The following is a 72,089-nucleotide window of genomic DNA, read 5'->3' as shown; positions in this document are numbered from 1 at the left end:
AACCCAAGTTTGGATAACACCTAACGGAACCAAAAGTGCTCAGGCACTAGGCCTGTTAAGGTTTGTCGGTTACAAAACTCACTCGGCATACCGAGGCAAATTTAAAGTATCAAGCTCAGAAGTTTTTTACCCCTCCTGTGGAGGGCTGGAAGGTGCCACAAACTCGTCCAGATCAATTTCATCTGCAATCCGAGTGGCAGCGGCAATGAAGGTCTCCATGAAAGATCTGAAATCGTGCTTCTTGGTGTTGGCCACCCTGAGAGCCAGCAGCTTGTCCTCTCGTGCATCCTTGCAGTGAACGCGGACCAGAGATAGAGCAACATCCGCGCCGCACCTGGCCGAAGATTTCTTCCGACCTCGTTCAGTCGAGTCATCAGAGACTCGAGGTCGTTCTGGAGTGTCTCTCTTGGCCAGAGTGTTGTGTCAATGCAGGAAGTTGCGACCTTCAGCCTTGCGAGATAATCGATGACGGCAGCAACACGAGATTCAAGTCGGAGCATGTTCATGGTGACTTCATCTTTCACAGGGGAGTTGATGGGGTCCAGGTTTACTTCCAGTCGACCAGTCTCCTCTTCAAAGTTCTGACAAAATTCTGCAAGCACAACCACCGAGTCAAGACAAACAGTTAGAGGTTACAATTGAAATATTTGTTTGATACAAAGGATTACCTTCAAGCATGAGGAACAACTTCTTGGCGAGTCCACCCAGATAAGCCTCTAGATCATTCTTCTTTCTCTTCAACTCACTGGCCTTGTCGTTCAGGGTGGTCTTGTCGCTTTTCAGTCGAGTGACCTCCTGGTTGGCAGCATCAAGAGTAGCTTTCAGATTGGTGTTTTCTTCTTCAAGCTTAGTCACTGAAGTCAGCTTCTCATCCGCTAGCCTGGTCTTCTCTAAAGCAGTTTTTTGCATCTCAGCCAAGTCAAGCTCTTGTTTCTTCAGGGCGTCCCTCACTTTGCCTACAAAGTTACAGTGAGATTAGATTCGGAAACAAGTGAGAGACAAAGGCAGTCGTCAAAGGCCTCACCAAGCATACCTTTAGCTTCCTCCTTCGCCTTCGTCAAGTTCCCTTGGGCCAGTTTCAGATCGAGCTTGAGCTGAATGTGTTTGTTCTCCAACTCAGTATAACGAGTCGCAAGGTCACAGGATTTCTACGAAGAACCAATCGACAGACGTCAAAGACAATTCACTTCCGAGTGAGTAAGGAAAAATCATAGCGTTTCTAAGACTACGGCCGAATGCAAACATTTGACCATAGTCTCGGGGACTACACCCAGTGGGTGCACTCAGCGTGCCCCCACTAGTTTCATCAAGAGTCGACCAGTCGATCAACAAAAAAACGAGGCAATGTTCTTTAGACTATAGTCGACTGCCAGCAGTCGACCACAATCTCGGGGACTACACCCAGTGGGTGCACTCAGCGTGCCCCCACCGGTCTATGAATCTATTCGACCTTGTCGAGTAAAGAAAAACTCAAAAGCATAAAGACTATGGTCGACTGCCAGCAGTCCACCATAGCCTTGGGGACTACACCCAGTGGGTGCACTCAGCGTGCCCCCACTAACCCAGAATTTCAATCGACACACACCCAGTGGGTGTAGGACAGACTCTAGGAATTTCAGAAAGAAGAACAGGCAGTGACCGACTGACCTGAACATTACTCTAGAGTGCCGAACTGGCGTCATAGGCTGCCTGGCTGGCTTCTCGAATTGCCTTCACTTGCTCCATCATGACCCCCGCTTGGCGTATCGCTTCTCTAGCAGCACTAGCTTGGTCTTCTGGAACGGGGTAGGTGGAGAAAAGCGAGGGTTGAGCAGCACTCGACGACGAAGGGCGAGCACTCGTCAACGGCACCGCGAAGGTTACGGTGGGTCGAGTGACATTGTCTCCCTCCACGACCAATGTCTCGGGTGCTGGCACATCTCGAGTCGCCTTGCCAGCAGGCGTTTTCTTGCTCCTCCTTTGCCTCGGTGGTTCTTCATCGTCGTCGTCAGGAAGGTCAATAACAACGTTAGATGAAGCTGTAGAAAGAATCAAAATTAGAGGCAATAAGTCAGTCGACTGAAAACGGCATCACAAGAATCATACCAGGTTGCGAGGTAGCAGCATCCTCCATCTCGTGGTCTTCAGCATTGGCCGAAGTATCAGAAGTAGCAGCGCTGCAGTTCCAAAAGTCAGTCGATTGGCCCATGAGTCGACCAAGAACAAGTTCATGAAACAGGGAAACCTCAAAACTACCATTACCTTGAGATAGTGGGGATCACCATCTTCATCTTCGGCAAGACCTTTGCGGGCTTCTACGGTACCACTCGAGATTGCTTCGGAGCCTTCTCAGTCGGCGCTGGAGAAGTGGTCCGAGGGCGCTTGGTCGACTGGGAAGCGGTTGCGACCCCCTTACCCCGCTCAGTCGCTTGATCATGGGCAAGTTTCGAGCGTCTTTCCAAGCGGGGAGGTGCAACTTCCTCCTCCTCCTCCTCTTCTTCCTCCTCACCAGAGTCGTCACCCTCGTCGTCGTCGTCAGCATCCGAATCCCACTCCTCCGGGCTCTTATTCCTCAACTGAATCCCAAGACCCCCGCACATCTGTATAACCTTGGTCCTCTCATCACCCGGACTCGCCTTTTTTACTGTCTGCGACCGACAGGTGAATATGTGCTTGAAGAGACCCCAGTGTGGTCGACAACTCAGGAAGTTCTCGCACATGGACACAAAGGCAGCAAGATAGGCGATGGAATTGGGATTGAAATGGTGGAGTTGCGCCCCAAAGAAATTCAGAAACCCACGGAAGAACACACTCGGCGGTAGAGAAAAACCACGATCTATGTGAGTGGCTAAGAGAACGCACTCACCCTCCTGCGGTTGCGGTTGACACTCGGACCCCGGGAGCCTCGCTGACCCGTGGGGGATCAGTCCCTCATCGGCCAGGTCGTCGAGGTCCTTCCCAGTGATGGTCGAGCGGATCCAATCCCCTTGGACCCAACCCTTCGGAAGGCGGGACCTCGACGAAGATCCGCCCCGACTGGATGGTCTCCCCTTCGCTTGCCCCGTCATCGTCGCCTTCTTCGCGCGCTCTAGAGCCGCCGTCTTCTCCTTCACCATTATCGCCGACGAAGCGCTCGAGAGGTGGATAAGGCGGAGGTAGGAGCAGGCGCCGTGGGCGGAGGCAGAGAGGGAAGAGAGGAGAATGGGGAGGCACTGTTCAAAAACTCACCCCCGACGCTTTATATAAGGGCGCTTCCGAGTGGCTGACGAGTGGGTCTGAGCAGATCTGTCACATCCCGAAACAGTCGCACACGTACGATACGTGGCGAAAAAGGCGGCGCAGAAATCGAGGCGTCCATGCCTTATCCCGCCCGATTGCCGTGGATCGCCCCGCTTCGCCCGCTTCCCAAATTTCAGATCCCGCAAAATCCACTAACAGCAGATCAATCTGTCAGACGATATCCTTCCCGCGATCCGTCGCTCGGAAGTTCACCAAAGTTCAAAAGTTCACTCGACAAAAGATAAGAATGGATCAAGGCGACTGAAGTAAAAGTCGACGCCAACGCCGAAAGAAGAATCGCCGATCCAAGATACGACATAATCAAAGTACAGTAAACAAGTCGGAGAAAATCGTCAACTCCTTCCTCACTCGAACCTCGATCCATTCGGGGGCTAATGATGAGGTTATGTACCTAGGGTAGGGTCATGGACCTATCTAGGATACCATGCCCAAGGACATCATCATACGAAGCTACCTTCCAGTCGACCAAGAGAAGTTCCACTCGACCAAGGGAGACTCCACTCGACTGGCTAGAAGACACTCGACCATGAAGATGCACTCGACCATCAGAAGTTCAGGATCTACTCTGCATCCAAACGGTCTGTAATTGAATAGTCTTAATGGTCATGATGACACTTTATGTAGGGCGTTACCAGTAACGCCCAGCCTTAATGTACTTTAACCCTCCTCTACGTGGGCTGGCTGGGGTCCTGGCGTCCTCTATATAAGCCACCCCCCTCCACTGGTAGAAGGGTTCGCACCCCTGTAACTCATATACACAGAGATCAGTCGACTGCCTCCGGGCTCCGAGACGTAGGGATGTTACTTCCTCAGAGAAGGGCTTGAACTCGCTAAACACCCGTGTGTACAACTACTCCATAGCTAGGACCTTGCCTTTCCATACTTACCCCCCATTCTACTGTCAGACTTAGAACCACGACAGGGCCCACGAGACAGGGGGCGCGCCCAGGGGGTGGGCGCGCCCCCCACCCTCGTGGACAGGGTGTGGGCCCCCTGGTCTTGATTCTTTCGCCAGTATTTTTTATATTTTCCAAAAAGTGCCTCCGTGAATTTTCAGGACATTCCGAGAACTTTTGTTTTCTACACATAAAACAACATCATGGCAGTTCTGCTGAAAACAGCGTCAGTCCGGGTTAGTTTCATTCAAATCATGCAAGTTAGAGTCCAAAACAAGGGCAAAAGTGTTTGGAAAAGTAGATACGTTGGAGGCGTATCAACTCCCCCAAGCTTAAACCTTTGCTTGTCCTCAAGCAATTCAGTTGACAAACTGAAAGTGATAAAGAAAAACTTTTACAAACTCTGTTTGCTCTCATTGTTGTAAACATGCAAAGCCAGCATTCAGGTTTCAGCAAATATTATGAACTAACCATACTCATAATAACACCCAGGTCTCACAATTACTCATATCAATAGCATAATCAGCTAGCGAGCCATAATAATAAAACTCGGATGACAACACTTTCTCAAAACAATCATAACATGATATAACAAAATGGTATCTCGCTAGCCCTTTCTGAGACCGCAAAACATAAATGCAGAGCACCTTTAAAGATCAAGGACTGACTAAACATTGTAATTCATGGTAAAAGAGATCCAGACAGGTCATACCCAATATAAACCAATAATTATGAATGCAAATGACAGTGTGCTCTCCAGCGGGTGCTTTTTAATAAGAAGGGTGATGACTCAACATAAAAGTAAATAGATAGGCCCTTCACATAGGGAAGCAGGGATTTTTAGAGGTGCCAGAGCTCGATTTTAAAATAGAGATTGAATAACATTTTGAGCGGCATACTTTCACTGTCAACGCAACAACTATGAGATGGTTGTATCTTCCATACTACATGCATTATAGGCAGTTCCCAAATAGAATGGTAAATGTTTATACTCCCCCATCCACCAACAAGCATCAATACATGGCTTGCTCGAAACAACGAGTGCCTCCAACTAACAAGAGCCCTAGGGGAGTTTTGTTTAATTATTTTGATTTGTTTTGATCTTTTTGGATCATGGGACTGGGCATCCCGGTTACCGGCCCTTTCTCGTGAATGAGGAGCGGAGTCCACTCCTCTTGAGAATGACCCACCTAGCATGGAAGATATAGGCAGCCCTAGTTGAAACATTAGTTGCTCGAGCATACAAAACAGAATTTCATTTGAAGGTTTGGAGTTTGGCACATACAAATTTACTTGGAATGGCTGGTAAATACCGCATATAGGAAGGTATGGTGGACTCATATGGAATATCTTTGGGGTTTAAGGAGTTTGGATGCACAAGAAGTATTCCCGCTTAGTACAGGTGAAGGCTAGCAAAAGACTGGGAAGCGACCAACTGAGAGAGCGACAACAGTCATGAACATGCATTAAAATTAATTCACACCGAGTACAAGCATGAGTAGGATATAATCTACCATGAACATAAATATCATGAAGGCTATGTTGATTTGTTTCAACTACATGCGTGAACATGTGCCAAGTCGAATCACTCAATTCATTCAAAGGAGGATACTATCCCATCATACCACATCATAATCATTCTAATAGCATGTTGCACGCAAGGTGAACCATTATAACTCATAGCTAATCAAGCATGGCACAAGCAACTATAATCTCTAGATGTCATTGCAAATATGTTTACTTCATAATAAGTTGAATAAGAAACGATGAGCTCGTCATATTTACAAAAACAAGAGAGGTCGAGTTCATACCAACTTTTCTCATCTCAACCAGTCCATCATATATCGTCATTATTGCCTTTCACTTGCACGGTCGAACAATGTGTATAATAATAATAGTGCACGTGCATTGGACTAAGCTGGAATCTGCAGGCATTCACCTCAAAAGAGAAGACAAGGTAATATTGGCTCTAAGTTAAATAACAAGCATGCATGTGAGAGCCATTAAACATTTTCAATATGGTCTTCTACTCTCAACCCCCAAAGAAAAGAAAAGAAAAGAAAACTATTTACACGGGAAAGCTCCCAACAAGTAAGAAGAAGAACTAGAAATCTTTTTGGGTTTTCATTTTAATTTCTACTACAAGCATGGAAATTAAACTGACTGTTTTTTTTTTGGTTTTTCTCAAGGTTTATCAAACACACAAGAAGAAAACTAGAAAAAAAATTAAACTAGCATGGATAATACAATGAAAGAGTATGAGCACCGACGACTAGAATAGTGTGTGAACATGAATGTAAAGTCGGTGAGGAATACATAATCCCCCAAGCTTAGGCTTTTGGCCTAAGTTGGTCTAGTACCAAGGACCACCTGGCTGATATTCGTAGTTGTAACTGGGGTCGTACTGAGATGCAGCAGCAATTGCCTCCTGAGATGCGGCATGTTGGCGAGCTGCCTCCACTCTCCCCTCGTGTTCAGCTGCTTCCTCCCTGGTAACAATATATCTTCCTTTTGCCTGATAATCAAAAAGGAGAGGAGCAGGAAGAGTAACATGGACGACGTTGCGTCTGTCATAGATTAGTCGATATTCGAGGAATTGTTCATTCCTCCTAAGAAAATGATGATGGACCATAGCTTCATAATCTAAATAAGCAGGAGGTAACATCATATCTCCCTCTCATGGGGCTATACCAAGATAATTTGCCACACGGGTTGCATAAATTCCTCCAAATAAATCTCCAGCTCTACCATTATTCTGCAACCTACATGCAACTATTGCCCCCAAGTTATAACCTTTATAACCTAACACAACACTCTTGAGGACACAAAGATCAGGGACACACATATGACATGCTTCGTCTTTACCGTTAATGCGTCTACTAATGAAGAGAGTAAAATAATGTATAGCAGGAAAATGAATGCTCCCTATGGTAGCTTGTGCTATGTCCCTAGATTCTCCCACAGTAATACTAGCAAGAAAGTCTCTAAATTCATATTTGTGGGGATCATTAATCTTACCCCACTGTGGAAGTTTGCAAGCAGTTGTAAAATCCTCTAAGTCCATGGTATAAGATGTATCATAGATATCAAATAGGACACTAGGAGAATTACGTGTACAGTTATATTTAAACCTTTGCACAAATGAATCAGTCAATTGATAGTACTAAGGACACTTATCTTGTAAGAAGTCCTCCAGATGAGCATTACGCACATACGCGTCAAATTCCTCCTTAAAGCCTGCTTCGACCATAAAATCGTCGGATGGCCACTCACACGCTCGTACATCTGCGTCCCTCGGTAATTCAACATCTTGCTCTCGTATAGCAATCCTGGGTCCTTTCTTTACCGAGGAACCACCTTGGTACATTCTCCTAGACATAATTCTTTTCCTGAAAAATTTCTGAAATTTTAGTAGCATCCAAATAAAAGTGAATAAAACTAAACAAGATTGGTAGCAACTACTCCTACAAGTGCCTAGAGCCTATATCATGCATTAGAATTACTTGGGACCTCACAAATTTAACATGCAAGCTCAAGAACATGGTCACCTATGCAGCAAAATTTTGCAATGAATAAAGCACTAGAACAAAAACTAATTGGACCAATGGAGGAGTCACATACCAAGCAACAATCTCCCAAAGCAGTTTTGTGAATGGAGCTTTGAGCAAGGAGATCGAAAATCGCAGCAAAATGAGCTAGAACTCGTGCTTGAGCTGGATGGGGATTTTTTTGGGAAGAAGATGTAGTGTGTGGGTGTTGGCATAAGTGGAGGGGGGCCACCAGGGGGCCACGAGACATGGGGGCGCGCCCAGGGTAGGTGGGCGCGCCCTCCACTTTCGTGGCCTGGTGCTTGCCCCTCCTGCAGTGATTTCAGTGCCTAAAATCCTCAAATATTCCATAAAAAATCATACTAAATTTGCAGGGCATTTGGAGCACTTTTATTTTCGGGATATTTTTTTATTGCACGGATAATTCAGAAAACAGATGGATAATACTATTTTTGCTTTATTTATTCTAAATAACAGAAAGTAAAAACAGGGTACAGAAGGTTGTGCCTTCTAGTTTCATCCATCTCGTGATCATCAAAATGAATTAACTAACAAGGTTGATCAAGTCTTGTTAACAAACTCATTCTGAATAACACAGAACCGGAGAAATTTCAAATAACACTAAGTTACCTCAACGGGGATATGAACATCCCCAACAATAAGAATATCATACTTTTTCTTGACAGTAGGAAGAGGAAATTCAAAACCTCCAATAATGATAGTTGGAATTTTTCCAATAGAATTGATGCTATGAACTTGAGATTCTTTCCTCGGAAAGTGTACCATATGCTCATTACCATTAACATGAAAAGTGACATTGCCTTTGTTGCAATCAATAACAGCCCCTGCAGTATTCAAAAAGGGTCTACCAAGGATAATCGACATACTATCGTCCTCGGGAATATCAAGAATAACAAAGTCCGTTAAGATAGTGACATTTGCAACCACAACAGGCACATCCTCACAAATACCGACAGGTATAGCAGTTGATTTATCAGCCATTTGCAAAGATATTTCAGTAGGTGTCAACTTATTCAATTCAAGTCTATGATATAAAGAGAGGCATAACACTAACACCGGCTCCAAGATCACATAAAGAAGTTCTAACATAATTTCTTTTAATGGAGCATGGTATAGTTGGTACACCCGGATCTCCAAGTTTCTTTGGTATTCCACCTTTAAAAGTGTAATTAGCAAGCATGGTGGAAATTTCAGCTTTCGGTATCTTTCTTTTATTTGTAATGATATCCTTCATATACTTAGCATAAGGATTTACTTTAAGCATATCAGTTAAGCGCATATGTAAGAAGATAGGTCTAATCATTTCAGCAAAGCGCTCAAAATCCTCATCATCCTTTGTCTTGGATGGTTTAGGAGGAAAGGGCATGGGTTTCTGAACCCATGGTTCCCTTTCTCTACCGTGCTTCCTAGCAACAAAATCACTCTTATCATAACGTTGATTCTTTGATTGTGGGTTATCAAGATCAACAGCAGGTTCAATCTCTACATCATTGTTTTTGCTAGGTTGAGCATCAATATGAACATTATCATTAACATTATCACTAGGTTCATGTTCATCACCTGGTTGTGTTTCAGCATCAGAGATAGAAACATCATTGGGATTCTCAGGTGTGTCTACAGCAGGTTCACTAGAAGCATGCAAAGTCCTATTGTTTTTCTTTTTCTTCTTTTTAGAAGAACTAGGTGCCTCTAAATTATTTCTCTGAGAATCTTGCTCGATTCTCTTAGGGTGGCCTTCAGGATACAAAGGTTCCTTAGTCATTCTACCGGTTCTAGTAGCCACTCTAGTAGAGTGGCTACGAGACTCTACCGGTTCTAATAGCCACTCTAACAGCAATCTAGTAGTCAGTTGAGTATGGCATAAAAGTATGGCATAAAAGCTCAACTGGTTCAGGAATTGGCTCAGGAAGAGTCCAATTATTTTCATTAGTCAACATATTATTCAATAGTAATTCAGCTTCGTCGACTGTTCTTTCCCTGAAAACACAACCAACACAACTATCCAAGTAGTCCTTGGAAGCATCGGTTAGTCCGTTATAAAAGATATCAAGTATTTCATTTTTCCTAAGAGGATGATCAGGCAAAGCATTAAGTAATCGGAGAAGCCTCCCCCAAGCTTGTGGGAGACTCTCTTCTTCGATTTGCACAAAATTATATATTTCCCGCAAGGCAGCTTGTTTCTTATGAGCAGGGAAATATTTAGCAGAAAAGTAATAAATCATATCCTGGGGACTATGCACACAACCAGGAGCAAGAGAGTTATACCAAGTCTTAGCATCACCCTTTAATGAGAACGGAAATATCTTAAGGATATAATAATAGCGAGATTTATCATCATGAGTAAACAGGGTGGCTATATCATTCAACTTGGTAAGATGTGCCACAACAGTTTCAGATTCAAGGCCATAAAAAGGATTAGATTCAACCAAAGTAATAATCTCAGGATCAACAGAGAATTCATAATCCTTATCAGTAACACAGATAGGTGAAGTAGCAAAAGCAGGGTCAGGTTTCATTCTAGCATTAAGAGACTGTTGCTTCCATTTAGCTAATAATTTCTTAAGATCATATCTATCTTTACAAGCAAAGATAGCTCTAGTAGCTTCCTCTTCCATAACATAACCCTCAGGAACAACAAGCAATTCATAATCATTGGGAGAACTTTCATCATCACTATCATCAATAATAGCATCTTCAATAATTTCATTCTCTCTAGCCCTAGCAAGTTGTTCATCAAGAAATTCACCTAATGGCAAAGTAGTATCACGCACAGAAGTAGTTTAATCATAAGTATCATGCATAGCAAAAGTGGCATCATCAATAACATGCGACATATCAGAATTCATAGCAGTAGCAGGTTTAGGCGTCGCAAGCTTACTAATAACGGAAGGAGAATCTAGTGTAGAGCTAGATGGCAGTTCCTTACCTCCCCTCGTAGTTGAGGGAAAAATCTTGGTTCTTTCGTCTTTCAAGTTCCTCATAGTGATCAACAGATATAAATCTCAAGTGACTCAGAGAACATAGCTATGCTCCCCGGCAACGGCGCCAGAAATTAGTCTTGATAACCCACAAGTGTAGGGGATCGCAACAGCTTTCGAGGGTAAAGTATTCAGCCCAAATTTATTGATTCGACACAAGGGGAGCCAAAGAATATTATTGAGTATTAGCAGTTGAGTTGTCAATTCAACCACACCTGGATAACTTAGTATCTGCAGCAAAGTATTTAGTAGCAAAGTTGTATGATAATAAAGGTAACGATAGCAAAAGTAATGTTTTTTGGGTTTTGTAGTGATTGTAGCAATAGCAACGGAAAATTAAATAAGCGAAGAACAATATGTGAAAAGCTCGTAGGCAATGGATCAGTGATGGATAATTATGTCGGATGTGATTCCCCATGTAATAGCTATAACATAGGGTGACATAGAACTAGCTCCAATTCATCAATGTAATGTAGGCATGTATTCCGTAAATAGTCATACGTGCTTATGGAAAAGAAGTTCCATGACATTTTTTGTCCTACCCTCCCGTGGCAGCGGGGTCCTAACGAAAACTAAGGGATATTAAGGCCTCCTTTTAATAGAGAATCGGAACAAAGCATTAGCACATAGTGAATACATGAACTCCTCAAACTATGGTCATCATCGAGAAGTATCCCGATTATTGTCACTTCGGGGTTGTCGGATCATAACACATAATAGGTGACTATAGACTTGCAAGATAGGATCAAGAATACACATATATTCATGAAAACATAATAGGTTCAGATCTGAAATCATGGCACTCGGGCCCTAGTGACAAGCATTAAGCATAGCAAAGTCATAGCAACATCAATCTCAGAACATAGTGGATACTAGGGATCAAACCCTAACAAAACTAACTTGATTACATGGTAAATCTCATCCAACCCATCACCGTCCAGCAAGCCTACGATGGAATTACTCACGCACGGCGGTGAGCATCATGAAATTGGTGATGGAGGATGGTTGATGATGATGACGGCGACGAATCCCCCTCTTCGGAGCCATGAACGGACTCCAGATCAGCCCTCCCGAGAGAGATTAGGGCTTGGCAGCGGCTCCGTATCATAAAACGTGATGAAACTTTTTCTCCGATTTTTTCTCCGCGAGACAGAATATATGGAGTTGGAGTTGAGGTCGACGGAGCCTCAGGGGGCCCACAAGACAGGGGGGCGCTGACGGTGTCCTGGACTAGGGGGTACTCACCATGTCATCCCCCGATCAGTTAGATTGGGCCGAGGACCCCCGTGGCCGTATACTCATGGGCTAGTTCGAACAGCTGCCACATACAAGGAAGATTCCACAAGACTTGTTGATCAAGACAAGGACTCCTCCCCACCGGCGTATTTGGTTAGGACTCTTGTTATCCTAGGCCTCTGGTGCATTATATAAACCGAGGCCAGGCTAGTCGATAGATCATATACACAATTATAATCATAGGCTAGCTTCTAGGGTTAGCCTCTATGATCTCGTGGTAGATCAACTCATGTAATACTTATATCATCAAGATCAATCAAGCAAGAAGTAGGGTATTACCTCCATAAAGAGGGCCCGAACCTGGGTAAACATCGTGTCCCCTGCCTCCTATTACCATTATCCTTAGACCACAGTTCGGGACCCCCTACCTGAGATCCGCCGGTTTTGACACAGACATTGGTGCTTTCATTGAGAGTTCCGCTGTGTGATCGGCAAAAGGATCAATGGCTCGACCACAGATCAACTGCGACGTCGACTTCTTCGTCACCAGCTCGACTGGTCACCTTGGCTTGACGAGGATTGTGCCCTGCCTCCGATGGTCATGTTCGGACAAGGGCCTTCTTCAACATCAACTCCGATCTCTACCAAGATCGTGGAGGAATCATCCGTTGAGCTCGGGGGCTCAACGTAAACATTGCCCTCGGGCAACCGTGCTGTTTTTCCGGACAGCAAACTTGTATCCACCGCCACCGCCTCCTCGAGTGTCGCTTAAACGATTGCTTCAGTGGAGTTATGCGGAATTAAGTCTACAACAACCCTGCAAAATTTCATCGAGTTCTAATGGAGGAATCTCCGGTAATCTCCGATATACCGAAGCCCTGTTGAATCCGGACGAGAATCCGGACAAGTATGGAGCGTGGTATCGAGCATCTAGCTTGGACGTCCTTTGGAAGATCCAACCGTTGATCGGATGTGGAATTCCTATATCTACCACATGTCAAAAATTCAGCTCGATCTGATCGTCCAAACTCTGGGAACCTTCCGATTCGTGCATCACTTTTCGGATCTGTTTTCTGCGCGAGAACAAATCTGACCCGAGTTCATCTTCTTTATGAATGGGATTTCGGACATCCTTTTTGAAGGAAGTTTTTGTATGGGGTATTGTGTTTTATTCTCAAACACATCCCATTCATATTAAAAGTATTTTTACAATGCAATCTTCACCATCGCGCCGGTGTCAAACCGGCTCGACAACATCACTCCACGGCGGCCGACCTGCGCTAGACACGTCGTCGCTTTGTTGAGCCGAGCGCAACTTCTTCGGATCATCATCTCGGCCAGCCGAACAATAGTTCGGCATTGCAAAGGATAAATTGTCACCCACATCGCCGCTACACAGATTACACGAAGCGGGCACACTGGCATCACCGCACGCTCACTTCATCAAGCCAGCATTGACCACGTCACCAGTGACGACCTGGGACGGCACGGCCGCACTGTTGCCTCTTCGAGCCAATATCCATCACGCCGAACTACTTCAACACCTCGGCTGACATGGCAGCTGCAACAACTCCTCATCGTCCTGCTCTGTCACCTCGGCTAGACTGGGGACTTGGCCATCTCTTCATCAACATACTCCGGTGACTTCGGCGTCACCAGCCGACCAGCTTCGTCATGTTAACTGGACCGGGGGCTTTGCCTCAGCAAGCCAACCTTTGCCAACATCGCCATGCCGTCGCTTTATCGCCCATCAGTCAATGGGTGTGCGGATCGATTCCCAATTTTGGGAGTCGCTTTTCATCGGACTACTACAAAAAATAAACCAGGTGCTATTAATCCTAACAATTTTTGCTTGTTGGGCTTATTTTTCTTAAGGAATTATTACTCTGGTCTGTTTCATCATCTGTACACAGGTCTATCAAATGGCGGCCACATTAAAAATGGTCGTGTGGTGGTTCGGTCAGTTTCCATACATAGTTCGGCGAATGCCGCATCCGAAACTCAGACCACCCTGCAAATTCAGGCTTTGTCATGCCTTCACTGCGTCACGCCGACGCCCTGCACCGACGTTGGCTTCGGCGCCAGGACACATCTCTTTAAATAAATTATTCTTGCATAAAGCAATTATTCAAGGATTATATATATGTATATTATTATTTCTTGGACCGCACTGTTTTATGTGTGCAGGTAATCGATTTTAACCGCGTTACGTGGTCACTACTCCGGAATGTCGAACTCCTTGCTCGGACAGCTCGGGCCTGGGGGCTGGGACCTCGGCCATGCTGAGGACTGCGAACCTTGTCGGTTCAAGGGGCATCTTCGTCCCGCCACAAGCCCGAATTGCGTCATCAACACCGAACACATTAACCAGCTAAGTTGCTTTCACGCTCAAAAACTTTCAGTTTTAAATTTTGTTCGGTTCGACCAAGCATTATACTTTTTGGCACAAAGTTGTTTGTGACAAAGTTCCTTGTCAAAACTTTGGTTGTGTTGCACATATTCAAATACCCCGTTTATTTGGGGGCTCCCTTGATGAAGCTTTTCCTCTTGCATATGATTATACTTGTACGGCTTCGTTCCTTGTTCGTGTATTACGCCACAATATGCACCATGTTGACTTAAGCGATTTGCAAGCTAGGTTGCCTTGCTCCTGTGTCTACCCCTACGTTCCTGGTTGTTCGGCTAGGGAGTAAAGGGAGCACCTCTGTGATTGTCACGATCGGTTCATCCGAGCCGGACCTCAGACTGGGTGAAGCCGAAAGCTAGCACTCTTACTGTTTTCAACAATGGTCGGCACACAACGGAACTCATGAGTACAAAAAATCAATTGCACAAGTCTCATAATAATAATGAGCAACCGAAGAAAGGCATCGGTGGGGGTACTATTTTCTTCGAAGATGCTTCTTACACTTCGTTAGTAATATAGCATAAGTTCCCTGAGCGTGCTTTGTCTGTTACAGCCTTATGGCCTGATTGCCTGGTTATCGGAAACACCGTCGATATTCTCGACAGGTGGAGTACATAACACTCTTCGTTCCTTGACCGAAGAGGGAGAAGCCGGCGATCGGTTAAGACGCGTTCAAAGTTCGGGTGAACACAGATATGATATAAGTACTTCGGTATGCACAATCATTATAACATAAAATTCTTTTACCCAAGTCACTCGGGGGCTCTTAAATTTATGTGAGCTGTTTTATAATAAGTGTTCTTCTTCCTAGTCGCTGCAAAGTCTTTTTTCTATCACTCCTTTTTTCGACAAGAGTGTGTGGTCAATAGCCGGGGAGCCTAAGTACTCCGCCTTCGGGATAGGAGGTTGAAGCCGTAGGCTGACCCGCTTGAAGTCTTGAGATAAGATGTGTCATGTTAAAGCACGACAGAAGCACATTTTTTTTTCTTTTTTTTCTAAGACCAATTTTCGGATTGGCACCGAACACTTGATCTTGTTCGGACATCAAGTTTTTACTGACGTTTCTTGGTTTTCCAAGTTTATGGCACTTTTAAACTATTTGTGTGTTTTCCGCATAAGTCTCGCAGTGCAATGCCGGACACCTTTAGAGATTCGGCAAAAATTCTCGGATATTGCTATATATGCATCAGTTTTGAATTGTGTCTTCGGTCAATAGTTGGGATGCCCGGCTCCTGTGCTTGCCTCCTACGTTCCGCTTTGTTCGGCTAGGTGTGCAACGGGAGAACCACTGATTGTGCTTCCAGCTCGCATGGTTAAGCACCTCAGTGGAGAAAGCCAAAAACTGACTGTCACAATAGGCGCAAACTGGTCAGCAATCCAATGACCGTGTTAAATGATGAGCCGTTCATATCATTGACCGAAGTGTTTACGGCTTGATCTTTGTTGTCGCCGAACACTAACCGGAGGCTCGTAGCTAGCTTCCCTAGTTTAAAGCTCCTATGACTAAGTGAAAGTTATAAAGCCAAGATATTTGATTGCCTCATTTCCGCTAACACAACCGCCTCCGGGCACCGAGACGTCGGCTAAGGGTTGTCTGGTTATTGCAGAAACACCCTGCGTAGTATCTACAAAGGGGTAAAAGCTAACGACGGGCCACTTTCAACTGATAAAAAGTCGCAATGGAGTCAAAATAAGTATATATCATCAGCATTTGTATTCATTATACAAGCGTTGCCTTCTGTAATTATCGTTATAAAGCCATAAATATGCATCAATTTGACTTAAGATTTTGGCCAAGCTGGGTTGCCTGGCTCCTGTGCTTACCCCTACATTCCCGATTGTTCGGCTAGGCGGCAAAGAGAGCACCTCTTGATTGTTACTACCGGGTCATCCGAGTTAGTACCTCAGACTGGGTGAAGCCGAAAGCTAGCAATCTTAAAGGATCACATTGGTCGGCGATGATGGAAGTGAAATTTTTGGCTCATTAATACCATAGAGTTCGGGAACTTTCCCCGAACTAAATCCTCAAAATTTGGCTCCCACATTGATCGGAGCTGAGGTTTCATGATCGTGCTTAGCATGACAACCCAAAGAAAGGAACCGATAGCGGGACTATTTTCTCTGGAAGATGTTTCTTACGTTAAAAAGTAATATAACATATCTTTCTGTGTACCTTTGTTTATAAAACTATATGGCCAGATTCCCTTGTTTTCCATAAATCTTTGCCCTTATAACGGCTTCATAAAGTAGGAAAACACTCCTCAGCTATTGGACGAAGAGGTTGAAGCCGATGGTCGGTCAGCAAAGTTTTGTACAATGCGGATCCGAGCATTAATGATGTAAAGTACTTGGATACATAGAGTCATTACACATAATTTGTGATTTTACTACGGATATTGATCCTTAATTCGGCCACCCGTGCCCACATTAAGGCTCGGGGGCTACAGGGCTTTGTGCTTATCATTTACAAATATTAAAGGGGTACATCGATCCACTGATCTGGTGTTGCCACCCGACCAGAGGCTCGGAGGCTACTGCATTGACAATCCAATGGAGAAAATTTAAAGTGCAATATAGTTTTCGAGGAGATTATTATCCTCAGGTTGGTCGGCCGCACCCAACCTGAGTCTCGAGGACTTTGCACGCCCCATTTTTATTCCTAAGTATGTTGCCGAGCTGGGAATTGATCCTTAGGCTGATTTTACGCATCAACCTGAGTCTCAGGGCTACTAGGGTCAGCGGTTTGATTTTTTTTCCTTCAGGTGCATCCCGGATATTAGGCCAATACGCACCTTGAGGGTTACTGATATACATATACTGGCTATACATCTCGTCAGAGATTACATTGCACAATTCGGAATTAAATTCATAAAAATCAGTCCATGGCCGAGGTGGTGCACCACCTCGGATACAGTCCGGCGTTGGTGCTCGACTACAATACACACCCCGGAAGAAGTATGGCATAAAGCTCGGACGCCAGTGGCTGGCTCCATAGAGGGCATTTCCGGCATTAAGCTCGGCTAAACTCCTTCAACTTTTTTGAACCAAGGTGATCTATGACACCTCGAATATAGTCCGGCATTGGAGCTTGGACATAGTCCGGCGTTGGAGCTTGGACATAGTCCGGCATTGGAGCTCGGATACATTCCAGCGCCGGAGCTCGAAAGCGGTCCGACGTTGGTGCTCGGCTGCAAAAGACACCTCGAATGCAGTTCGGCGTTGGAGCTCGGACGCAAGAGGACACTGTCGCCCGAGAACGACTTCAAACCCATGGTGTGGCATAAAAATAACAAGGCATTGATAAAGGCCGGGAACTTAAAGGGGCTCCTCGGATACCCGACGTGTAAACTCTTCAGATTTACTTCGGCGATCCTCAAGACCGAAGATGAGAAGATTTGTTGAACCAGTTTTCAAGACCGATGACCGAAGATGAAGAACAGTTCAAAAGAATTGAGGAGCGTTCCCAACTTGATGACCGGTTCAGGGGGCTACTAACGGTGTCCTGGACTAGGGGGTACTCACCACGTCGTCCCCCGGTCAGTTAGATTGGGCCGAGGACCCCCGTGGTCGTATACTCATGGGCCAGTTCAAACAGCTGCCGCATACAAGGAAGATTCCACAAGACTTGGTGATCAAGACAAGGACTTCTCCCCACTGGCGTATTCGGCTAGGACTCTTGTTATCCTAGGCCTTTGGTGCATTATATAAACCAAGGCCAGGCTAGTCGATAGATCATATACACAATTATAATCATAGGCTAGCTTCTAGGGTTAGCCTCTACAATCTCGTGGTAGATCAACTCGTGTAGTACTTATATCATCAAGATCAATCAAGCAGGAAGTAGGGTATTACCTCCATAAAGAGGGCCTGAACCTGGGTAAACATCGTGTCCCTCGCCTCCTGTTACCATTATCCTTAAACGCACAGTTCGGGACCCCCTACCCGAGATCCGTCGGTTTTGACACTGACAGGCGCGCCCAGGGGGGTGGGCGCGCCCCCCACCCTCGTGGACAGGGTGTGGGCCCCCTGGTCTTGATTCTTTCGCCAGTATTTTTTATATTTTCCAAAAAGTGCCTCCGTGGATTTTCAGGACATTCCGAGAACTTTTGTTTTCTACACATAAAACAACATCATGGTAGTTTTGCTGAAAACAACGTCAGTCCGGGTTAGTTTCATTCAAATCATGCAAGTTAGAGTCCAAAACAAGGGAAAAAGTGTTTGGAAAAGTAGATACGTTTGAGACGTATCAACCACTACAAGGTTTGGGTCAGTTATAACAACAAACAGAACTCACTGGCTGACCTCGCCTCGACCATCATTGACCCCTACTACATGAAGATGAAGGATAAGAGCAAGAAGGACAAGAACGCCTGGCACAGTGTCTGGCATCAGAGATTGGGTGAAGAACACGTCAAGTAAGTGGCCAAGGACGCGTACACAAGTTACGAGATGTACAGGCAGATCATTGACATGAGGAAGTGTCTTCTTCCTGCCCAGACGAGGGATCGAGCCACAGAGCAGTGGCGGGAGCGTCACAAGAAGTAGATGACTAGATGATCCTTTCTCCTAGTTTAGAATGCATGCAATTGTTTATTGAGGTGTGCGTGAATGATCCGTATAGTCACTAATGTTATTCTTCTGTAGACAGAGCAAATCACACGGCTTATTAGCAGCAATCGATTATGTTATTATTGGTCTTCGCACACATATATGATCACGGACATGTCTGTCATGTATCACACACATCTTGTTTAGTTGAACTGTTTCTCTTGTCTTGGCTCATCGCAAACAGTTCATCCAAGTGAATTGTATGCCCTTGACCGCACACACCTTGTTATGGCTGACCGTTTCTAAAGTGTTGCCTAATCACACATAGCTCATCCTAGTGAACTGTATGCCTTATATCGCACACATCCTCATTTGGTTGTCCGTTTCTGTTGATCTGCCTCATCGCAAACAGTTCTGCTGGATTAACCGTTTGCCATGCATCGCACACGCAACTCTAATCTAAATCGTGTTTGATGTCACCGCCATCGCAAACATTTTGCGTCTTTTTTAACAATTTTATTATATCACCATTTGTGATTAATACATCGCACACAGTTTCATCGAAGGGTCTGTGATTAGATTTTCGCGTTTGGACCAACCTGCAGTAGTGTAAAACAGATGGATGGAGCAAACCTCTGAGGTTTGTTAAGCTAAATGTTGATGCTTGTTTTGATCATGATCTGCTTACAGGTAAGTCTGGGCCTGTTTTCAGATAATGATAAAGAAAGATCTATTATTGGCGGAAACTAGAAGATCGATTGGTGTGATGATGATGTTTTGATAGCAGAAGTGTTGACTCTAAGGTTTGGATTATTTCCTACACAGAGGAGGGATGCAATCGCCTTGTTATTAACTCCAATAATATGGAAGTCATCGACACAATCAAGAATGGAGGAGAATCAGCGGGAGCGGCGGCGGCAGTCTTTGATGATTGCCATTTTTTGGCATGTGATTTCTCTTATTAGGTTTGAACAGTGTAATAGGGAGGCAAATAAAGTGGCTCATGAACTTGCTAGGTTAGCCAAACTTTTCTTGACAAGAGACTGTTTTGAGGAGCCCATGGATGAAATTGTACCTTTTCTTATTGGCAATGTAACTATTATTTTCAATTAATAAAGTTAACGGTTTTATTTCAAAAAAGAAGAGATCTCGGCATTATCTCTTTTTTTCAAGAAAAAAGGAGAAAAAAACTTTGCCTCATCATCACATTAAATAAGAAGGGGCTAATTCGGAAAGGCCCTAAAAAGCCTATTCTCCCATTATAAGATCTGGACATTATGAGTAACTTGGCATGCATCATGATCATATGCGCAAGACCACTTCATTTTATCTGGGCATAAAACTAACGGTTTTGCTGAAACTCAAATAGCTGAAGTATAATTATGTCTCAATCACTTGTCTGATCATCTGATTATCACGTGTGTTGTATTGTGGGGGCGATGTGACAGGGCGTGGCTTCTCTGTGACGCCCCCGACTCGATCGTACACTAATCATACACGCAAATGTGTACGATCGAGATCAGGGACTCACGGGAAGATATCACAACACAACTCTAGACACAAATCAAAATAATACAAGCTTCATATTACAAGCCAGGGGCCTCGAGGGCTCGAATACAAGCTCGATACACAAGAGTCAGCGGAAGCAACAATATTTGAGTGCAGACATAAGTTAGACAAGGATGCCTTAAGAAGGCTAGCACAAAAGCAACACGAGCAAAGAGGCAAGGCCTCCTGCCTGGGACCTCCTAACTACTCCTGGTCTTCGGCGGCCTCCTTGTAGTAGTATCCATCGGCGATGGCATCTGGCTCAAGGGATCCACCATCTGGTTGCAACAACCGGAAAGAAGAAAGAAGGGGGAAAAGGGGTAGCAAAGCAACCGTGAGTACTCATCCAAAGTACTCGCAAGCATCAGATCTATACTAAGTATGCATTGGTATCAAATGGAAGGGTTGTATCTGTGGACTGAACTGCAGAATGCTAGAATAGAGGGAAAGGCCTAGCCTATCAAAGACTAGCAGCTCCAAGCATCTTGTAGCATGTAGAAGAGTAAAGAATAGCAGTTTATATTTAACAAGCATGTTGTAGCATTAACGCCCAGAGATCCTTCCTCGACTTCCTGCGAGAAAGCAATCCCGAAGCCACATATCTCAAATGTCCATTTCTAGTTGTAATAGATCAGGATATAAGTTTGAACATCAGTTACCGTGGACACGACTATTAATAGATAATCTTCCCTGCAGGGGTGCACCACGTTTTCCAACACACTTGATTACTTTGGCCGGACACACTTTTCTGGGTCAATGCCCGGCCTCGGAAGATCAACACGTCATAGCCCTACCTAGGCTCAGCAGAGAGGTCCCCGCCGGTCTACATCCTAAGCACTCCGGGGTCTGGGCCCACCGCCTGTTGCACTCCGGGTCGTTGTGCGCAAGGGGATACCAGCACCACCCGTGAAGTGGATGGCACAATCCGGCCCGGCCACAATGCTGAACTGGACGTCTGACAAAGCTTCAGCTGATACTGCGACGTCGAGGCCCATAACTATTCTCCCGTGGTGGTTAGTGCGTAAAGGCCACAGGCCAACTCAGAACAAATAACCAAACCATAGTGTATTATTAGCTTGCGGAGACGAGCAGAGACTCACGGTCGATGTGACCCTGTCGCCCCGTCTCCTGGACTTACGGCAAGGGCCCAGAATGCCCGGCTGTGCCATGTAACTATCTTGCGAGTGCTCTCCGGGCCCACCCAACTTTCACAAAGGTCTCAAGTGAAGTCAAGGTAACTGTGTGTCCAAAACATCAAGGAGGAAAACCCGAGGAATCACCCTCAGTGGATTCCACTCGATGTAATCGTCAAGGTGAACGTAAGAGGAACCACCCTCGAGGTTCACACTTGAGGGGTTGCACGACAGAGTCGTATCGGGAGTGGTAAAGGAGGAATCACCCTCGATGACCACGAACGAATAGCTACACTACAGAATTATCATCAGGAGTGCGTTGCGAGGTATCACCCTCGGCACTCGATAGTAGCTCTGCAGAGTCGAGCAACAAAAGGGGTGTGATGTGATGTGAGGTGCCGGGCTTTGGTCGTCGATCACGTTGATCGAGTCATCGATGATGAAGTAGGGGCAACAAGGACAAGTGGGGGTCACTGATGGATCACTAACCAACCTATACTAAACAGTTTAGGATAAGCAGGTAAGGTACAATAACAGGTACAAAAGCAGGCTATGCATCATAATAGGAGCAATCAATTACAGTAGCAAAATCTAATGCAAGCATGAGAGAATGGAATGGGCGATATTGGGATGATAAAAAGGGGGAGCTTGCCTGGAACCTTCACTGAAAGGGAAGAAGGGGTCGTCGTCGACGTAGTCGATCACAGCGGCATCGGTAGCGGTCTCGGGGTCTACCGGAGAGAAGAGGGGGAAGAAACAGTAAATACAAAGTACATAGATGCATGACATAACAATAAGCGATGCTAGGGGTGTTCTAACGCAGTGCTACATGATACCGGCGAAGGGGGGAAACATCCGGGAAAGTTTTCCTGAAGTTTGGCATTTTCGGACAAACGAACCGAAGGGGAAAGGTTCGATGTTTGCTATGCTAGGGATGTGTGACAGACGAACAGAGGGTGTATTCGGATTCGTCTCGTCATTCTGAGCAACTTTCATGTATAAGGCTTTTTTATCCGAGTTACGGATTATTTTTCCATGAATTCTCAAAGTTTTAGCTATTTTCAGGATTTACTGAAATTTGGCTAAGTCTGAGAATCCCTCGGTTTTGAACATCATTTAGTTGTTTTCCAAGGGCTCTAGCTAGTGTTCTACTCATCCTATGGAGTAGTTTCTTATATAAATCTTGATCAATTTTCTGTGATCTACATGACAGTATCAAGTGCAGCTATGTTAGCATCCATTTGCTTGATCAAAACTTTGTTGGAAAAGTGCTACTGCAACATTTCTGTTTCTGCTTTTCTATTAACAGAATGTAGTAATTTGTGATTTTTGTAGGATTTAATCCATGCATCGAAAGGATTTGATCCAGTGGGATAAAATGAAGTTTATCAAGTATACTTTCTACTCATATTTTTCTTAGCCTTGTTAACAGTTGTTTAACCGCAGTTTAGGGGCTGCCCAGGGGGTTACTCATTGTAAAAACTGAAAAGCTAGCTAGTAGCTACAAGTACAGTAAGCAGCGGCAGTAGTAGGATGCAGCAGCAGCGCCGTGCTAGCAAGCAGCAGCAAGCGACGGCAGCAGGACGAGGCGGGCGCGGACGACAGGGAGGGAGCAGCGGGCAACGACAAAGGCAGCGGCAGCAGGCCGTGGTGGGTGAGGGAAGCAATGCACCTGGGCACGGCAGGACCGAGATCCAGTGCCTTGTTGTGGCCAAGGCACAGCGTACCTTGCCCCCTCCCATCCACCGTTGGAATTGATCCAGCGGACAGCAGTAGTTCACAGCCAATCAACAAAAACAGGGGAAAATTCTCGAGCGGGACAGGGGAAACGGCGCGCGGGCTGGGAGAAAACTGCTCGGGCAGGCCATCCCCGCCGCTCGCCCGCCCCGCCGCCGCCGCATCTCGCCCACCCCGTCGCCACATCTCGCCGGCCTTACCGCTGCTTGCCAGCCGCCGCTGCATCTCGCCCGCCCACCGCTGGAAAGGGAGTGGATCGAGCTCCGGCGGCTGCCGCTGAAGAAAACGGCGCCGGCAGGTTCCTCCTCCGCCACTACAGGCTACTCCACCCCACCCCTCTGACGGCTCCCTCCGCCCCCCTGCGACCCCTCCTCGAGCAGTGTCCATTAAGCAAGCTCCAGGTCAACTCCAGCAGGTAGCCACTTTGTTATTTAGCATTTTTTTAATGTGCTCTGGCAAACTAAGTGACATATGTACTGTCCTATTTGATAGAATTGTTGCTTATTGGGCTTGCGGTGCTGTGCAATTTGGCAAGATTTGAGTGCTGTCAGTGTTGTGCAATGGGAGAAATTGGCAATGGAATACCTCAAGTTGGTATGAGGTTCAGAAATGCAGATGAAGCTTGGATGTTTTGGGTTGCATATGGGGGTCGTGCAGGGTTTGATGTGAGGAAGAGAAACAAAAATGTAAGCAAGTGTGATGGTGAAGTGACTTCATGCAGATTTGTTTGTTCAAATGAGGGTATTCAAAAGAAAGGGATGACATTGGATCATGTGCCAAAGCGTATTAGAGCTGAAACAAGAATGGATTGCAAAGCTCGGATAACTATAACATTGGATCGAGTGGCAAAAAATTATGAAGTCACGGATATTGTGCTAGAACACAATCATTACCTTCAATTTCCACAAACTTGTCACTTGATGGCATCACAAAGGAAGAATACCGAAGTACAAGCTTTTGAAATAGAAGTAGCTGATGATTCTAGAATCATGCCAAAAGCTGCACATGAGCTTGCTTGTCGTCAAGTTGGTGGACCACTTAACCTCGGTTACACTTGTGTTGACCAAAAGAATCATTTGCGAAGCAAGCAGCAGAGAGAGTTGGCTTTTGGACAGGCCGGTAGTATGTTGAAGTACTTCCATGAAAAAATCATTGAGAGCCCATCTTTCCAATATGCTTTGCAGTTGGACTGTGAGGAGCATATAACAAACATATTCTGGAATGATGCAAAAATGGTTCTTGACTATGCACACTTTGACGATGTTGTCACATTCGATACTACTTTTAGCACAAACAAAGAATATAGGCCATTTGGTATTTTTCTTGGACTCAATCAGTTTAGAGAAACCACCATTTTTGGTGCTGCATTGCTATTTGATGAAACATGTGACTCATTTACATGGCTTTTTAAGACCTTTCTAGCTGCACATAATGGGAGGCAGCCTAGAACTATTTATACGAATCAAGATGCAACAATGGGGAAAGCTATAGGGAAAGTCTTCATAGAATCCTACCATGGATTGTGCACTTTTCATATAATGCAAAATGCTGTCAAGCATTTATCTCCATTGAAGAGTGAAGGAAAAGATGAAGGGAAAGAGAAAGATGAAGGGGCAGAAAAAGATGATGGGAAAGATGAAGATGAAGATGAGGAGTCTCTTATTCTCACTGATTTTAGTGAATGTATGTATGGCTATGAGGACAAAACAGAATTTCAAGAAGCATTTGACAATTTGAGGCATAAAGTGCATAAGTAAACTTGGTTAGATAGTATCTACAAGTTGAAAGAAAAATGGGTTGTATGTTCTATGAGAGATGTGTTTAGTTTGGGAGTGAGAAGTACACAACTTAGTGAGAGCTTCAACAATTCATTGAAAAACCATTTGAAATCAGATTTTCATATTGTTCGGTTCTTGATGCACTTTGAGAGGACAGTGGAAGTAAAACGAAGAAAGGAATTGCAATCTGAATTTGATGCAAGGAAGAAGTTGCCAAGAATCAAGATGCACACACCTATGTTGGTGCTAGCAAGCAAAGAGTACACTCCAATTATTTTTGAAGCTTTTCAAAGCGAATATGAAAGATCGATGGTTGCATGCACTAGAGCATTGGATGGACATAACAAGTTCGCAGCTGCTATTGGGAGTTTGCATGGTGATTTAAAATTCGAGGAGGAGCGCATAGTGATTGGTGATCCTCTAACCCAAACAGTTTCATGTAGTTGTGGAATGTTCAATAGGACGGGAATACTGTGTGGACATGGTCTCAAAGTGCTTGATTTGATTAATATAAAAGTATTGCCAGCACATTATATCTTAAAGAGATGGACTAAAGAAGCACGCAATGGAAGCATACAAGATAGACAAGGAAGGAATGTGATAGAAAATCCAAAGTTGGAAGCCCAACTTCGGTACAAAATAGCCTACTCTCTAGAATGTTGTTTGATGTTAGAAAATGCACTTGATTTCATTAGTCCACAACTAGAGGATAAACTCAATGCAACTACCAATGCGCCAAATAAGCCATGCAATGACAAAGAAAATGTTGACCCAAATATGCAACAAACAAATGAGGTTCTTAGTGTTGCAAAGCTCAAGAAATAAGAGGTTCAATCAAAAAGATTGGGGAGAAGAAAAACTTGGCTTAATAAGTTACTCAAAAGGAAGCGCAAGCCAACTAAAGTTGCTCCATCCAAAAACCAAAAAGAAAAGGTATGTACCAATATGTACATGATGAGTTGTTACCATTCATTCCTAAACTTACTAGAAGTTTATTGCAGCAACACAAGAAACATGATGATGCAGATCCTCAAGTAGGAGTGGAGAAGGATGGGCGCGATAAAGGTGAAAATATGGAGTTTCAAGAGTGCAACAAGATAATGAGTTACATGCAGCTCTTGACAACTACCCGTTATGATGAAAATCTGTTCTAGCATGTACAAGCTTGTTAGATAGTATTTTGGGCGGGGTCGACTGTATTTTGGACAGGGTTGACTATAGTATTTTGGACTTGTGGGCTAACTATAGTCTTTTGTGGCCTATGTGTACTAGTAAAAGGGCCAACTCTATGTACTTGAATGATTATGTAAGGACAAACTTATGTCAAGTGCTTTAAAAATTAGTTTGTTCAGACCTGCAAAAGAACATGTATTGTGTTCAACTTTTTGCTGTTGTGTTGTGCTAAAACTTCTAGTAAGTTTAGGAAGTTGTATCTGTATTGAAGTGTTGGGACGTACTCCTTTTTTGTATTGAAGTGTTGAGATGTACTCCTTTTTTGTTGAAGTTTGCTAAACTGAACTGTACTGTATTGTGTTAACTGAACCAATGCTCTGCTTTATTCTCTGTCTGAAGAAACTGCGCTCTGTTTTATGTTGTTTTGTCCACTCATTCAGTTTCTTTTGGCTGTGAATTGCTGCTGGCCGCTGGATCAATTCCAATGGTGGATGAGAGGGGGCAAGGTATGCTGTGCCTTGGCCACAGCAAGGCACTGGATCTCAGTCCGGCACGGCAGCCTCGGCGCAGAGAGCAACAGCAGCACAGGGCAATGGCCGCTGCGGGCGACGCAAACAACAGCAGCTGGGCGCAGGAGGGCGTCGGGCGCGGCGGACGCACGCGCGAGGTAAGGCCAGAGCGCGGCCAGGGAGCCCAAGGCAAGCAGGAACGCGTCCACGGGCACGGCGACTGCGAGCTCGCTCGGAGCTCGGGCGCGGCATCTAGCGACGAGGAACGAGAGCGGGGGAGCGGGGAATCGGCGCGGGTGCTCACAGCGGGGTGGCAGAGTAGACTAGCGGGCTCGGGGGAGGCTCGGTGCAGCGGAACGACGGCGGCGGCCTTCGGTGCCCGGAGGTGGAAGAAGAGGGCAGGCTCGACGATGGAGGGGGTCCCAGCTCCCGCTAGTGGGCGTGGACGACCAAGTCGGTGGTGGTGGAGCTCTGGGACGCGTCGGAGAGGGACGGGATGCTGGTCGCCGCGGCGAAGCGAGATGCACGGCGATGACGAGGCACGACCGGGGTGGATCTGGGGCAGGGGGGAGAGTGTGGGGGAAGGGGAGTGGATAAAGGGGAGCGCGGGGGCAAGTGGGAGGGGACGAGGGGAGCCCGAGGCGTCGGGGGGCTCTTATCCCCTCGTCGGTGTGGCCGGCGAGGTGGTCGGGCGGGAGCCCTGACCCTGTAGCGACGCGGCTCAGGGAACAGGAGAACACGACCGGGGAGGGAGTGGGCTGGACTAGTTGGGCCTGCTGGTCCGGGTGGCCAAGGCCCAGAGGGGGCACGGGGGCTTCTCTCCTTTTCCTTTTAATGAATTAAAAAGCAATTAACTTACTATTTAGGCCACGGTTTTAATTACACTAGGGCATTTAAGCACTTAGTAAAAATGTTGGCTCACCACCAATATTAACAAATGAAAATTTGCCGCAAGATGAACATTTTATTTTAGACATTTGAAAATTTTTGAGTTTGACTTGATTTTGATTTTGAATTTGAACGGGGTTTGAATCAACGTGAGTTTAATAACAGCAATCATGACGACGTGGCATCATTAGCAGGGAATTACTGTAGTTTAACTATCCTGACGTCACATTCTCTCTTTCAAAGGCAGCCCATGTGCTTTTGTTTTGTTGTCTAGACTAAAAGTTCTTTCGACTCAACTGGAGTGACTGCCGGTGTATTCATCTCTTTTGAAAAATACAGTAAGTAGCAATGTCTTTGAGTTGGTAAGATTAGGAAGGCAACAAATTAAATAATCTCCTTATACATAACCCGTAATGAAACACTACAACAAAGAGCACAAGACAATCATCTTTGAGAGTAACAGTTGACAAGACTGAATAGAGATATTGTCAAAATGAAAGCTGAAGAATCACTACTTCATTTCCAGCCCAGCGATTGCCTTATACCAGAAAAAATGAGCCCCAAAGATCTCCCTATCATGGACACCCAGAAGTAGGACACCGCAGCGCTGACTCTAGCCACGACTGCCCGTGCAAAAGGCATTGCAATATCCGACAACTCCAAGAAAAGGCTGTAGTAATACCTCCTGCAGCAGATGACGGAGAAGAATGTTACACTTTTTTTTTAAAATCTTAATCCAAGCCGCACAAAAAATACGTTAATGATTTTTTTCATGAAACAAAGAGCAGACAAGAGGCGGACGATACCACCCAGTCAGAGCTCTTAGCTCCTTTGTCCTTCTAACTGGAAGAGAAAATGGGCTTATGCAAACATAATCCAGGCGAGTAGATGTCGAAGGCTTTCGAAATGCATTAGTCAACCAATTAGTTTTATCAGGCCGATTATCTGCTGTGTTCTTGCATGATCTTCTGCATAGAACATATAACTCAAACCTGTCCTCGTACATGGAAACAACTGACTCGAAATACTGGTGCAGCCACCCGTTAATTGCCACCTTCGAAGAGATAAAATAGATTAGCATGCAATTATGAAAACCTAAAAGTGCATTAAAGTTGGAATATTAGGACTTCACAGTATCAAATTACTGAATAGGACACATCAAAACATAAGAATTTTTCCAAGAAAATGATAACAGGAGAATTAAGGACAAGGGCAAATGGAATAATGGATAATCCAGAATTAGACTATTCATGTGTGTCCTTAAATACTCACACAAATATATTTGCTTGGCAGTAAAAAAAGCTTATCAGGTCAAAAGATGACAATACTAATATATATACTCAACAGAGTAATAAAGAACAACATCAGCTTATACAGCCCACAAACATTACCTCATTACGCCGCTTTTGAAGTTCTCTTGTCGACAGAGAACATAGAGCTAAGCTGGAGCCAACAACCTCAGTAGGCATGTCACCATCAACTGACATGATCTCTAGATAAATACTAGCAATCACATCAGCCAAGAAAATTACCAGGTCCTCCAAAATCCTTGCTCCATTTTCAGCCAGAAATTTAGTATCAAAATAGCTGTCAGACCTGCCACCACGAAACAGAGAATAAAGATGTAACTATGGACCTTACGGAGGTCTATTACATTCTTACATATGGCATTAAATTGAAAATGATTAGAAATTGAACAGAACGAGTCTAAGCATCAAGAAGGGCAAACGGATAGTACCTTGCAGAACCAAATCTTACAAAAAAGAGCAGGTCCAAATAGAGCTCAACTTTCCCTAATCTGTTGAATCTCTTCAAGATCCCATTGTCTTCGTTTATTTTTCTGCTAATCACCATCATAAGCTTCTGGAACAGAAAAGGAATAAAAATAAGATAATCGGAGGTTAGCCAATATGGAGAAATGGAGGGCAGTTCAAACTGATGATATACTTCATCGATCTTGCCATTTTCCAGGGCTTGCTCTTCTTCGATCCATTTCATAAATGCTGGTTCAATCAAGCTATCTATCAACATAACTGACACTTCCGACCACCTGATCCCATCTAGAAGTTCAAAACTTCCGGAAATATTTCTTGCCTGCATGAGATCAGACCACGTTATAGCATGTATATGAATTTAAAACATACTATAACATTGACAATAATTGGGTCAAATGCTACTTCAACATAAAGGATATCTTCAAAATCAACTGCACTTTACTCCAGAAATTCTGGTGTTCAACCATAATGATTTTATTCAACTAGTCAACGAATATTTGGAAAACACCGATACAACGTGGACTATGATGCTACTTAACCAACAAAAACATACAGGAAGAGAGAGGGACCATTTTGGTACATAACAGCTCAGCTACTGCCTACTAGCTTATCTAAACTCGGAGAAGTATGCATGGGCAATCTTCAATACACTAATATATACACAAAATATTTATGAAAAATAAATTATAGTGCATTTCTTGCCTCCATTTCAAGAAGTTGAAATGTGATCAGAAGAAGCCGCAACTTGGGACCTCCATGAATTGCAAGCATACTCAAAGGATAGTTTTTCCTATCATTTTTTAGTTCTTTGTCTCTGCTATCAGAACTGGCATCTTGACCATTTGCTTCTAAGGCTTCAGAAAGCTTAGCCCTCACTTCATTCCATGTATCATTGGGGTCAGAAGCTGTACTCTTGTCAAGCAAACGTTTTCCATTCCTAACAATTGCCAGAGAAAACTGCATTAGCAGTCATAATTTTTCCTGTAAAAAAATGTTTTGACACCTAAAAGCGACATTAAAGCAGCTACTCTTACCTACCAGAATCAGAGGAGATTGATGCTGTAAGATGTTGATTGGCGCTGGGATTTTGGGTGCGGGGTATTGTAGGTCGAGAGGGTGCAACCCCAGCCAAATACGCAAGAACTACGCTGATAGTCAGAAGTGCTTCATCAGAAAGCAACATTAGATTTGGTGAGATCACACTCTCTGAACCCATCATTGACTGAAAGAAATAACATCCAACTTGAGTCTCCAGCTTGTAACCCCTTCCATGAAAATTATAAGAGGTAAATGCGCAGCTTTTCCACTCTTTCGCTAAATTGAATTTGGACATACATGGAAGGGGAATTTTATGAATGTAGTTCCTACAAATATGGAATAGCCCAAATGAAATATAAGTATATAACCCAACAACTCTAGATGGTCCATATTAGTAATATCACAAAAACCAAAGAACAAAGCTACCTCTTTGATATCCTGATTGATATGTTTCGTGGGGAGAGCTTGCCGCTGGATTGGGTCCATCCCCCACGATACTGGCCTCCCAGTGTTGTCAAGGAGCACCCGGCCATTACAACAGAATCCCCAGGTCTTGATCAAACCATCAAAAACGTAGAGAAGGAGAAACAAACATGCCTCCTGCACAACAAAGTAAGGATAATAATCTTAGGGGGCATTTGATTATTTGCCACCATTTACTTTGGACTTTGATATTTTGCCACCAATTACATTGTAATTGATCTGGTGCCAGTTTTTACTTTGCACTTTTGATAGTTTGCCACTTTGTAACACAAAAACAATCTTTGCAAATGTCGTAAATGATCTATGGACAAAACAGTGGACCAAATGCCCCTTCTACTAGTTTGACCAGTGTGCACTGTCCACCCTGATTCCCCAATTGAAATCGTGGGGAGGGGATGAACACTAGTTCCCCAATTGACCGGTGTGCCACCGCTGCTGTTCCCTGCTGGTGCCGCCCACGCCCCCTGCTGCCGATGTCGCGCCCTGCTGTTCAGCGCCTCCACTTGCCGCTGCTGTTGCCTCTTGCTGCTAAGTCGGTGCGTGCCACAACGCTCAAGAAGCAGCACGCAGCTCGCAGCATCAACGGCAGCAGCGCCCAAGCATCAACGGCGGCAGCGCTCAAGCAGCAGCGGTCCTCCCGCGCACTCAATGGCCGGCGGGACAGTGGAGGGAGTGAGGGGCTCACCTTCCTGGCCGAGATGCAGCCGCCGTCGTCGTCGAGGAGTAACGAGTGCAAGCCGCCGCCACCGCCGTCTATTGAGTTCCTGTGGGCGAGAGGAAGGGGAACGAGATCTCTTCTCCGGTTCGTGGTCAATCCAGGGACGGGGGTATTTTGGACATTTTTTGTGGCACCCATAGACAGAGGCAAAAATATCAAAGTTTCATGTAAAGAGTGGCAACGGACAATTACAATCTAACCAGTGGCAAATTATCAGAGTCCAAAGAAACTTGTGGCAAATTGACAGAAATCCCTTTTTATATAGAAAGAAGTTCATATTTCACCCCTAAATGTGGCATAATGGACAAATACCCCCGAACTCTAATTTGGTATGATTTTAATCCTAAAATCTTCAAAACCGGATAAATGCCCCGCTAAGTGGTTTTGCTGTTGGTTTTACGGATTTTAGCTTGTTTTAGAAGATGAGTAGTCATTGGCACTTTTAACATGGCATCGACAGCTTGTTTTTGGTTCCATCGGACCAGTCGCTCCATTCCTTAGCTGCAACGGACCAGCACAGTCGCTCCATCAGCGAATGGCGACGGGGATGCGTGCGCGTCCATTGGATCTCGTCGCCGGCCGCCCAGTGAGTCTTGCCCGTGAGAGCACCGCACTAGACGGTCATGGTCGGTGGCTACTGGCAAAGAGCCCCGAGCACCACTATAGGCGCCCTTGACACGACCCACCTCCATGTGCTGCACAGGCACACCGCCGTCGCTGCCATGTCCTTGGGTCACTGTTTTCGTAGATATAGTAGCAGAGTTCGTGTGAGCACAAAATACGGTAAAATCAGGACGTTAGGCACCGATCAGGCTGAAGCCTAGCATCATTCAGACAACGTATGAGTTAACTGAAATAAAATCCAGGCAAAGTGTTGAAAGAAATCAAAATTTAATGTCTGTTTCTTCTGCTAAATTTCAGATTGCTTGGGAGGGAAATATGAATATAACCAACTTGTGCTCTGTTTTCACGGCTCAGTGTTTCTGAATGTAGTCAAGACCTGACCTGAATATCAAGTCCTCAGCTTAACACGATACCAGTATCCATTTCCATCAAGATGGACAATGCTAACATAAGCAGAACATCATGTGACTAAGCGACAACGAATGCACCATCTTTAGGACAGAATTCACACATCATCGAGTCATCATCAGCGGACCATTTCAGTTCAAACATAGGGGCCATCCGAAGTCTGAAACTCTGTTCTCATCCCTGTAAAAGCAGCCCCGCCCGCGAGTAGTACTTCTACTCAGCCACAGAAATATAGAAACTAGTCATACAGTAAAAGAAACATGATTTGCTCTCTAATATACATCACATCTGCATGATCCATCAAACTAATCACATGTACATGGAGTATATCCAACAGCTCATGGCGTCGCTAACACACTCGTCAAGGCATCCCTTAATGAAACAAACACACATCATGGCGCCACTTACGGGCGTCCTCTCCGCCCAATGAACGAGAACATGGCATGGAAGAAAGGCTCAACGAGAAAACCCTATATTGCGCGCCTTGATAGCCCTACAAAACAGAGGAGGCAGGACAAAAAATGTGGGGCACTAGGTTCGCATCACGTACCTCCATCCATGGCTTCAATCGGATCAGGAATTACTCGCCCTGATCATGAGTTGTGTCGGCGCCGACAGCGGCTGGCGAGAAGCGGCCCAAGGAGGCGAAACGACCAGCAGATTCAACTTGGCGACCAGGGTCAAGCGACACAACCCAACCATGCCATGTCAGCACTCTTTAACGGGAAAACGCCTAAAATCAGCACCAAAACCTCTCAAGGGGGACATTTACCCGGGTTTGAAGATTTGAGAGTCAAAATCATACCAAATTGGAGTTCGGGGGGTATTCGTCCATCACACTACATTTGGGGGTGAAATATGGACTTCTATATATATCGACCGGGGTTGAATTCTAATCGTGTTGCCCCACTACTGACGGGTGGTTGAATTCGAGTCGGTTTGTGAATCAGCCCGGTAACGAGCGGGGTTTATGGGCCCTTTCATGCCAAGGCCCTTCCTATACATTATCTTGGGCTGGCACCTAGGCCTACTATCCGGAACCAACAGCCTGAGCTACAAATACAGAAGCTGCATCATGAGTGTAAATTGACAAAACTAGCCCTTTTCTGCGAAATCACTAGTTGAGGAGCGCTCCCCGCAACAGGTAGTTGGGGAGCGCTCCACGCGCGACAAGTGTGACGCGCGTAGCGCTTCTTAGACTTTATGGGGGTGCTCCGTGCGCGACACTTGTCGCGCGGAAGGTGATAATGAAGATTTCAGCATGTCTTCTCCTGAAACATTGAGTAAGAATTAGCTGCTAAATATATACGCATGGATCCATTGTTTTCTATCTAATGAGGTCTTCGTATTTCATACAATATAATTAATTATGTAATGCATATATATGTCGACAAATTATTGGAATTTAGCTACCATTTGTTCAATTGGAATTGTTGCGAAATCCGATGAATGTTCTTTCTGTGGACATTATTTGTTCAATTGCATATTGTGGTGAATTTGCCTTTTGCATGCCGATTCAAATGGGATATTTTTTGCTTTAACCTGGCAATTGCTCCGCACACGGTTCAACTAAATGAGTATGTGCGATCCACATCGGAAAGCATACGTCAATCGTAGTGGAACCGTTGGTGATACACAACAGATCACAGATGATTTGCAGCACTACTACGTGTGCGTAGGGGCTCCGAAACCGTTTGTGATACCACAATATCGCACACGAGAGCTCGGAGTAAACTGTGTCCAATGTAAAATACAATCTCAATCATAATTTTTTCAGGAAACGTGTGTGATCCCAAATGAAAAGCACACGTCACTCTTACCGCAATCGTCGGTGATACACAACAAGTCACAAATGGTCTGTACCACTTGTATGTGTGCGAAGGGGCTCCTGAATCGTTTGTGATAGAACATTATCACACACTGTAATTATTCGGAAACGCGTGCAATGGAGTCTTGCATGTCAGACGAGTTCCACAGAAAAGTCGTGTGCGATGGGGCACATATCACACATAGTTCATATGTTGGCCCGTATGCCTTACATACTCTTTCCCAAACGGTTCATTACAGTTGAGTTATGCAACACACACACTGCTTGTATTCATTTCTTCGAGGAGTACATATAGACAGATTACAATGAGAGAGAGAGAGCAGTGGATCGTGGGGTGCAACAGCAAGAGCCGATAGTGCCTAAACTTTAGGGATAACTACGCACGTAGAGCATGTGGCTGTTGGAGAGCCTGAGGAATTGGTCGTGCGGTCAGCCACCTGAGACTTGAGGAGTGGCCGTATTCCAACACCCCCCCCCCCCCGCAGTCACAACGTGGGGTTCACCAACATTGAGAGACCGGAAATCGAGGAAGACGCCCGTCGGTAGCCCCTTGGTGAAGATGTTGGCGAATTGCGAGCTCGTGGGCACATGTAGGACTCGCATCTCACCGAGAGCAACGCGCTCCCGCACGAAGTGGAGATCAATCTCAATGTGCTTCGTGCGTTGGTGCTGCACCGGGTTGCTCGACATGTAGACGGTGTTGATGTTGTCACAGTAGACCACCGTGGCGCGCGATGGAGGCTGATGGAGCTCGCCGAGAAGCTCGCGGAGCCAAACTGACTCAGCGACGACGTTGGCGACCACCCGGTACTCCGCCTCGACACTGGATCGGGAGACGGTGTTCTGGCGCTTCGACGACCAGCTGAGCAGGTTGGGGCCGAGGAAGACACAGTAGCCCGAGGTGGACTTGCACGTGTCGGGGCAGCCAGCCCAGTCGGCGTCGGAGTAAGCCATGAGGTCGGTGGCAGTGTCGCGGTAGATCTGAAGCCCGAGGTGCGTCGTGCCGGGCAGGTACCGAAGGATGCACTTCACCAGCTGGAAGTGGCAGTCACACGGCGTGTGCATAAACATGCAGCACTGCTGAACGGCGTAGGAGAGATCCAAGCGCGTCAAAGTGATGTACTGCAGAGCGCTAGCCAAACTCCGGTAGAGAGACAGGTCGTGGAAGAGAGGCCCGGTGTCGATGGAGAGCTTGGCCAACGTGTCGACCGGTGTAGAGATGGGCTTGCAATTAAGCATGCCAGCACGGTCGAGGATCTCCAGGGCATACTGCTCCTGGGAGAGGAACAATCCGCGCGCAGTCGTGGTGACGTTGATGCCGAGGAAGTGGTGCAGTGCACCCAGATCGGTCATCGCGAACTCGCGATGAAGAGCCGCGATGACGGAGTTGAGCACGGCGGTGGAGCTAGCGGTGAGGATGATGTCGTTGACGTACAATAGCAGGTAGGCTAGCTAGTCACCTCGCCTAAGCACGAAGAGGGACGAGTCCGACCGGGACGCGACGAAGCCCAGGGTCCGCAGGTAGGCGGTGAAGCACGTGAACCACGCGCGCGGCGCCTGCTTGAGACCGTATAGAGAACGGTTCAGCGGGCACACATGCGATGGCGAGGCGGCGTCGACGAACCCAGACGGCTGGTGACTGTACACCGTCTCGGTGAGATGACCATGGAGGAATGCGTTCTTGACGTCCAACTGGTGAATCGGCCACGATCGGCCGGCGGCGAGGCTCAGAACCGTCCGGATGGTGGCCGGCTTCACGACGGGGCTGAACGTCTCAGCGTAGTCCACGCCAGCCTGCTGTGTGAAACCCCGAAGCACCCACTGCGCCTTGTACCAAGCGAGTGTGCCATCTGGATGAAATTTGTGGCAGAAGATCCACTTGCCCGTGACGACGTTCGCACCTGCAGGACGAGACACTAAACACCAAGTGTCATTCTGAATCAGTGCGTTATATTCCTCTAGCATGGCGGCATGCCAGTTTGGATCCTTAAGCGCGACACGATACGAGGAGGGAATCGGACTGATAGCGGGGGCAACGGCGTGAAGTATTTGTTGGGGAACGTTGCAGAAAATAAAAAAATTCTACGCTTCACCAAGATCAATCTATGGAGTCATCTAGCAACGAGAGAGAGGAGTGCATCAACATACCCTTGTAAATCACGCGCGAAAGCGTTCAAGAGAACGGGGTTGAGGGAGTCGTACTCGTCGTGATCCAAATCACCGAAGATCCTAGCGCCGAACGGACGGCACCTCCGCATTCAACACACATACGGTTGAGGAAGACGTCTCCTCCTTCTTGTTCCAGCAAGGGGGAGGGAGAGGTTGATGGAGATCCAGCAGCACGACGGCGTGCTGGTGGAAGTAGCGGCGATCTCGGCAGGGCTTCGCCAAGCTCACCGAGAGGGAGAGGTGTCACGAGGGGAGAGGGAGGCGCCAGGAGCAGGGGTGCGCAACCCTCCCTCCCCCTCTTTATATAGGGGCCTTGGGGGGGCGCCGGCCCCTAGACATCCCATCTCAAGGGGGGCGGCGGCCAAGGGGGGGAACTTGCCCCCCAAGTCAAGTGGGGCGCCCCCCACCCCTAGGGTTTCCAACCCTAGGCGCAGGGGAGGCCCAAGAGGGGCGCACCAGCCCATCGGGGGCTGGTTCCCCTCCCACTTCAGCCCATGGGGCCCTCCGGGATAGGTGGCCCCACCCAGTGGACCCCCGGGACCCTTCCGGTGGTCCCGGTACAATACCGGTGACCCCCGAAACTTTCCCGGTGGCCGAAACTAGACTTCCTATATACAATTCTTCACCTCCGGACCATTCCGGAACTCCTCATGATGTCCGGGATCTCATCCGGGACTCCTAATAACTTTCGGGTTACCACATACTAATATCTCTACAACCCTAACGTCACCGAACCTTAAGTGTGTAGACCCTACGGGTTCGGGAATCACGCAGACATGACCGAGACAGCTCTCCGGCCAATAACCAATAGCGGGATCTGGATACCCATGTTGGCTCCCACATGTTCCATGATGATCTCATCGAATGAACCACGATGTCGAGGATTCAAGTAATCCCGTATACAATTCCCTTTGTCAATCGGTACGTTACTTGCCCGAGATTCGATCGTGGTATCCCAATACCTCGTTCAATCTCGTTACCGGCAAGTCACTTTACTCGTACCGTAATGCATGATCCCGTGACCAAACACTTGGTCACATTGAGCTCACTATGATGATGCATTACCGAGTGGGCCCACGGATACCTCTCCGTCATACGGAGTGACAAATCCCAGTCTTGATCCGTGTCAACCCAACAGATACTTTCGGGGATACCTGTAGTACACCTTTATAGTCACCCAGTTACGTTGTGACGTTTGGTACACCCAAAGCACTCCTACGACATCCGGGAGTTACACGATCTCATGGTCTAAGGAAATGATACTTGACATTGGAAAAGCTCTAGCAAACGAACTACACGATCTTGTGCTATGCTTAGGATTGGGTCTTGTCCATCACATCATTCTCCTAATGATGTGATCTCGTTATCAATGACATCCAATGTCCATACTCAGGAAACCATGACTATTTGTTGATCAACGAGCTAGTCAACTAGAGGCTCACTAGGGACATGTTATGGTCTATGTATTCGCACATGTATTATGATTTCCGGATAACACAATTATAGCATGAATAATAGGCAACTATCATGAACAAGGAAATATAATAATAATCATTTTATTATTGCCTCTAGGGCATATTTCCAACAGTATTTTTGGTTGTGCAAAGCCAGATTTACCACGAGTCTGCATGCGATGGTTGTTCGCAGGAGGCGTGATGGGGATGGCACGAGGTGGAAGCGGCGGGACAGGTGGCGCGCGTGGGATGGGTGCATGGGAACCATCAGGGGAATCTGGTGGATGGGACGTGGAAGGAGACGCGCGGTGGGACCCGGGGACGGGGTCAGGTTGCGGCGTGGGCGGGCTGGTGGGACGGGTTGCGTGGGCCCAGGGGCGTGGCGCACATGGTGTGGGCGGGGGCGTGTGATCCGCCGGTGTGGGTGACGCATGCGGCGGTGATTGGCTGGCAGGGGGGTTGGTGGTTGGCCAGCGAGAGGGATCACGGGAGTTGTGGCTGGCGCGGATCCCGCGGAAGACACCGGATGGGACCGATACGAGGTACGCGGCTTGGGGTGGATAAGGACGCCAGGATTTTCTGTGGCAACAGAAGGAGGGGGAGGCCATGGGGAGGCGGTAGGAAGATAGGGAAAACTGGTTTTGTCGAACGTAACATGACGACTGATGATTATTTTGCAGGTGGTCAGGTCCAGACACCGATAGCCTTTGTGCTCGAGCGGGTAGCCGAGGAAGACACAGCGGGTAGACCGTGGGGCAAGTTTGTGTGGGCTGGTGGTAATGTTGTTGGGAAAGCATAAGCATCCAAAGACACGCATGTGATTATACGTTGGATGGTGACCGAGCAGGAGGAACTGAGGAGTGGAGTAGTTGATGGCCGAGGAGGGACGCTGGTTGAGGATGTAAGTAGAGGTGTGGAGAGCTTCGACCCAAAACGGGGGCGGGAGGTGCGCGTGGATGAGAAGCACACGAAGGATGTCGTTGGTGGTTCGTATGAGTCGCTCCGCCTTCCCGTTTTTTTTGTGGCGAGGTGTGAGGACACGAGAGACGGAAGGAGGAGCCGTGGCTAGAGAAGAGAGCACACAAGGAGGAGGTGAGGAATTCACCGCCGTTGTCACACTACATGCATTGGATGACTACGTGAAATTGCGTAAGGACATAGGCGAAGAAACGGTGAACCGTGTCGGCAGTGTTCGATTTGTTGCGCAACGGAAACGTCCATGAGTAGTGTGAGTAGTCGTCAAGAATCACAAGGTAATACTGAAAACCAGAAAAGCTAGGAACTGGCGAGGTCCATAAATCAGTAGTGAACTAATTGGAAAGGAGCACTTGTTTTTTATACAGAATGAGGAAACGGCAGTCGCGGCTGCTTGCCTATTTTACATGATGCGCATACGGCAGTAGTAGGCAAGTCCTTATTACAGTTGGGAAGGAAATCACTAGCTAAGATGGAAACGGTTTTATTGCTGGCATGGCCTAAATGAAGATGCCATAGGCCATTGCTGACGACGGAAAGCGCTGCTTGGACGCCGGAGTTGGAGAAGAAGGGATAGAGATCCCCGTGGCTATTGGACCTCATGATTGTTCTCCCCGTTGCTAGGTCCTTCACGGAAAAACCGAGGGGATCAAATTCAATAGAACAGAAATTATCTTGAGTAAAGCGAGGAACGAAAATTAAATTGCAGATAATAGCAGGTGAAACGAGCACGTCCTTAAGAAAAATTTGAGAGAGAGGTGGAGCCAACAACAGTAACAGGGAGGTTGGATCCATTGCCGACGAGAATACCAGAGGAATGACGCACAGAAGGGGAATGATACGAGGTGAGAGTGCTCGCCGTACCTGCAACGTGCGACGTGGCGCCCGTGTCGAGGATCCAGTCGGAGGCGCCGCCGGCCTGCTGGTGAACGGAGAGGTTCTGGAGCGCCGCGTATAGCTGGTTGTACTGCTCCCAGGTCGGCCCACCGGATGGAGTGTCCGCGGCCACGGGGTAGGCCTGATGCGCAGGCGGAGGACGAGGCCCTAGGACACCCGCGGCACTGGGCGCAGCCCGAGTGGCCCAAGGCGGAGGCAGCCCGGGGATGAGCGCGCCGTACGGGGCGAAGAAGCTGGCTGGTGGCAGCGCGACGGATGTTGAAGATGGAGTGCCACGCCCGGACGAGGACCCGCCAGAGGGCTGGGCACCGCGCCCACGTCCACGCGCAGGCCTGTCCCATTCAGCGGAGCCACGGTCACCAGCGGGCGCATCAGTAGCGGGGCCTTTGCCCTGGTCAATGGAGCCGCAGTCGGAGGAGGAACTAGACCCCTGCCCAATGGTGAGGGCAGTGGCAGTGGCCTCGGGACGCCCGTCGAGGCGGGTGCGCTCGTTCGAGATCTCCTCCATGAGCAGGCGGGAGCGCGCCTGCACAAAGGTAGGAAACGGCGACTGCATGGGAAGAAGAGTTGCCATGACCTGGAAGCGCCGGTTGATGCCGCGGATGAGCTGCAAGGTGAGCGACTGGTCGGTGACGCGTTCGCCCACGTCCTCGAGTGCGTCAGCGAGGGATTTGAGACGCCGACAGTACTCAGCGATGGAGAGGTCTCCCTGGACGAAGTTCCGGAACTCGGCGCCGAGGACGACAGCACGCCCCGACTGGTTGTCCATGAAGAGGACGTGGAGCTGCGTCCATATGTCATGGGCAGAGCTGTCGGGGGACGCCACGACATCCATGAGGTCCTCGGCGACGACGATTTGCATCCAAAGCACCATGGAAAGGTCATCATTGCGCCACACGGCGCTCTGGCCGAGCGGCTCGGTGGCGGCGTCAAGGTGGTGCTGAACCTCGTACTTGCATGCAATGATGTAGAACAGTTGACGCCAGCGGGAGTAGTTACCGGATTCAAGTTGGAGCTTGGTGGTGAAGTAATGCGCGATGGAGGGCGGGAGGCCGGCAGACGAGGAAGGGCCGGCGTCGGAGCCGCCGGGGCCGAGGTGAGGAACGATGGCCCTGCCCGGGCCGCCCAGTGCGAGGCGCGGGGCAGGGACGCTACCTGCGGTGCAGAGGATGCCCCCGATTGGTGTAGTGGCCGCAGCGTGGGGCGCCGAGGAGGAGGAGGAAGCGGCCGCAGCACCCTCGGGTACAAGCGCCTTGCCCAGATCGCCGAGGTGGGCGCGGCGGGACGGAGGTGCAGCCGGGGCGGGGGTGACCGCGGCAGCGGGCGCGTTGTTCGCGCCCTGGGAGGAGGCGACCGCGGCGGGTGCGGCGGCGATCGGAGCGGACGCCGGCGCGTCGAAGTCCGTCGAGCGGGTGCGGCGGAGGAGACGATGCATAGCGGAAGCTTTGGGGGAGAGAAAGATCGGAGGGACTCGGCGTCTGATGCCAAGTTGAGTTATGCAACACACACACTGCTTGTATTCATTTTTTCGAGGAGTACATATAAACAGATTACAATGAGAGAGAGAGAGTAGTGGATCGTGGGGTGCAACGGCAAGAGCCGATAGTGCCTAAACTCTAGGGATAACTACGCACTCTAGGGATAACTACGCACGTAGAGCAGGTGGCTGTTGGAGAGCCTGAGGAATCGGTCGTGCGGTCAGCCACCTGAGACGAGAGGAGTGGCCGTATTCCAACAATTACAACACACCGTTTAGTTTCACTGCATCATTAGAAACGTATAATCACCGATCCCACACGTGTGAAAGAATTTAGTGTGTGCTGCATCGCATACGATTACATTTGGCAAGGCCTCTGCACCATGGCTTTCTATCCCCGACGGTTTCTGGATCGTGTGGGAAGGGCCCCCTATCGCACACACTCACTTGGCGACGGTTCAAAACGCCGTCGCGGAAAAGGGTTAAAAACGTTTGTATAGCACTTCATTGTACCAGTATTTTTAATGCAAGTAATTGGAGAATTGATATGTGCCCTGATGTTTATTTTTGTTGAAGTTATAGCTCTGCGGTATAGACTTCCTCTTGCACAAACAATTGGTTTCAACAAGATCATACCGAACTTGGACAATCTGCAGGTTACCAATACAATAAACGAGGGAGGCCGATCATTACATCTTGCGTCTGCATTTTTTGGTGATTGCTATCAACCGGCGTGCAAATTCCCTTTTACACATGAATTAGCTAAGTTGGCTAAAGGCCCTTCTTGTAACAGTTTCCTTGATAAGTCTCCTCGGGAGCTCATCCTTCTCTTGCCAAATGATGTAACATTTGTCATAATGTTATAAACAGCCTCGTTCGAAAAAACACAAAGGGTGCCTGTATGGGCTGTATATTTTCAGGATAGTCTGGTGGAAGGAGGAATAAATTGTAAAACAATCAACTAACAAACTAACTCAACAAATCTCGCGTGGGTTTGATTAGTAGATCAGACGACCTTCATGCACCTTATCGGACGGCCTCCAGCTAGTCTGATAGATGCAAAGTATCTATAATCTGATGCCTAGAGTTGTCGGATGTGGCATGGACAGAGGATGCACATTGACGTCCTTCTAATTCATCCTATGTCAAAGGATCTCGTTCTGTATCATATGGGTTTCCATTTTGGTGTATTCCGACAGTGTAACTAATGCATAAAGGTACGATTACATGCATTACAAATTGCCCGAAACCAATTCTGCTTACATAAATAGTGTCTACAGTGTTCGTTGGGCCATAGTTACTGTTGGGCCTCAGGCTCTTTCTTCTCTAGGTAACTGCAAAATCCAAGCCCAAACATCTATATTATCACTCTATTGTTGCATTAATTAAATGACATGTTAGCATTTGACAAGTACGCAACAAACAAGAAAATGATAACCATGTTTAATCTGGTGATTTTTTGTGTGGATATTGTGGTAATATAGTAGTAGTAATATGGCAATAAAAGTTCACATAAGAAGCCTTACCCTTGAGCCCTAGCATAGCGAGATAACTGGTAGAGCTGAACGCTTTCGTTGGAGGCATGGGTTGCCATAAGAAAATAGTTTCGGGGCCGTACGACCCATGCGAACCTCATAAATAGGCCAGAATACACACACATGACTGCACAACACAATAGTAGTCATTAAAGATAATTGAAGATGTATTGATCACCAAACTATATCTAGAATCTATGACTTGTCAGACAAATAACCTGCAGTCATATGGCCGGATATCAATTCAGGTGGCTTGTTCATGTCAGCCATACCCTGGAGATGAAATAGCAACCGAAGGATTATTGAGTTACAATGTTAAAGAATTTAATGAGATGCCAACTTGAAAAGTTTATCCATTTCAACTATTTCACTAACTTCCTATAAATAGATTAGGCTTCAAAATCCAACAATATTTTTGTAACGATAGTAATTAACAAATTAATGAATTATTCTTGTTAGTAATGGGCATACAACACTGATGCATATAAATCGACTGGAATTCATGGGTTCAAATAATATTTAAGAATATAATTAGGCCTCCTTTGGTTCCTAGGAATAGGAAAATCATAAAAAGTGAGATGGCAATGTATCTCATTTCGTATAAGGAAAGAGATGCCGTTTCATGGATACGATATGAAATTTTCCATTGAGCCTCAGTTAATGTTTTTTTTCCTTTAAAGTGTGAAGGATTGCTTCCTATCCTATATAAGAATAGGAATCAATTCCTACAAATCAAAGGGCTCCGAACAAATTCTTTTTACAAAATTTATATCCTTTAGAATTCCTACAAAGTTTTTGTAAATCAAAGGAGGCCTTAAATCGTGAAATTGTTGTGAGTCGCTATGAGGTATTAGGTTGGCTACAGATGACACGATAACTTTATTCATTAGTCATGCTCTAATAGATTCGAGGAATGATAGGCTCACCGAAGAGAATATTATCATGCAAATAAAAAACTAAAACATCTGTCTTTTCTTGGTCTCCTTACCCGTTTCCACAACCTCTCTGCCACTCATTTGGGACGATTGGTGTTGTACTCCCTCCATCCCAAAATAAGTGTTTTGAGTTTAGTACAAATTTGTACTAGAGCTAGTACAAAGTTAAGACACTTATTTTAGGAGCGGGGAGTATATGTTAATGTATTCTTAGATTCAATCAAACATATAGAAGTTTGAGGTAAAGCTAGAACTACAATTAATTAGAAATGGAGAGTAAGAGAGAAATTCCCCGTATATAGATGATCATAAACTGTAACCGGTGCCAAACCATCACTAGGAATTCGCAGCACTCTAGTGGTTGCGATCAACCAACAGCACAGGTTAATTTGGGAAAGCTAGATAGATAAACCAGGTACACCTTTTCTTTAAAAAAAAAGAGATAAACCAGGTACAGAGAGACAGAGAGAATCGTGGAGCGCGTACCGCGAGGATGAAGCCCCAGTTGCTGACGGGTCCCCAGAAGTGCGTGGTCTTGGGGCCGACGGGGCTGTTCAAGAACGCCTTGAACGCCGTCGCCATGGCGGAGAACCTCGCCCCCTATACGGTTGTTTGCCTGCCGTCCGCGGGTGCGGATGGACTCGTGGAGACGGCCAACGGCTGAGGAACGAGCGAGCGAGCCTCCGAGCTTGTGGGGGGTGGGTGGGGGCGGCGAAATAAGAAGATGATTTAACGGAGAGTGGGCACACTGTCCCACTCAGCACTCATGCACTTGGGCGCGCCGGTCCATCACATGATCCGGAAATGATGCGGCCATGCCCATGCGGGGGCACTGTACATGGAGCGGATATGCACTACACCATAAGCTGATTAGGCTCCGCGTTGGTAGCATGGGCGGCTAGCTCGAATACTTTGAGGCGAGCACGCTCTTGTTCCTACCACAAGAGCAGAGGCTAGTCCACGTTCTATTTTTTGTTATCTTCTTTCTCACGTTCGTTTCTCTGAAGCCTGCTCACTCGTTCACGCATTGGCAGACGGTTTGCTATCACGGCACGTATGTTCGTATAGCCGCCGGGTGGTTGGAGCATTTGAATTACTCACTCCATGTAACTGAGGCATATCAACCGAGGCTTACCGTAGCTGGGTTTGCTCTCCACAGTGACCTGTACGGCATAGTTAATTGCTTGTTAAGTATTTTTTTAACTGAAAGGGAGACCTACCCGACGACGGATGTGTCGAACAATGACTTGGTAATTGACATAAACAATGGATTCGTTGGAATAACCATAGCAGCCACTTGTGGGGGCCGGCATCGTGACGTCCGAGAATCTTGCCCTTTTTTTTGTTAGTCTGCGTTGAGGAAGGAGATGGTAGGATAAAGATCATGTATGGCCGTCGCGGCGGTGACCAGGACCAGGACGTCGACGGCGGCTGACGATGTGGTATACTCTGCCAACCGAGTACTGGCAAGCTGGGTCAGTTTTCTTTTTTTTCATCTTGGGAAACATGTTGATTAATGTGTGTTTGGCCACCTTCCCACATCCACCCAAAGGGTAGGAGCATTTTCATTTTTATAATTCATTGTTTCTATATACAACTTATATGGATTGTTCACTTTGTCCTTTTCGGACAAGCACTACCTTTCGGATGCTGGCTACGTATATCCTAACAAAAAGGGATACCTCGCACCATACAAAGAAGAAAGATATCATATACAAGAAATTTGTTGTTCATGCATCAGATACATAGACTAGAGAGGTTCGTCGCAAAAAAAAAGAGGTAGAGAGGTTAACAACGCTGACATGGATGAGATCAGGGATGGGCTAGCAACAACCATTCTCTGATTTGGTGAAATGTGGTTCATTAATGTAATTGCCCTTTTGGTTTGCAAAGTTATGCAAAATATTTCGTTGGTCGTACAAAAAGTCCTATTCTGACCTTGAGCTCAAATACACCTTGATAAACAGTAAAAATGACAAAAAAGGTAAAAAATTATGAATATTTTTTGTGGTAAACTTTGACAAATATTTTGTATGCTTGTCAAATTTCAGCACGGGATGACATTCGGGGAAGTCGTGGCAAAGAAAACAAATTCACAATTTGTCAAAGTTTATTATCAAAAACCATTAATTAAGAAGTACTCTTTGCAAAGGTCACTCTCACCTCCCTATGTTGCGACAACTGGCACACTGCATGTGTGCCACTTGTTGCAACCTAGGAGTTTTTGTTTTTTTCCCTAAATTCATTTATTCAAAACAATTTATCTCTTAAACTGTGCATCTAAATCCCAAAAAATTTCACCGTTGAAATTCTCGCGTCGAGATCTTCAAAATTAGATCTCATGTCGATAGGTTTCGATCAACTTGCTTACGTGAAGAAAAAAAAAAGAACCAGAAGCACCTTTTTTCACATTTTTTTCCTTTTCTGGAGAAGCACACTTGCGCCTCTCGCGTAAGGAAATATGTGCTTCCACGAGAAGTAAAGTTGTGCCCCTAGGGGAAAATTACAAAAATGTATTTTTTTCTTTTCTGAGAGGTATAGTTGTGCCTCTTACAGAAGCAAATTTGTGCCTCCACAAAAAATAAATATGTGCCTCTCATGAAAAAATAATATTATTTTCCTTTTCCGAGAGGCACAAGTGTGTGCCTCTCACGGAAGTAAATCTGTGCCTCCACACGTAGAAAACTATGCCTCTTGCGGAAGCGAAAAAACAATTTTTTTCCTTTCCGAGAGGCATATTTGTGCCTCTCGTAGAAGTAAATCTATGCCTCCACGAGAATTAAATCTATGCCTCTCGCGGAAGCAAAAGGAAAGAGTAAAAATTGTGCCTCTCGCACGAGCAAATCTATACCTCCACGAAAAGAAATTTGTGCCTCCTGCGAAGGGGAAAAAGAAAAAGTGTTTTTCACGCAAAAAACCTAGAGAAAACACGGGCAAAAAAGGAAAAAAAGAAGCATCTGAAACCCGAAAACTCATATAGAAAAATATAAAAATGAAATCTTGAGGGAGTGCCCAGCACGCGAGATGTGGCCATGGATGAGAGCGCGCCAAGTAGCCCTCAGCCCACCCAAAATGACCCTTGGAGGTGTCGTGCAACGAGTACTCCTCACCTAGTTGCTTCCCTGTAACCGGCGCAGCAGGCGCCAAATAGGAGTTGGGCCTATTTAGCACGTATCGAGTCCCATGGAGGGTGACCAATCTGGCATTTCCTATTTGGTGCTTCAGGCACCCGTTAGTATGCATTTTCCAAACGGGCGCACACCGCCCTCCGCGCTCGTCGGGCCATCTACCTATTTTTTCAGTTTCTTAAAACACAAAAAAGCGGGCCGTGGTGAATGGAACCAGCGACCTCTCGCACCGAGCTATATTGTAGTAAGAGCATCTCTAGAAGACCATGTATAATGCCGACCCACAGAAGTTGTTTACAGTTCGCCGAAAAACGAATTCGCGGGCCGACACGGGCTACGGCCGAGCAGACCCCGCGTAGCTGACCCGTAAAAGAGCATATTCGCAAAACCCCCGATAAGCGAATTTGACAACGATTCCGGCAGTTGACTTCAAATTGGAAGAATAAAACATAGTTCGCGCGCAAATAAAAGCATAGTTTTGTACGACAAACAAACGCAAAAGGACTTCATGCAAAAGCGACGACCACGTTCATCGTCATCTTGGTCACTTTTCACCCGTCATTATGATCTTCACTCCGCACCACCGCCATCGGTGCCATCGCTGCCCCCGAATCCATCATGGGCACATGTTCCAACTCCGGCATCAAAAGCATCGCCGGGCGCACTGAATGCATCTGCGGCACTGGTTCCAACTCCTGATGGGTAAACATCACCGGCACCAAAACACGCACCGGCCGCCGCTAGCATCACCCTTGTCAAGATGTCTCTCCTTGCCATATCATGACATTCTTTGGTGATGTCGTCCATGTCATCGCGGTTCAATGTCATGATCTTGTTCTCTTCGGCAAGAAGCTTGGCCATGGCTTTGGTCTCCACGACAGAGGTTGTTCTCTCCTCAATGGCCGCCTTGCGCAACCCCTCGTCCTTGATCAATTGCTACTTCTCTTTCTTCTCCCGTGCCTTCTTCTCGGCCAACTCTTTCTTTTTCTCCAATGTCTTCGCTAACATCAACTCATTTGATTGCACCATGGCATCTATCTTGTCCCACAAGCTCGATGCTTCGTGTTCCCTCTTGATCTTCTCCTTTGTCTTCTTGTCACCATCATGCTGGTTCAAGTTTCGTGGGCCATCATCATCTTCATCTTCATCCATGTTCGTAAGTGATATGTCCATTTTGCATCATGCTTTTATATCAACATTTATTGCATTATGGGCTGTTACTACACATTATGTCACAATACTTATGCCTTTTCTCTCTTATTTTGCAAGGTTTACATGAAGAGGGAGAATGCCGACAGCTGGAATTCTGGGATGGAAAAGGAGCAAATATTAGAGACCTATTCTGCACAACTCCAAAAGTCTTGAAACTTGAGAAAGTCAGTTTTGGAATATATTAAAATTATTGGGCGAAGAAAGCACCAGAGGTTTGAGTGGATGGGATGTTTCCTATGAAATCTAGTGTAAATGAATCATATGGAAAAATTCCTATGGTTTACAATCCTACGAATCAAACAACCAGGATAGGAAAAATTCCTAATGATTAGAATCCTCCTAAATTCCTTTGAGAATCCTTTGAATCAAAGAAGCCCTTAATATATTTTATGATTCATGAAATTGTGCGTTGTAAAGAATAAAGTAAAAACAAATAATGGTAATTCAACTAGAAAAAAAGTTTGGGCAATTATGATACGGAAGACTCTAGAACAAAAGAGAACCATTGTTGTTTTGAGGTTTGTGCATTATGCTTAAGTTCAACCATGGAGTCTGCTAGATTGTACATGTGGCAAAATCCGGTGGGGGGCTAGAAGATGGTGCGAGGGGCCGAGTGGAGGGAGACTATGAAGGAATGCACAAGTGCGAGATCGATATTTAGAGAGAGGGGGTGAGAACGTGCGCTGTTGCACGCAGTGGCGGAGCCATGAAAAATAAATGAGCTAGGGGGCCAAGCATTGGTAATCCTTTACGAGGAGGGTCAATTCATGAACTTAAACCATTTTTAGCAGCAATTGTCTAATGATCACATTCATATTAGCCTCGATATATAGTGATGTTAGGGGGGGGCAGGGCCCTTACTGCCCCCTGTCTTCGCCATTGTGCGCGCGTCTGAGAGATGAAGCGGAAGGCATGGATGATGAGAGGGGGGCGTTGGATATATAATTAATGTGAGTGTATTAGCTATATATGTTAATCCTATATAGAGAGGTATAGATTGATCGATGTGGACGTGGGAAAGAGGGTGAGACCTCACTGGATATATCTATTGATCGTTTTGTGTGGAAAACTATGAAAGACCTAGCTATATACACACATACATAGAGGAACATCGATCGTTGCGCATGCACACGTGAGAGATAAAGAATGCCTGATATGATGGAGAGGGAGATGTGTGTGGGTGTGTGCCTTCATGGGAGACCGACCTGAAGAAAAAGATTGCATGTGTGCGATGGATAATGCCGACTGGTAGTGTGTGTGCATGCATGCACGAGAGAAAGTTAGTGGTACAATTATAAAGAGAAGACGACTGTGTGGGTGTAAAAGTTTCTGATTTTTAGCAGGATCAACACAACTATCACCGTAAGCTGTCCTAACGGTCTTACTTGGCACTCTATTGAAACAAAAGCTATAAAACATGATTACTACAGTAGCATAATCATGTGGACACACAAAAACAGTGAAGGTAAATATTGGGTTGTCTCCCAACAAGCGCTTTTCTTTAATGCCTTTCTAGCTAGGCATGATGATGACAATGATGCTCACATAAAAGATAAGAATTGAAACATAACGGGAGCATCATGAAGCATATGACTAGCACATTTAAGTCTAACCCACTTCCTATGCATGGGGAATTTGTGAGCAAACAACTTATGAGAACAATAATCAACTAGCATGGGAAGGTAAAACAAGCATAGCTTCAAGATTTTCAACACATAGAGACGAAACTTGATATAAATGCAATTCCTACGAGCATATATTCCTCCCTCATAATAATTTTCAGTAGCATCATGAATGAATTCAACAATATAACCAACACCTAAAGCATTATTTTCATGATCTACAAGCATATAATTTTTACTACTCTCCACATAAACAAAATTCTTCTCATTCGGAATAGTGGGAGTATCATAAGAGGCTTGAACACTAAAAATTGTTTCCACATTAAAAGAGTAATGTTCAGAAAAAGGGTAATCATAATCATGACAAGATGTAAATATAATCATCACTACTTTTTATAGCATAAGTTTCATCACAATAATCATCATAAGTAGCAACTTCGTTCTCATCATAATCGATTGAAACCTCTCCCAAGATAGTGGAATCACTAAATAAAGTTGACACTCTTCCAAATCCTCTTTCATATTCATCACAATAAGATTCAATATCCCCCAAAATAGTGGGATCACTACTTCCTAAAGTTGACACTCTTCCAAACCCACTTTCATCAATATAATCATCATAAGTAGGAGGCATGCTATCATCATAACAACTTTGCATATCAAAACTTGGGACGCTAAAAATATCATCTTCATTAAACATAGCATCCCCAAGCTTGTGACAAACATTAATTCCAGCAAATATATTCTCAAATATTTCATCCTCATCAAACATAGCTTCCCCAAGCTTGGGCCCTTTCATATCACAAGCATAATCACTCCATCATTAAAAATATTGATAGCACCAATAGTATAGCAATTATCATCATCACAATGAGTAGTAGGAGCAACATCATTTGGGAGGGATACCTTTCTACCTTTGTTGCTCCTTCTTTTCTTTTTCTTCTTCATATTATGTGTGGGTTCAACCTTCCTCTTTGAGCTCCTTATTGATGAGATTGGTTGAATAGAAAGCTCCTCCTCGTTACCCGATTCATCATGAGAAATAATAGGAGGATATTGGGAAGTCTCTTCCCTTTCATTAGGTAATTGGCAATATAAGGATTTTCAATGAAATTCTCCTTGTTTCATCATCTTCTATTTGCTTTCTTTTCTTTAGGTAATTGGCAATATAAGGATTTTCAATGCAATTCTCCGCACAAAACAAATAAATCCTTTCTAGATCAATATCAAGAAAATGCATAAGATTAAATTTTGGAATAGGCTTAGTTAAACATTTCAACTCTTCACAACCCAAAAGCAACCTAAGTTCATTGTAATGAGAAAGGGAGATCAAATCATCACAATTTTTGGACACGATCCGATCATGAAACAATTTGCATTGGAGATGTAAATGATCTTGTTTATTGCAAAATTCACAACGGGAAATATATCTTAAATTCTTCTCACTCTTATCTAGCCTTTCTTGAAACTTCTTAGTTTCTAAATATTTATGCCTCTTGCAATATATATCTTCTCTATTCGGTGTGTTTATGCAAACATGCACTCCACAAAAGTTGACATGCTCATAAGATATATTTTCATCATGAATAGAGCAATCATCATTAGTACTAAGGATATTCAATGAGTTCATACTAACAACATTGCAATCATGCTCATTATTCAAAGATTCAGTACCAAGCATTTTAGAGCATTCTTCTTCTAGCACTTGAGCACAATTTTCCTTTCCATCATACTCACGAAAGATATTAAAAAGACGAAGCGTATGAGACAAACTTAACTCCATTTTTTGTAGTTTTCTTTTATAAACTAAACTAGTGATAAAACAAGAAACAAAAAGACTCGATTGCAAGATCTAAAGATATACCTTCAAGCACTCACCTCCCCAGCAACGGCGCCAGAAAAGAGCTTCATGTCTACTACACAACCTTCTTCTTGTAGACGTTGTCGGGCCTGCAAGTGCACAGGTTTGTAGGACAGTAGCAAATTTCCCTCAAGTGGATGAACTAAGGTTTATCAATCCGTGGAGGCGTAGGATGAAGATGGTCTCTCTCAAACAACCCTGCAACCAAATAACAAAGAGTCTCTTGTGTCCCCAACACACCCAACACAATGGTAAATTGTATAGGTGCACTGGTTCGGCGAAGAGATGGTGATACAAGTGCAATATGGATAGTAGATAAAGGTATTTGTAATCTGAAAATATAAAAACAGCAAGGTAACTAAAGGTAAAAATGAGCGTAAACGGTATTGCAATGATAGGAAACAAGGCCTAGGGTTCATACTTTCACTAGTGCAAGTTCTCTCAACAATAATAACATAGATAGATTATATAACAAGCCCTCAACAGGCAACAAAGAGTCACTCCAAAGCCACTAATAGTGGAGAACAAACGTAGAGATTATGGTAGGGTACGAAAACACCTCAAAGCCATTCTTTCGGATCAATCTATAAAAGAGTTCGTACTAGAATAACACCTTAAGACACAAATCAACCAAAACCCTAATGTCACCTAGATACTCCATTGTTACTTCAAGTATCCGTGGGCATGATTATACGATATGCATCACACAATCTCAGATTCATCCAACCAACACAAAGTACTTCAAAGAGTGCCCCAAAGTTTCTACCGGAGAGTCAAGAACGTGTGCCAACCCCTATGCATAGGTTCATGGGAGGAACCCGCAAGTTGGTCACGAAAACATACATCAAGAGGCACGTGATATCCCATTGTCACCACAGATAAACACGGCAAGACATACATCAAGTGTTCTCAAATAAAAGACTCAATCCGATAAGATAACTTCAAGAGGGAAACTCAATTCATCACAAGAGAGTAGAGGGGGAGAAACATCATAAGATCCAAGTATAATATCAAAGCTCGTGATACATCAAGATCGTGCCATAGAGAGAACACGAGAGAGAGAGAGAGAGAGAGAGCAAACACATAGCTACTGGTACATACCCTCAGCCCCGAGGGTGAACTACTCCCTCCTCGTCATGGAGAGCGCCGGGATGATGAAGATGGCCACCGGTGATGGATTCCCCCTCCGGCAGGGTGCCGGAACGGGCTCCCGAGAGGTTTTTGGTGGCTATAGAGGCTTGCGGCGGCGGAACTCCCGATCTATCTTGATTTCTGATGGTTTTAGGGTACGTAGGTATATATAGGCGAAAGAAGTCGGTCGGGAGGTGCTCGAGGGGTCCATGAGACAGGGGCCGCGCCCTGTAGGGGGGGGGGTGTCCCCCTATCTCCTGGGCTCCTCGAGGGTCTTCTGACTTGATATCCAAGCCTCGTGGATGCTATTCTTCCAAAAAATCATGATGCCAAAGGTTTAATTCCGTTTGGACTCCGTTTGATATTCCTTTTCTTCGAAATACTGAAACATGCAATAAAACAACAATATGGGCCGGGCCTCCGGTTAGTAGGTTAGTCCCAAAAATGATATAAATGTGTAAAATAAAGCCCATAAACATCCAAAAGGGGTAATATAATAGCATGGAACAATAAAAAATTATAGATACATTGGAGACATATCACTAGTGCGTTCAGTTTCGACAGCAAAATTCAGTTTCGACAGTTAAGTTCAGTTTCGACAGTTAAGTTCAGTTTTGACAGTTAAATTCAGTTTCGACAGTTAAGTCCAGAGATGAGCGGCTGATGTATTTTACATCTAGCACTTTGTGCTTATGTATTTTATGTCATGTATTGGAGATGCTATTAGAATTCCACTTAGGTTAACGTTGTCTCTCTTGTCCTGCTTCAGCCTCGGCGTCGTACAACTCACCGGAGCTGCTCCAACAACAAAACCCTCCATCACAGTGAAGCAGTGCCTCGGGCTCCATCTCCAGACGCCTAAGATCTTCTTCCCCTCCTCTGACAGCCAAGTCAGCCGGAGCATCCTCACCGGCCAACCAAATCAGCTGAGATCGACATGGTTTCGCAAAGAGGTTGTACACTTGTTGCATCTCTTTTTTACTCTACATGTTATATATATTGTCCACTGAGCACTCGTAGTAACGGGAAATACGATTATTTTATCCTACTATATGACAAGCAATGAGGTACCAGGCAACTTAGCTATCCATGATGGACTCTCTTGAACGCCGTCATTATTTATCTCTGCGCGTTTGAGCTGTGCATTTGTTGATGGGCCTGGGAGTTGAGCTAGTATGGCAGTGGCCTGGGCACAAAGTAATAGAAGTAGCACAAAACATTTTTTTACTATAGGATTTTCCTTGCTCAAGCCTGCCTACTAGAATCGCCAGTGCTTGAAAGGAAAAGTGAATGAAAAACATAGTAATTGGAAAGTTTCCTATGGTACTACTTTTCATGAATTTGGTGCAAAGGAATGGAGCAAAGGAAAACTGTAGGATTTGTTCCTTTAGTGTCTCCTTGAAAAAAAACTGGAGGAATTCTAATTTCCACTTGTCCTCCTTTTCATATTCCTATTCATCAAGCACAAGACTAAGAGATAGTAGCATAATAGCATTATAACCGTACATATTCTTGTGGTTTGACTTAATCTCACCATGCTTTTTTACATCTTGTGATCTTCCAATTGTTGTGAATCAAACACCTAGATTGGCAAAAATCCTGTGTTTTTAAATTCTCTGTTTTGCACATGCATTCCTATCCTATTCCTGTCTATTTCTTATCCCTGCATTGTTAGAATCCTCAAATTCAAACAAGCCCTTACTCAATTACTTCTGTTACAGATATGTGTCAAAGAAAACCTTGTGTGGTTTGTCCTGCTCCTGCGGCGCTATGTTCCACCCCAGCTTAGCTGCTCCAACAACGGAAGGGTTCACCACAGCAGGGATCCGCTCTCCAGACTGTCTTTCGTTGCCTCGGATCATCTTCCCCGCCGCCGGCAGCCACGACAATTGCATTACCATCATCAACTGAGCAGATGACCTTGAGGACTACACGGGTCCGCAAGAGAGGTCGCACTCTTCCGTGTCTGCTTACGTTATGCGTCGCTTAATATGATGACATGCTACATTATCGTCGTGTTCACCTATTAGACTCCGAGTCAGCTCCAAACTAATGCTGAAACTTGAGTTTTTAAATGGTTGTGGGGTACATATTGGGGCAGCAATCAATACTATCTATCTACTATCTGGTTAATCTCCGGTGTCTACTATGAGTTTCATGTTGGGTGCAAACAAACATTAAAGGAGCCATTATCTATATTTTTTGACTAAAGCTATTATCTGCCTGCTATCATTGGTTTTGGGTCTATCCACAGTTTGCTACCATCACTCTGGATTTGTGCATGCACTCCTTACATAATCTCACTATGTTTTATTCCTATGCATGCCAGTTATTGTACACAATGGAACTGATCATGTAGAGCAAAAGAGACGAGCCTTGCGTGGCAATAAAATTTCATGCAGACGTCGGTGGGCGCAAAGGCAGCCCCCCTCCACCCATTTCGGATCGTAATCAAGAGGAAGATAACTATTCTGAGGGGGATTCAGAAGGAGAAGACCACTCCTATTTACCCCATGAGGTCTTCGCTCTAACTTGGCATGCTGATGTTGGTAATATCATGCATATGGTGCCTTGCATTGCTTACTGTATACATTAAAGATGTCATGTGCTTAGTTTAGACATGCTTTGTATCAATGCCATCTGTTTAGTTTCTTTATCGTATATGTGAATCATGCAATGCCATCTTGTTTAGCCAGGCATCATATATGTGAATTTTGCAATGCCACCCTGGTTAGCTAGTCATCTTATATGTGAATTATATCATGCCATCATTTTTTTATTATGTGTTAAATTTGTCAACAATTTTAGTACATTCAATTACTCTTCCTGTGCATCAGCCATTCGGCACGGTCATGGAAAAATCTGGAGTGGAAACAAGGTCTTCAGAGCAGACAATGCTATCTGAGGAGGATTCAGAGGCAGATGACCAGTCATATTGCCCCCCCCCCCCGAGGTGCATGCTCTAACTTGGCAGGGTTATGTTGCTCATATCGTGCGTATGGTATCTTGCATTGCTATGTCATTTGCTTAGTTTAGACATGCTTTGTGTGAATGCCACTTGTTTAGTGTCTAATTACCATAGATGTGAATTATGCAATGCCATCTTGTTGCAAGACATTATATATGTGAATTATGCAATGTTATCTTGTTGCAAGGCATTATGTATGTGAATTATGCAATGCCATGCTGTTTAGGCAAGCGTCATATATGTGAATTATATCATGCTGTCCTTTTTTTTGTATTTCTCATTGCTTTTGTCGACAATGTTTGTATATTCAACTGCTCTTCCTGTGCATCAGCCATTTGAATTGGTGATGGAGAAATCTAGAGTGAAAACAAGGTCTTCAGAGCAGACAATGCTACCTGCTGAAGCAGATATCTTGCTGGTTACAGATAGCTCTTCAGAGGAGGATTCAGAGGCAGATGACCAGTCCTATTATCCCCCTGAGGTGTATGCTCAAACTTGGCAGGGTTATATTACTCATATCATGCATATGTTGTATTGCAATGCTTAGTTTTTACATCATATACACAATATTGAATGCCATCTCCTTAGTTGACACATCATATATGCGATTGCCCTCTGCTCACTTCCTTAGTATATAAATCATATATTTGAATTATGTCATGCCATGATGTTTACATAGACAGCATGTATCTGAATTATGGCATGCCAACCCATTTTCTAAAGACATAATATAGTTATATCATCTCATCCTGTTTACATAGTCATCATATTTTAAATTATGTCATTCTATCCGTGAATTATATCATGCCATCATGTTTCCATCGACGGCATGTTTGTGATTTATGGCATGCCAACCACTTTAATAGACACATCGTATAGTTATATCATGTCATCTTGTTTACATAGTCATCATATTTTGAAGTATGTCATTCTATCCTGTTTAGTTAGCCATCATAGATGTGAAATTGTGTCATGCTATCCTGTTTAATTAGCCATCATCTATGTGAAATTATGTCCTGCTATTCTGTTTGGTTAGACAACATAAATGTGAATTATTTCATGCCCTGTTTTCTTCCCTGCTATCCATTGCACCTGTTTATCTTACAATGTCTATACATTCAACTACTTTTCTTCTTTATCAGCCATTTCAATTGGAGGGAGCGATGGCAGTATTTGTGGGAGTAAAGACACGGTCTTCCAAAAAGATCGTGCTACCTGTCGATGCAGATAGAACCATGGTTGTACTTGCCCAAGAACCATCCCCACCACACATAACCCACACTCATGCAGATTGTACCCCTACCCAGTTGGACAGAGAACCAGCTACACCCTTTCTAACCCCAACCCCAGCAGATAGACACCCAGTTTCCGTTGACACAACACCGTCTCCACCACAGAGCACCCAAACACGAGCAGTTAGTAAGGCAACTGCAATGTCCAAAGCACGAGGACCACCACTCCGGACCCCATGTCAACGCTTAAAGCAGTAGAAGAATTGTTCTCAGGTTAGGTTCCATAGCTATGGTTCATACTACTTTGCTCTTGCATCACTGTATTTACTCATACCAACTAATTTCAATTTTGAAGGATGCAATTGAAACTCCAATGGCGCAACAGGTATATTTTAAACCTGTTTCTTCAACGTGTTTGGATGTTTGCTATTGTAACTTGCTCTATGTTGATTTCAGTTTCAATTGAATAAACAGTTATATTCTCATGCCATGCACATTACAAGTGTTGTTATTGATGTGTAGTTTCCCACACTTATATTTTGTCTATGCTGCTTTGTCTTAAGTAGATATGATTCGAACTGTATCTATCTTGATTTGGCAATATAATCTAGAATGATATAGATCATACAGTGACCATACTACATAGATATACGTTTGTTTCATGTTGTTATCCTGTCCACCTTACTACTGAACTGGTTTACCAAAATGAGTTTCATATACTACATTGTAAACATGTGATGTGTTTGTTTGTTTCTCTTTTAGAACGCGGATAAAATATTGGAGAAGAGTATCCCGTTATGCAATGGTAAAGGAAGTAATGCATATAAGGTTCAAGATAGTGAGACATCCCTGTTGGTCTCCAAGAAAGCTGATAAAAACTATATTGAAGACACTGAGACAACCCCAGAGTCATGTCTTGATGTAGTGTTTGAATTACTGGCTACTACTGTTGGCACCAGCTCTTCAAACTCGTTGCCTGAATCAGTTCAGCTTCTTGAGTCTCAACTTCAAGTTGAAATACATCGATCAGATGTTATGAGACAGGAAGCCGAAGGACTGAGGAAGTCCCTGCAGAATTCAGATGCATACTTTCTGGTGCAACAGCAAGTGCTGGAGGACTTAAGCGCCAAACAAGAGAAAGTTAATAAGCTTGCTAAGCATCTTGCCAGCATTATGGGTACCCAGGATATTGTTTCTTGAGCTCTTCTGAAGTGGTTTCAGTTCTGGACTTGTTTTGCTGCGGCGTTTATATGCTGCTGTGTTCCCTATATTTGCACTGGTGGCGAACTTTGATGCCTAGTGGATGTAATATGTGTAATAGCCGTGATAGCCTAGCGTAAGTTGCTTGCTTATTTATTTCCTTATTGTCTTGTTTATTTCTTTGCTTGTAGTCAGTGCAGTTTTTTTCCACGGTTTGCTAGTGCCCGCAATAACCTATTTTTTAAAACTAGGCCACAATAACCATGGGCTACATATTTACTGTAGTTACCATTTCCCTCCTGCGGGTCGTAGAAACAATGGGCCTTCTACGTGTCGTAGACACAATGGGCCTTCTACGGGCCATATCATCAATGGGCCTTGTACGGGCCGTATGATCGGTTGGCCAAACATGGGCCAATAACAGACCGCATTATGACCGTAAACGGGCTAGAGTTGGAATCGTCTGTTCATGGGCCGACCATAATGGGCCGTCGTTAATCGGCCGTATTTGATGACGCTATGAAAATGGCCCAACGTATTAACGGGCCACAAAACGGGCCGACTATAACCTCGGGCTGAATTTAGCCCACAAGCAGAAAATGACAGTAACAGGTCGTAAGTAAATGAATGCTGGAAATGAGCCCAAGAGTAAATGGGCTCTGAGAAGGCCGAAAGATAACATGGGCTGGAAACGGCCCAACGGAATAACGGGCCGTTAATGGGTATAAAGTGATACACTATTCATTACGGGCCAGTTTCACCATGGGCCGTTAATGGGTATAAAGTGATACACTGTTCACTGCGGGCCAGTTTCACCACGGGCCGTTAATGGGCCAAGAGTTACAAAGGGCCTCATATGGGCCGAAAGACGTCATGGGCCATACATGGGCCAGAAGTGAAAACGGGCTGGAATCATATTGGATGGCCCAGATGACGCTACTGGGCCTAATTCGGATAGGGCATAACGGGCCTTAGGTTAGCGGGCTGTAAATGGGCTATATGCGAATATGCCGTTAACAGGCTTTCCATGGGCCGGCCCGCCACCTTTTGACCAAGTCAAACGGGCCGACCTTTTCACAGCAATGGGCCTCTATTGGGCCGTGCCACGTGTCGACGTATCATAGGCGCCTTCTGTCCAATGAGTGGATGACATCTGTCCCAACGATGAGCCGACACGTGTTTCTTCCAGCCAATGACGATTTTACACGTGGAAAATCCCCATTGGTCGGGGCTGTTAATGGTTTAGCAGATCCAAAACCCGACCCAATAGCTTAACGGCATTCCATTACGGTGGATGCCACATGTCGGTCACCCTTGACGAAAGCACTTCTGTGACGCGCGATTTATCGCCATGGAAGTGGACACTTCCGTGATGATAATTTTGGTAATGTCATGGAACACTTCTACGACAGCACATGTATGACTATCTTGATTTTTTCATAAAATCGTCATGGATGTACATGCATGACAAAAAACGCGACCTACTGTGACAAACACGTATCATCACGGAAGTGTATTTTTTTTGTAGTGCAAGGAGGACCGGAAGCGTGGAGACAAGACTCGAAGCAATGGAGCAACAAGTTTTCAAGTGCCACGCGGACTCAACGCCAATCACATGATGATCGCGGAGTTCACTAGCATCCACAAGCTGGATGCCAAGAACATTGGGGAGACCATCTTCAAACTTCACGAGAAGATCGAGCACCTCCAAGCCTAGATCTATGACCTGCAAAACCAAAATTGTGAGTATGAATATAGATTCAAGAGGATGAGTTTGGCTGCAAATTTGAGGATACCGGAGACTCGATCATCCTTCTATGATGGTGAGCTTATGCCTTGGAAGATGGACGACAAACCTACATCATCAACAACTCCATCATCATCACCTCCAAAGAAAGAGACATAAACACATGGGTATGGGCACTCCCCTTGGCAACTTCCAAGCTTGGGGGAGGTGCCCCAGTATCATATCAACATCACACTTCTATCTTTACCATTTGTCTTAGTTCGATCCTTTTGGTTATATCTTGATCTAGTAGAATAAAGTTTAGTATGATCTAGCTTTGAGTTTTGTGTTGATCCCTATCTATGTAATCGAGTCCGTGAGCTATATATAATAAAGATTAGTTTTGAGTCGAGGGCTTTGCTATCTTGCTATGATCTTGAGGGAATAAAATAAAAAGAAAGAATAAAAAGGAATAAAAAGATCATATTGATCTTATGGAGAGTAATGAATTCACATATAAAGAGTATGATGAATAAAAGTTGTTGAGAGTTGACAAACATAGTTTTAGTCATTGTTGCAATTAATAGGAAGTAATAAAGCAAGAGAGGTTTTCACATATAAATATACTTTCTTGGACATCTTTTATGATTGTGAGCACTCATTAAAATATGACATGCTAAAAAGTTGATGTTGGACAAGGAAGACAACGTAATGGGTTATGTTTTCTTATATCCGAAATAAATTATATTGCCATGGACCATCCAACATGTTGAGCTTGTCTTTCCCCCTCATGCTAGCCAAATCCTTTGCACCAAGTAGAGATACTACTTGTGCTTCCAAACATCCGTAAACCCATTTTTGCCATGAGAGTCCACCATACCTATCTATGGATTGAGTAAGATCCTTCAAGTTGTCATCGTTGCAAGCAATAAAAAATTGCTCTCTAAGTATGTATGATCTATTAGTGTGGAGAAAATAAGCTTTATACGAGCTTGTGATATGGAAGAAATAAAAGCGATGGACTGCATAATAAAGGTCCCTATCACAAGTGGCAATATAAAGTGACGTTCTATTGCATTAAGATTTTGTGCATCCAACCATAAAAGCACATGACAACATCTGCTTCCCTCAGCGAAGGGCCAATTTTTTATTTTTGTCTTCTACCTTATACAAGAGTCATGGTGATCTTCACCTTTCCTTTTACACTTTATCCTTTGGCGAGCACTATGTGTTGGAAAGATCCTGATATATATACCCAATTGGATGTGGGTTTTCATAAAGCATTATTGTTGACATTACCCTTGAGGTAAAATGTTGGGAGGCGAAACTATAAGCCCCTATGTTTCTCTGTGTCCGATTAAAACTTCATACCCATAAGTATTGCGTGAGTGTTAGCAATTGTGAAAGACTAAATGATAGTTGAGTATATGGACTTGCTGAAAAGCTCTTATATTGACTCTTTCCGATGTTATGATAAATTGCAATTGCTTCAATGACTGAGATTATAGTTTGCTAGTTTTCAATGAAGTTTCTGATTCATACTTTACATTGTGAATAGATTGTTACTTTAGCATAAGAAATCATATATATATATAGTAACGCTAAACTAAGCTTGAGTGCAGAATAGCTTATTCTACACCCCTAGTAACGCTCTATACAAAATATAGTAACGTAACATGTAAAATATAGTAAATTTTTTGACCATGTAAGAAATCAAAAACTTGGATAGTAAAAAATATATCTCACAATTACTACATTTTACATAGCGTTTTACTAGATTTTGTACATACCGTTACTGGGGTGTAGAATAAGCTATTCTACACTCACACTTAGAATAGCGTTACCCTATATATATATATATATATATATATATATATATATATATATATATATATATATATATTGTTCTAAGAATGATCGTGATGCCCTCATGTCCGTATTTTATTTTATCGACACCTCTATCTCTAAACATGTGGACATATTTTTCGATATCGTCTTCCGCTTGAGGACAAGCGAGGGCTAAGCTTGGGGGAGTTGATACGCCCATTTTGCATCATGCTTTTATATCAATATTTATTGCATTATGGGATGTTACTACACATTATGTCGCAATACTTATGCCTTTTTCTCTCTCTTATTTTGCAATGTTTACATGAAGAGGGAAAATGCTGGCAGCTGGAATTCTGGGCTAGAAAAGGAGCAAATATTAGAGACCTATTCTACACAACTCCAAAAGTCCTGAAACTCCACGAAAGTCAGTTTTGGAATATAATAAAAATATTGGGCGAAGAAAGCACCAGAGGGGGCCACCCACTGTCCACGAGGGTGGAGGGCGCGCCCTACCACCTGGGCGTGCCCCCTGCCTCGTGGGCCACCTGGCAGCCCCCGATGCCCATCTTCTGGTATATGGTGTCTTTTGCCCTGGAAAAAATCATAAGGAAGCTTTCGGGACGAAGCGCCGCCGTCTCGAGGCGGAACCAATCTAGGGCTCCAGCGGAGCTATTCTGCCGGGGAAACATCCCTCCGAGGGGGATCATCGCCATCGTCATCACCATTGATCCTCTCATCGAGAGGGGGTCAATCTCCATCAACATCTTCACTAGCACCATCTCCTCTCAAACCCTAGTTCATCTCTTGTATCCAATCTTTGTGTCAAAACCTCAGATTGGTACCTGTGGGTTGCTAATAGTGTTGATTACTCCTTGTAGTTGATGCTAGTTCGTTTATTCAGTGGAAGATCATATGTTTAGATCCTTTATGCATATTAATACCCCTTTGATTATGAACATGAATATGATTTGTGAGTAGTTACGTTTGTTCCTGAGGACATGGGAGAACTTGTTATAAGTAATCATGTGAATTTGGTATTCGTTCGATATTTTGATGAGATTTATGTTGTCTCTCCTCTAGTGGTGTTATGTGAACGCCAACTACATGACACTTCACCATTGTTTGGGCCTAGGGAAGGCATTGGGAAGTAATAAGTAGATGATGGGTTGCTAGAGTGACAGAAGCTTAAACCCTAGTTTATGCGTTGCTTCGTAAGGGGCTGATTTGGATCCATATGTTTCATGCTATGGTTAGGTTTACCTCATTTCTTCTTTCGTAGTTGTGGATGCTTGAGAGAAGGGTTAATCATAAGTGGGATGCTTGTCCAAGGAAGGGAAGTACCCAAGCACCGGTTGATACGTCTCCAACGTATCTAATTTATGAAGCATTCATGCTATTTTATTATCTGTTTTGAATGATCACGGGCTTTATTATACACTTTTATATTACATTTGGGACTAACCTATTAACTGGAGGCCTAGCCCATATTGTTGTTTTATTGCCTGTTTCAGTATTTCGAAGAAAAGGAATATCAAACGGAGTCCAAACGAAATGAAACCTTCGGGAGAGTGATTTTTGGAAAGGATATGATCCGGGAGACTTGGAGTTCAAGCCAGGGAAGGTTCGAGGAAGCCAGGAGATAGGAGGGTGCACCCACCCCCCTGGGTGCGCCCCTGTCTCCTGGGCCCCTCGAGGCTCCCCCGACGGACCTCTTTCGCCTATGTAAGTCCACATACCCGAAAAACATCAAAACAGAAGATAGATCGGGAGTTCCGCCGCCGCAAGCCTTTGTAGCCACCAAAAACCTCTTGGGAGCCCGTTCCGGCACCCTGGCGGAGGGGGGAACCCATCACCGGTGGCCATCTTCATCATCCCGGTGCTATCCATGACGAGGAGGGAGTAGTTCACCCTCGGGGCTGAGGGTATGTACCAGTAGCTATGTGTTTGATCTCTCTTTCTCGTGTTCTCTCTATGGCACGATCTTGATGTATCACGAGCTTTGCTATTATAGTTGGATCTTATGATGTTTCCCCCCCTCTACTCTCTTGTGATGAATTGAGTTTTCCTCTTGAAGTTATCTTATCGGATTGAGTCTTTAATGATTTGAGAACACTTGATGTATGTCTTGCCGTGTTTATCTATGGTGACAATGGGATATCACGTGATCCACTTGATGTATGTTTTGGTGATCAACTTGCGGGTTCCGCCCATGAACCTATGCATAGGGGTTGGCACACGTTCTCGTCTTGACTCTCCGGTAGAAACTTTGGGGCACTCTTTGAAGTACTTTGTGTTGGTTGAATAGATGAATCCGAGATTGTGTGATGCATATCGTATAATCATGCCCACAGATACTTGAGGTGACAATGGAGTATCTAGGTGACATTAGGGTTTTGGTTGATTTGTGTCTTAAGGTGTCATTCTAGTACGAACTCTTGAATTCATTGATCTGAAAGAATAACTTTGAGGTGGTTTCATACCCTACAATAATCTCTTCGTTTGTTCTCTGCTATTAGTGGCTTTGGAGTGACTCTTTGTTGCATGTTGAGGGATAGTTATTGTTGGGGAACGTAGCAGAAATTCAAAAATTTTCCTACGTAACACCAAGATCTATCTATGGAGAGACCAGCAACGAGTAGAAAGGGGAGTGCATCTACATACCCTTGTAGATCGCTAAGCGGAAGCATTCAAGTGAACGGGGTTGATGGAGTCGTACTCGTCGTGATTCAGATCACCGATGATCCTAGTGCCGAATGGACGGCACCTCCGCGTTCAACACACATACAGCCCGGTGACGTCTCCCACGCCTTGATCCAGCAAGGAGAGAGGGAGAGGTTGAGGAAGACTCCATCCAACAGCAGCACAACGGCGTGGTGGTGATGGAGGAGCGTGGCAATCCCGCAGGGCTTCGCCAAGCACCATGGGAGAAGAGGAGGAGGGAGAGGGGCAGGGCTGCACCAACGAGAGATCAAATCGCATGTTATGGGCAGCCCCATGCCTCAATATATATAAGGGAAGGGGAGGGCTGCGCCCCCTTTAGGGTTTCCCACCCCAAGGGGCGGCAGCCAGCCTCCAGATGGCATCTGGTGCGGCGGCCAAGAGGGGGGGAGGAGTCCATCCTCCCCAAGGCACCTCGGAGGTGCCTTCCCCCTTGAGGACTCTTCCCTCTAGGGTTCCCTAGGCGCATGGGCCTCTTGGGGCTGGTGCCCTTGGCCCATGTAGGCCAAGGCGCACCCCCTACATCCCATGTGGCCCCCGGGGCAGGTGGCCCCACCCGGTGGGCCCCCGGGACCCTTCCGGTGGTCCCGGTACAATACCGATGACCCCGAAACTTGTCCCGATGGCCGAAACAGGACTTCCTATATATAAATCTTTACCTCCGGACCATTCCGGAACTCCTCGTGACGTCCGGGATCTCATCCGGGACTCCGAACAACATTCGGTAACCACATACAAGCTTCCTTTATAACCCTAGCGTCATCGAACCTTAAGTGTGTAGACCCTACGGGTTCGGGAGACATGCAGACATGACCGAGACGTTCTCCGGTCAATAACCAACAGCGGGATCTGGATACCCATGTTGGCTCCCACATGTTCCACGATGATCTCATCGGATGAACCACGATGTCAAGGACTCAATCGATCCCGTATTCAATTCCCTTTGTCTATCGGTATGTTACTTGCCCGAGACTCGATCGTCGGTATCCAATACCTTGTTCAATCTCGTTACCGGCAAGTCACTTTACTCGTTCCGTAACACATCATCCCGTGATCAACTCCTTGGTCACATTGCGCATATGATGATGTCCTACCGAGTGGGCCCAGAGATACCTCTCCGTTTACACGGAGTGACAAATCCCAGTCCCGATCCGCATAAAACAATAGATACTTTCGGAGATACCTGTAGTGCACCTTTATAGTCACCCAGTTACGTTGTGACGTTTGATACACCCAAAGCACTCCTACGGTATCCAGGAGTTACACGATCTCATGGTCAAAGGAAGAGATACTTGACATTGGCAAAGCTCTAGCAAATGAACTACACGATCTTTTGTGCTAGTCTTAGGATTGGGTCTTGTCCATCACATCATTCTCCTAATGATGTGATCCCGTTATCAACGACATCCAATGTCCATAGCCAGGAAACCATGACTATCTGTTGATCACAACGAGCTAGTCAACTAGAGGCTGACTAGGGACATATTGTGGTCTATGTATTCACACGTGTATTACGATTTCCAGATAATACAGTTATAGCATGAATAAAAGACAATTATCATGAACAAGGAAATATAATAATAATACTTTTATTATTGCCTCTAGGGCATATTTCCAACAGTCTCCCACTTGCACTAGAGTCAATAATCTAGTTCACATCGCCATGTGATTAACACTCACAGGTCACATCGCCATGTGACTAATACCCAAGAGTTTACTAGAGTCAGTAGTCTAGTTCACATCACTATGTGATTAACACTCAATGAGTTTTATGTTTGATCATGTTGCTTGTGAGAGAGGTTTTTAGTCAACGGGTCTGAACCTTTCAGATCCGTGTGTGCTTTACAAATCTCTATGTCATCTCCTAGACGCAGCTACCACGCTCTATTTGGAGCTATTCCAAATAACTGTTCTACTTGGAGCTATTCTAAATTGTTGCTCATTATATGTATCCGGTATCTCTACTCAGAGCTATCCGGATAGGTGTCAAGCTTGCATCGACGTAACCCTTTACGACGAACTCTTTTACCACCTCCATAATCGAGAAAAATTCCTTAGTCCACTAATTACTAAGGATAACTTTGACCGCTGTCCTGTGAGCCATTCTTGGATCACTCTTGTACCCCTTGACTGACTCATGGCAAGGCACACTTCAGGTGCGGTACACAGCATAGCATACTGAAGATCCTACGTCTTAAGCATAGGGGACGACCTTCGTCCTTTCTCTCTATTCTGTCGTGGTCGAGCTTTAAGTCTTAACTTTGTACCTTACAACTCAGGCAAGAACTCCTTCTTTGACTGGTCCATCTTGAACACCTTCAAGATCATGTCAAGGTATGTGCTCATTTGAAAGTATTATTAAGCATTTTGATCTATCCTTATAGATCTTGATGCTCAATGTTCAAGTAGCTTAATCCAGGCTTTCTATTGAAAAACACTTTCAAAATAACCCTATATGCTTTCCAGAAATTCTACATCATTTCTGATCAACATGTATTCATCAGAAATTCTATAGTGCTCCCACTCACTTCTTTGGAAATACAAGTTTCTCATAAACTTTGTACAAACCCAAAATCTTTGATCATCATCAAAGCGTACATTCCAACTCTGAGATGCTTACTCCAGTCCTTAAAAGGATCGCTGGAGCTAGCATACCTTTTAGCATCCTTAGGACCGACAAAAACTTTCTGATTGTATTACATACAACCTTTCCTCATGAAAATTGGTAAGGAAACTCGTTTTGACATCCATCTGCCAGATTTCATAAATACAGCTAATGCTAACATGAATCCGACGGACTTTAAGCATCGCTACGAGTGAGAAAATCTCATCGTAGTCAACTCCTTGAACTTGTCGGAAAACACTTCGCCACAAGTCGAGCTTCATAGATGGTGACATTACCATCCATGTCCGTCTTCTTCTTAAAAGATCCATTTATCTCAATGGATTGCCGATCATCGGGCAAGTCCATCAAAGTCCATGCTTTGGTCTGATATATGGATATTATCTCGGATTTCATGGCTTCTAACCATTTGTCGGAATTCGGGCCCACCATCGCTTCTCCATAGCTCGTAGGTTCATTATTGTCTAGCAACATGACCTTCAAGACAGGATCACCTTACCACTCCGAAGTAGTACGTGTCCTTGTCGTCCTACGAGGTTTGGTAGTGACTTGATCCGAAGTTTCATGATCAATATCATAAGCTTCCACTTCAATTGGTGTAGGTGCCACAGGAACAACTTCCTGTGCCCTGCCACACACTAGTTGAAGAGACGGTTCAATAACCTCATCAAGTCTCCACCATCCTCCCACTCAACTCTTTCGAGAGAAACCTTTCCTCGAGAAAGGACCCGATTCAAGAAACAATCCATATTGCTTTCGGATCTGAATTAGGAGGTATACCCAACTGTTTTGGGTGTCCTATGAAGATGCATTTTATCCGCTTTGGGTTCGAGCTTAATCCTGAAACTTTTTCACATAAGCGTCGCAGCCCCAAACCTTTAAGAAACGACAACTTAGGTTTCTCTAAACCATAATTCATACGGTGTCATCTCAACGGAATTACGTGGTGCCCTATTTAAAGTGAATGTGGTTGTCTCTAATGCCTAACCCATGAACAATAGTGGTAATTCGATAAGAGACATCATGGTACGCACCATATCGAATAGGGTGCAACTATGACGTTCGGACACACCATCACACTATGGTGTTCCAGGCGGTATTAATTGCGAAACAATTTCCACAATGTCTTAATTGTGTGCCAAAACTCGTAACTCAGATATTCATCTCTATGATCATATCATAGACATTTTATCCTCTTGTCACAATGATCTTCTACTTCACTCTGAAATTACTTGAACCATTCAATAATTCAGACTTGTGTTTCATCAAGTAAATATTCTCAACATCTACTCGAATCATCTGTGAAGTAAGATCATAACGATATTCACTACATGCCTCAGCACTCATTGGATTGGACACATCAAAATGTGTTACTTCCAACAAGTTGCTATCTTGTTCCATCTTACTGAAAATGAGGCTTTTCAGTCATCTTGCCCATGTGGTATGATTTGCATATCTCAAGTGATTCAAAATCAAGTGAGTTCAAACGGTCCATTTGCATGTAGTTTCTTCGTGCATATATACCAATAGACATGGTTCGCATGTCTCAAACTTTTCAAAAAATGAGTGAGTCCAAAGATCCATCAACATGGAGCTTCTTCATGCGTTTTGTACCATTATGACTTACATGGCAGTGCCACAAGTAAGTGGTACTATCATTACTATCTTTTATCTTTTGGCATGAAAATGTGTATCACTACGATCGAGATTTCAATAAACCATTCATTTTAGGTGCAAGACCATTGAAGGTATTATTCAAATAAATAGAGTAACCATTATTCTCTTTAAATGAATAACCGTATTGCGATAGACATAATCCAATCATGTCTATGCTCAACGCAAACACCAAATCTCGATGGTAGAGGGAGCGTGCGATGCTTGATCATATCAACATTGGAAACACTTCCAACACATATCGTCAGCTCACCTTTAGCTAGTCTCCGTTTATGCCGTAGCTTTTATTTCGAGTTACTAACACTTAGCAACCGAACCGGTATCTTATACCCTGGTGCTACTAGGAGTACTAGTAAAGTACACATTAACATAATGTATATCCAATATACTTCTATCGACCTTGCCAGCCTTCTCATCTACCAAGTATCTAGGGTAATTCTGCTCCAGTGGCTGTTCCCCTTATTACAGAAGCACTCAGTCTCGGGTTTGGGTTCAACCTTGGGTTTCTTCACTAGAGCAGCAGCTGAATTGCCATTTCATGAAGTATCCCTTCTTGCCCTTGCCCTTCTTGAAACTAGTGGTCTCACTGACCATCAACGATTGATGCTCCTTCTTGATTTCTACTTCCGCGGTGTCAAACATCGTGAATACCTCAAGGATCATCTTATTTATCCCTGATATGTTATAGTTCATCACGAAGCTCTAGCAGCTCGGTGGCAATGACTTTGGGGAAACATCACTATCTCATCTGGAAGATTAACTCCCACTTGATTCAAGTGATTGTTGCACTCAGACAATCTGAGCACATGCTCAACGATTGAGCTTTTCTCCCTTAGTTTGCAGGCTAAGAAAATCGCCGGAGGTCTCATACCTCTTGACGTGGGCACGAGTCTGAAATCCTAATTTCAGCCCTCGAAACATCTCATATGTTCCGCGACGTTTCGAAAATGTCTTTGGTGCCTCTACTTAAACCATTTAACTGAACTATCACGTAGTTATCAAAACGTGTATGTTCGATGTTCGAAACATCCACAAACGACGTTTGGGGTTCAGCACACTAAGCAGTGCATTAAGGACATAAGCGTTCTAGTGTCCGCATAATCGCTACTGTCAACTTTCAACTATATTTTCTCTAGGAACATAACTAAAACAGTAGAACTAAAGCGTGAACTACGACATAATTTGCAAAAGGTCTTTTGACTATATTCAGGATAATTAAGTTAATCTTATGAACTCCCACTCAGATAGACATCCCTCTGGTCATCTAAGTGATTACATGATCCGAGTCAACTAGGCCGTGTCCGATCATCACGTGAGACGGACTAGTTATCATCGGTGAACATCTTCATGTTGATCGTATCTACTATACGACTCATGCTCGACCTTTCGGTCTTCGTGTTCCGAGGCCATGTCTGCACATGCTAGGCTCGTCAAGTTAACCCTAAGTGTTTTCGCTGTGTAAAACTGTCTTACACCCGTTGTATGTGAACGTAAGAATCCATCACACCCGATCATCACGTGGTGCTTAGAAGCGACGAACTGTAGCAACGGTGCACAGTTAGGGGAGAACACTTCTTGAAATTTTGTAAGGGATCATCTTATTTACTATCGTCGTTCTAAGCAAACAAGATGCATAAACATAATAAACATCACATGCAATTATATAGTTGTGACATGATATGGCCAATATCATATAGCTCCATTGATTTCCATCTTCGGGGCTCCATGATCATCTTGTCACCGGCATGACACCATGATCTCCATCATCATGATCTCCATCATCGTGTCTTCATGAAGTTGTCACGCCAACGACTACTTCTACTTCTATGACTAACGCGTTTAGCAATAAAGTAAAGTAGTTTACATGGCGTTCTTCAATGACACGCAGGTCATATAAAAAATAAAGACAACTCCTATGGCTCCTGCCGGTTGTCATACTCATCGACATGCAAGTCGTGAATCCTATTACAAGAACATGATCAATCTCATACATCACATATATCATTCATCACATCCTTTTGGCCATATCACATCACATAGCATACCCTGCAAAAACAAGTTAGACGTCCTCTAATTGTTGTTGCATGTTTTACGTGGCTGCTATGGGTTTCTAGCAAGAACGTTTCTTACCTACGCAAAACCACAACGTGATATGCCAATTGCTATTTACCCTTCATAAGGACCCTTTTCATCGAATCCGTTCCAACTAAAGTGGGAGAGACTGGCACCCGCTAGCCACCTTATGCACCAAGTGCATGTCAATCGGTGGAACCTGTCTCACGTAAGAGTACGTGTAAGGTCGGTCCGGGCCGCTTCATCCCACAATACCGTCGAAACAAGATTGGACTAGTAACGGTAAGCATATTGAACAACATCAATGCCCACAACTACTTTGTGTTCTACTCGTGCAAAGAATCTACGCAATAGACCTAGCTCATGATGCCACTGTTGGGGAACGTAGCAGAAATTCAAAAAATTTCCTACGTAACACCAAGATCTATCTATGGAGAGACCAGCAACGAGTAGAAAGGGGAGTGCATCTACATACCCTTGTAGATCGCTAAGCGGAAGCGTTCAAGTGAACGGGGTTGATGGAGTCGTACTCGTCGTGATTCAGATCACCGATGATCCTAGTGCCGAACGGACGGCACCTCCGCGTTCAACACACGTACAGCCCGGTGACGTCTCCCACGCCTTGATCCAGCAAGGAGAGAGGGAGAGGTTGAGGAAGACTCCATCCAACAGCAGCACAATGGCGTGGTGGTGATGGAGGAGCGTGGCAATCCCGCAGGGCTTCGCCAAGCACCATGGGAGAAGAGGAGGAGGGAGAGGGGCAGGGCTGCACCAACGAGAGATCAAATCGCGTGTTATGGGCAGCCCCATGCCTCAATATATATAAGGGAAGGGGAGGGCTGCGCCCCCTTTAGGGTTTCCCACCCCAAGGGGCGGTGGCCAGCCTCCAGATGGCATCTGGTGCGGCGGCCAAGAGGGGGGGAGGAGTCCATCCTCCCCAAGGCACCTCGGAGGTGCCTTCCCCCTTGAGGACTCTTCCCTCTAGGGTTCCCTAGGCGCATGGGCCTCTTGGGGCTGGTGCCCTTGGCCCATGTAGGCCAAGGCGCACCCCCTACAGCCCATGTGGCCCCCGGGGCAGGTGGCCCCACCCGGTGGG

The 72,089-nt window shown here is 45.1% G+C and overlaps 2 protein-coding genes and 1 long non-coding RNA gene across 4 annotated transcripts; all 3 read right to left on the bottom strand.

Annotated features, from left to right (window-relative positions):
* Positions 1-20,558: 20,558 nt before the first annotated feature.
* On the bottom strand, positions 20,559-27,426 carry LOC119322925. The gene is made up of 3 exons (XR_005155974.1): positions 27,096-27,426; positions 22,254-22,325; positions 20,559-20,739 (listed from the first exon to the last, which is right to left on the bottom strand). It is a non-coding gene; the product is annotated as an uncharacterized LOC119322925 (long non-coding RNA).
* A 594-nt stretch (positions 27,427-28,020) lies between these two features.
* LOC119322915 lies at positions 28,021-31,813 on the bottom strand. Of its 2 annotated transcripts, none has more exons than XM_037596452.1 (9): positions 31,661-31,813; positions 30,919-31,092; positions 30,489-30,818; positions 30,157-30,391; positions 29,627-29,773; positions 29,418-29,542; positions 29,071-29,275; positions 28,486-28,733; positions 28,021-28,364 (listed from the first exon to the last, which is right to left on the bottom strand). In XM_037596452.1, exons 2-9 carry the CDS (start codon positions 31,023-31,025, stop codon positions 28,196-28,198), a joined length of 1,566 nt encoding a protein of 521 aa, XP_037452349.1. In that variant the 5' UTR covers positions 31,026-31,092; positions 31,661-31,813; the 3' UTR covers positions 28,021-28,195. The 2 variants fall into 2 exon arrangements, with proteins under 2 accessions (XP_037452349.1, XP_037452353.1); XM_037596456.1 differs by having other exon boundaries at positions 30,489-30,719.
* Positions 31,814-42,166: 10,353 nt separating this feature from the next.
* On the bottom strand, positions 42,167-44,712 carry LOC119322906 (mitochondrial pyruvate carrier 1-like). The gene is made up of 4 exons (XM_037596446.1): positions 44,482-44,712; positions 43,279-43,333; positions 43,052-43,187; positions 42,167-42,859 (listed from the first exon to the last, which is right to left on the bottom strand). Exons 1-4 carry the CDS (start codon positions 44,575-44,577, stop codon positions 42,823-42,825), a joined length of 324 nt encoding a protein of 107 aa, XP_037452343.1. The 5' UTR covers positions 44,578-44,712; the 3' UTR covers positions 42,167-42,822.
* Positions 44,713-72,089: the final 27,377 nt, after the last annotated feature.

This window comes from Triticum dicoccoides, chromosome 1B (genome assembly GCF_002162155.2).
Source record: "Triticum dicoccoides isolate Atlit2015 ecotype Zavitan chromosome 1B, WEW_v2.0, whole genome shotgun sequence".
NCBI classification, from domain to species: Eukaryota; Viridiplantae; Streptophyta; class Magnoliopsida; order Poales; family Poaceae; genus Triticum; species Triticum dicoccoides.
Note: the sequence above shows the minus strand (reverse complement) of the source record. Positions and strands in the feature narration are given on the sequence as shown.

Bases quoted from the DNA above. Each gene is read 5' to 3' on its own strand.
- LOC119322915 (XM_037596452.1), bottom strand. From the start codon at position 31,025: ATGGCCGGGTGCTCCTTGACAACACTGGGAGGCCAGTATCGTGGGGGA. The intron at 30,819-30,918 runs GTAGCTTTGTTC...CCATATTTGTAG, and splicing joins TCAATCAGGATATCAAAGAG to GAACTACATTCATAAAATTC. The intron at 29,774-30,156 runs GCAAGAAATGCA...GATCTCATGCAG, and splicing joins TTCAACTTCTTGAAATGGAG to GCAAGAAATATTTCCGGAAG.
- LOC119322906 (XM_037596446.1), bottom strand. From the start codon at position 44,577: ATGGCGACGGCGTTCAAGGCGTTCTTGAACAGCCCCGTCGGCCCCAAG. The intron at 43,188-43,278 runs GTTATTTGTCTG...TGTGTTGTGCAG, and splicing joins ATCCGGCCATATGACTGCAG to TCATGTGTGTGTATTCTGGC. The intron at 42,860-43,051 runs GTAAGGCTTCTT...TGGATTTTGCAG, and splicing joins CGCTATGCTAGGGCTCAAGG to TTACCTAGAGAAGAAAGAGC.